At 46.0% G+C, this 72089-nt stretch overlaps 2 long non-coding RNA genes across 2 annotated transcripts; one reads left to right on the forward strand and one right to left on the reverse strand.

The window, feature by feature from the left end:
- Positions 1 to 14884: 14884 nt before the first annotated feature.
- Positions 14885 to 19401, reverse strand: LOC142784461 (uncharacterized). The gene is made up of 4 exons (XR_012888642.1): positions 19309 to 19401; positions 17146 to 18396; positions 16980 to 17093; positions 14885 to 16682 (listed from the first exon to the last, which is right to left on the reverse strand). It is a non-coding gene; the product is annotated as an uncharacterized LOC142784461 (long non-coding RNA).
- Positions 19402 to 34271: 14870 nt separating this feature from the next.
- Positions 34272 to 44746, forward strand: LOC142784462 (uncharacterized). Its single transcript, XR_012888643.1, has 3 exons — positions 34272 to 34429; positions 39568 to 39871; positions 44641 to 44746. It is a non-coding gene; the product is annotated as an uncharacterized LOC142784462 (long non-coding RNA).
- The last annotated feature ends 27343 nt before the right edge of the window (positions 44747 to 72089 follow it).

The following is a 72089-nucleotide window of genomic DNA, read 5'->3' on the forward strand; positions in this document are numbered from 1 at the left end:
TCTTGTAGCAACTCTGTCAAAAAAAGCTACAACAGTGGAACCATGGCACTCTCCCCACTTTGTTTGAAATAGCCACCGCCATTGATAACCCTACGTCATAACCGAGAGTACGTGCCATATATTCATGTCTTTACTCATTACTAACTATTGGCATATCTAGGAGGTGGTACACCGGACACTTGCTGCTCCCAAAATGTCTTTCTACCTTCACACGCAGAGTACAAAGTGAGACGTGACCACACTTGACTGTCCTGCCCCTATTTCGGATCAAGGACACGCCCCCACCAAAAAGTAGTTCAGCTGCATGCATTGCGGGTTCTGCGCAGCTCCATTTGTCCCTCTTCATTGAGCAACAGTGTCAGCTTATGCTGTTTGTTAAAACCACTGTTGTGTTCTCAAAAAGTTACGCTTACACTTTTCTGCTGAATAATATGAAGTGGCACTGATTTTTTTTTGTTTCTTTAAGTCGTTATGGTTCTCCCTCACATGCTAGTCTGGGTTAAATAGTGAAATTTTCAAACTCTTGTCACTTCCTGCTCAATCTGTGCTTTGCAGGCTCCATTTCAAGTAGTTGGGATGCTGATCAAGCAGTAGTAGCTGCCCTTCACAAAAGAATAGCTACATTGAAAGAGTGCTTGAACAACATGAAGCGGAAAGTTGCTACACTGCAACAACAGAAAAGCAGAGCAAACCGTAAAAACCATGAACTCACGCGAAACACCAAGAAGTACCTGTCACCAGATCAACTGCAAGGCATGTGGACTTCCAGTATGCGAAGGAAGCAATGGTCTACTGAGACTATACAGAAAGGCCTCAAGCTCCGTTTGGCATGTGGATCCAGAGGCTACAATGCGGTCAGGGAGCGTGCTGTACCCCTTCCGAGTGAAAGAACTTTACAACGTCGTGTTGAAAACTACAAGTTCTCACCAGGAATTCTACATGAGGTTCTGAAGTCCCTTGCTTTAAAGGTGAAAGGGTGGTGTAGCTGAATATACTTGTTACATTTATTCTCGTGAGCATCTCTTTCAGCAGTACACCTTGAGCAAAAGGTGAAACCTTTTCCAGAGCCTTCTACTATGGCATGTCTCATGATCGTATCATGGTTTTCGCACGTAAACCCTAATATATATTAAACTTTCATGTGTTACTAGTGCCAGTGTTAGTGCCTGTCACTGCGCTCTTTGTCGTGCACGTTTTAACGGCCATTCATAAAGTTTCCACAACATATTCTCACCTTTTCTTCACTTATGACTTTAGGTCCTCTAACTAGGCACAATTCCACATAAATTTCAATAGGTGATAATCTTCTTGCATGCAAACATCGAAATACAGCTTGCACTGTGCACTGCCTGTTTATTCTTGAAAAGCATCGTATTTTAAATGTCTTTATTGATGCCTTTGTTGCCTAATGCATGTTGCATATTTCAGATAACCACCATGAAGGAGCATGCGAGGCATGCATTTCTGATGCTCGATGAAATTCAGTTGAGCTCAGGGCTTGCGTTTGACCACACGACTGGCACTGTTATTGGAAGGCCAACTTTACCTTTGGCCGATGGTTCTCTGCCACATGCTGCAATGGCAACGCATGGACTTGTTTTCATGCTGGGTGGGGTTACACAAAGATGAAAGCAGACAGTTGCTTATCATTTTACTGGAAACTCGTTCAGCAGTGCTGCAGTTCAAGAACAGTTGATTGAAATTATTCAGGAATGTGAAACAATCGGGGTTCGTATAGATGCAGTCGTTAGCGACATGGGTGGTGGGAATATGGCGCTCTGGAGAGAGTTTGGCATAGTTGTGGGAAAGCATTCTGTGTCAAGAGTTTCTTGTTGTCATCCTGTTGACCAAAATCGCAAGCTTTATTTTATGGCAGACACCACACATTTGCTAAAGAACTTGAGGAACCACCTCACACGTGGTCAATCGATTTTGCTTCCCGAAAATGTGGTCGAAAAGCACAAGCTGCCTTCGAATGAGGTTAACCTTGTGCCGATTCAGAAGCTGGTAGAAAGAGACTCTGAACTGCAATTAAACATAGCATCGCACTTGAAACCATCCTTCTTGGACCCAGGACACTATGAGAAAATGAAAGTTGGGCCTGCATTTTCGTTGCTAAATCACGATACTGCAGCTGCACTACGTTTCCTGGTCCAAAGGGGACATTTGCCCCGAGAAGCGTTGACAACAGCATGGTTCATAGAAACCATTTATAGGTGGTTCAAAGTACTGACATCACGTACAACGAAGCTTGGCATCAGCAAGTTAAATTATCAGAAATATGAGGACTCACTGATTTTTTAAAGGATATGGTAACTCTTTTTACAGATCTGAAGATAGGCTCTCCATCGAAACACGTGTGGAAGCCTGTGCAGACGGGCATAATTTTGGTGTGTAAAGTTGCATTGGAACTGCAGCATTATTATCTTATAGAGAAGGGCTTCTTTTTTGTTTTGCTCAGCCGATTTGCCCAAGATGCTTTTGAGAATATGTTCTCCACTCTGAGGGCGAAGAAGGCAGTACCAAAAGCTCTTCAATTTCGTAGTGCTATTCGAGCTGCTACTTTGGCACAGTTCTTTCGGCCCAGTAGAAGTGGAAGCTATGCTATCGACGATGCTCCTTCCCTAGTTGGCATCGAAAATTGCCACGCAAGAGCTCCTAACAGCAATGATACAGAAGCTGTTGAATATCCCAGTGATCTTCTCGACATAAGCATGATGGAGCATGAGTCTTATTTAACTTGCTGGGTTTGTGGTAAAGAGTGTTGCAAAGCGCACATGGATTTGTGAGCAGTGCAAAACTGCCACAGTGTCGAACGAAGCTAGTGTGCTCACAAAGTTAAAATCCTACACTGATGACAGCAAGCTCGTACCACCAGGCCCAGCAGTACTTCATTTACTCGAAACAGCTGAGAATATGTTTAGAGTGAATAGCAACGAGCTTCTGTGCAATGAAGTTACGATTGCTCAACTTGTGGCCACCACTAACGACAGTGTGCAAGCTGTCAATTGTTTTCGACCTTGCCACAACATTCAGGAGAGGTTGCTGAGAGCATTTTTTAAAACCAGAATTAACATTCTTCTGCGGAAAGAGAATATGCGTTTGGCAGCTGATGAAGCTAAGGATGCAAAAACTGGTAGTCGTAGAAATGGAAAGCAGGCTGCTACAACCAATGTAAAATAGTGTGTATGCCTCATTTCTTTCGTGTTTTCCTTCCATTTTTTTATGATGCATATGTGGTATGGCCTCTTAACCTAGTCTGTAGGTACAGTACTCACGGATTGAAATGCAGGAATTATGGTCTCAGTAACGCACATACTTTTGTTGACACTGCGTTAAGTTCGGGTCATATTGGTGTGATTTCGACTAGAACGTGTATATCAGAGCCAAAATTATTCTTAGAGACTATATTTATCACGACATGACGTGGTTATTTCGAGCAGGTGTGCATACCAGTTATCCCCAAAAAATTGATGTTGCGTTTGAATCCCCAAGTACCATACATGAGGAACTGCAATGTTTTGTCCTATTGTGATTTGATTTCAACAGTAATTACTTATCTTTGATCCGTACAGTTCAGAGCAGATGTTTTCAGTTGCCGTCATAATGTCACTGAAATTTCTAACACGTTTGCCCTGTTTGTTTCAGTGTGTACATTTTGGTCCTTTATAAGCAGTTCCCTTTAAGTAGCTTGGGTGGTGTCTCGATCTCATTTACGTTGTAATTCTGTGTGACTAGAGTTCTTGATGAGAAGCTTTGTTAACTAAGCTAAGCCTATTTTTAATATTCTGTGTCAAGTGTCCCTGTTTTTCATTATGTTTCTCGTCACTCGGGAAATTTGTTTACTTTCTGCCTTGGTGGTTTACCGCCTTAAATTTCTGCTTCAGATGTCAGTGTAGTAATGGTTTTATTCATTGCCTCTGTGTCTGTTTTCTCGTTTTTCCTCTCTTTGCTTTGCATTTCTAGCCAAAAGCAATTCTAAGCTCGTGTATTTTTATTTTGACTTCTGCTAGGTTGGCCTTTGGCTGATTTTCCTCTTGTTGTCTTGAGGCTGAAGCTATTGTTGCCCTATGATTTTACAGCTTTGCACTTGTTGTTGAGGGCAATTATAAGCTCGTGTGTTTTTATTCCAACTACATCTGGGTTGGCCTCTATTTTAGTGGCTAATTTCGCTCTTCTTCTCTTCAGATAAAGCTGTTGTTACCGTCACTAGTCTATGATTAGGCCCGTGGTTTTGCTGTGCCTATTACATCTGTTTATTATGTCTTTTACATGTATGTCCTGTTTCATGGCTACATATCTGCATAATGTTTTGCATATCCCCAGTAGGGGCTTTCCATGTCTACTTCCTATTCCTGTGCTTTCAAAAGTTCAATATGTGTACTTCATTTCATTCGCTAAATTCCACATGTGGAGTGGTAATCTTGATAAAGGTGTTTGGCACAAATTGCGTCCACTTGTCGCTAGTTGTGAGTGCACCACGAATGCCATCGCTTTTCTTTACTCTTGTCATTGTGATGTTCACGTATTGCAACAAGTCACCATTAACACATATTTCATGTCATTTATTGTGTACACTGCATAATTATCATGTATGATTGAGGCAGTCCTGCATTTTCATGAAATGTTGAATAAATGTCATGTTTTGTGCCCTTCATTCAGTTTTTGCATAAAATCAGCTGTACTTGAACTTTGGTGTTTATCAATAAAGTGACATTATGGAATGGGGTTTCCTAATGAATACCAGGCCCTATTGTTCGCTCGACATATTGCATGCTATTATGATGGCATATGCATAAACATGTCATGCCATGAACATCCCAAGTATACGTGTGTACTCAATGCTGCCTTCCCAGACGCAGTCATTCTTATGTATTCATGCCAGGGAAGACCGAGGTGTGATGGATGTTGAGTGGCCTAGAGCCGGTATGTAAGTGCAAAACATTATTCTAAGAGAGATGTATTCTGCTTAAACAATGGGGACAATCATATGAGCAAAGAAGGAACTTCATGTACCACTGGACACAAACGGTATGGACCTCACCAGAACACAGAGGAGAAACATTATGCACATTATCGCACTACCCCAACCTCTGTCCTTGTGAAATGCGAGCTGTTCGTACCTTATAATAATAACCAAGTAGCTTGACATGCGTTATTTCTTTATGGAGCAAGCTATGCTTACTCATTTTTATTGATTGTATTTTAACACACCTATTAAAAGAATAAAGGCATGGACGAGAACATAGGTAGAAAATTTCATTGCACACATGCTGGACTAACAACTGCAAGTCTCCAATTGGAATATGTTTTACAGCAATCGCAAATGTTAGTATGGTCGGGCTGCATGCACCCCTTGTATGCAGATTTTTAGGTCCTGTCGAGGAGGTTAAACTCTCAAACACGTTGGCAGATAGAAGAGAAATGCAGGGAAAAAGGACAAAGTTCAGTCTTCATATATGTTTTATTTGTTGGGTTGCGCATTCAGCTACTAGAGAGAGATGCTAAAAAGCACTATGCGTGCGCGAACGCTATCTTTTTTTGTATTCTTCAGATAGTATTTCGTTTGTTTACCGCCTGTCTTACGTAATACTTCTATGGGCTCTATTGCCTCCTCAGCTGCGCTTTCTTTTTTTTTTTTCAATATGAGCGAACTCACCCAGTTTTACACTAGTTTACATATCAATATACCTTCTATGCGGACTGTAACAAGCCACGTCTGTCAATATACGCGCACGATGTGCAGCAGTTGTTTAAATTACTGTACATCGAATAATGCGAGCAGCATATAACCTCACAGACCGAAGAAAGAATCAGCATGACCATGTGACCTGATTTTGTCAGCACTTGCCAATAGTATCACATGGCCTAACTCGCCCACGCAGTCGCTTCATGCAATTGACGGTGAACTCGAACTGGTCGGCCCCGCGCCGACAACGTATATCTGAGTCTTTCCTTCGGCTGCGCACGGCGCTGTATTAAATATTGCTGCGGCGACCTTTTGAAGCTTTCGGTACCGACGGTCCAAGAAGAGCGTGCCAAAGTCATAGTTGCTTTCGTAGTTTTTTCTACAGTAAAGGTTGGCTTCTTCGCACAAAAAGCTTGCTTTGAAAACGTAGAACGATCCATTGCCTGTTTTGCGAGGGGTAGCTAGCTTTCTATTCCTTCGAATCGACCAACGAACGAACGAGTAATGTCACCACACTAACGGTACAAAGAACTGTTCAGCGACGAATGAAATGCAAAGGAAGTGTACCGAATACGAAATACTGGCAACGCCGCACACACGTTGGGGCAGCGATGAAGAATCTCGGAACGATGGCCGCCGTAGACTTTGCTTCTGTGAAGCGAGCGCGCGCTCCCCGAACAGACGCCACCGGCGTACCTTTTCAGCATACCCGAGGCACGGCCGCTCGATGAAAAACGCACGACGCAGCAGTGCCCGAGCTGCCCAAGCGTCTGGCACAACCAGTGCGCCCGCGTGCTTTCGCGATCGTAGTTTCCTGGTAGACACTCTGGGGGCGCTGCTGTGGCTGCTGGGAGAGGAGGTAGAAGCGAAGGGGTGCGGTTGGCGCTGCTTTAGTTTATTTTTCAGGGACTTTACATGTGTGCCGTTACAGACGACATCTGTTGACAGAGTACACACTAGGGCGAGCTCAGTGCGAGCGCCACTCACAGGTGGCGCCACGACACCACAGTTAGCAAAAACTGAGTTGGCGTGGGTTGGTCGTTGCTGCCGGATGACTGACGTATAATACCAAATAAATTTTCTAATGGGTCTTGGCTGGTCTTTGATGTCATTATGTATTTAACTGCTACTTTCCCTGTCAAATAAGAAAGCATTTCTCGCACACTAGTTACAGTCACACGCAGTCCAGTCACGTAGATTATATCCACGTAGTCCCGTAGCACATACTTCGGCTGAAAATTAAGGTCACACACGGCAGATGTGTCGTCCAGGGCTTTGTCCGCTCGATAAAAATTTCTTTCCCATTGCTTCTTCGGGGCTGCATCCTTCGGAACGCCGAACAAAGACGGCTTCTTGCTGCCCTTCACGTAGACATAACCTGTACGCCTGGCGCAAAACAGTGGTTTTGCCGCCGCGGAAGCATTTTAACCTCGTTTGAGGGTCACTGCTTGTCAGGCAACATCACTGTTCGCCGAAGAACATAGGGGGTTGAGGATGTAAAGCGCGACGAGTTCTCAAAGTAACAAAACTCGCACACACTGACCACCACTCCAAGCAGGCAGCAACTGCCCCAGCGCCAACGCTCGCTATACTTATTCCTGCGGTGGCGCCACGCCACGGAGGCGCGCCGAAGGACGTTTGTGTGACCAACGCCTCCTCTAAACAATGCTTGGGAAATGGCGATAGTTATAGCGCGAGAACAAAACGACGACACAGAGACAAGAAGGACACGAAAGACACGAGCGCTCGTGTCTTTCGTGTCCTTCTTGTCTCTGTGTCGTCGTTTTGTTCTCGCGCTATAACTATCGTCATGCCATACCAACTAGCCCCAGCTGCCACACTTGGGGAATGGCTCGCACTCCTAGCGGAGTTGGCCTGCCTTCAGTTTTCAGCAAGCACCGCGCGGTGGCGCTCGCGAGCGAGAATAATATCGGGAATATTGGGAATATTGTATTAGAACAGAAGGCAGCAGAAAGGGGGGTGGTATTGGGGCATTCATTCATAAAAGTACAGACTGGCAAAGGGTCAAGCAGGAGTGCAAGGAACATTTATGGCTAAAAGGGAAAGTGGCAGGTAAAATGACACTCCTTGGTTTCGTGTACTTGTGGACGGGAGCAAAGTCCAGAGAAGAGAACCAGGCAATGGTAGGGTGTATATCAAAGGACACTCAGGAGTTAGAAAGAGAGTGCGAGATAATTATACTAGAAGATATGAATGCGCACATAGAAGATATAGATGGGTATACCGACCCGACAGGCAAAATGATCATGGATTTGTGTGAAAGGCTTGATTTGATCATTTGCAACAGTACCGATAAGTATGAAGGGCAAATAACATGGGAGGTAGGAAGGCTGCAGTCGACGATAGATTATGCACTGATGTCACATAGGATGTATGATAAGCTCAGGGGAATGCACATAGATGAAGGTGGCTCCAGAAGTCTGGGTAGTGATCACAAACGTATCAAGCTAAGTTTTGGAACAGCAGTGAAAGTGGGAAGGAGACAAGATGAGAGACTACGGGAAAATTTTTATTCAGAAAGGCGAATTGAAATATCCACTAAAAAAATTGAGAAAGTAATCACGGAGGATAATAAGGCAGTGTGGACATACATGAATCTAATTAGACTCTTTGAGCTAGAGCTTGCTAAGGCGCGTAACAAGTCACCCTAGAAAAGAAGACACAAACCCAAAAGTTGGTGGGATGAGGAAGTTAAGAGAGTCATAGCAAAACGTCAGGAAGCCTCCAGGGAACATAGACATGCTAAGCAGCGGGGTGCACCGACCGACGATGTTGAAAGAAAATCGGAAACCTTTCTAAGCTGTAGAAGGGCTGCATCCCTTCTGATCAATAAAAAGATTAGAAGAAAGGGAGCTCAGTGGCTGGCAGAAGTTAATAAAAAAGATAGAAAGGCAGCTGCGAAAATTCGTAACCATCTAAACTCCCTAAGAAATGAGACGAGCCTAGAGCAGAGTTTTATAACTACAGCCCAAGGTGCCAGGCTAGAAGGGGATGAAGCTATTGAATATATAAGAGCAAAGGTGACAGAAAAATTTCAACAAAGAAGTTCTTTATGCACCACAATAGACAAGGGCGAATCAAGTGGTTCAATGGCTCCATTTTCACAACGAGAGTGGGAAAGGGCTGAGAAAAGGGTTCCTAGTAATACACCAACAGGCCCAGATGGCATTCTAATTAGGCTGATAAAGACATTAGGTCCGAAGCTTAAGCAGGCTTTGAGAGAGGCAGTGAGCAAAATAATAATCGATGGCGAATTTCCCGATGGATGGAAACTCAGCAGGATGAGCATGATCTATAAAGGAAAGGGGGACAAAGCTGACATAAACAACTACCGTCCTATAACAGTGACATCAGTGGTCTACAGGCTGGCGACGCAGATTATAAAGGAAAGACTGCAGGCATGGATAGAAGATGAGGGGGTGCTGGGGGAACTGCAGAATGGGTTTCGGAAACACAGGAGGTTGGAAGACAATCTGTTCTCACTGACGCAGTGCATCGAAATAGCAGAAAAGGAACACAGGCCCCTGTGGCTATCATTTTTTGGATATCAAGGGAGCGTACGATAGCGTGGTTCAAGAGGAATTGTGGGGAATACTGGACACACTAGGCTTAGAACATGTAGTCACTAATCTTTTAAAGGGTATCTATAAAGGTAACAAGGTAGTTATAAAGTGGGAAAAACAGGTATCCAAGCCTGCAGAGGTAAAACGGGGGCTTAGGCAGGGGTGCCCCCTGTCACCCTTATTATTCATGATGTACCTACAAGGATTGGAGGCAAAATTAGAGAGAAGTGGGCTGGGCTTCAACCTCTCTTTAGTCAAACCAGGAAAACCTATTGATCAGGCACTACCAGCATTAATGTACGCAGATGATATAGTGCTAATGGCCAACAACAAGGAAGATTTGCACAGATTGATGGACATCTGCGGTAATGAGGAAGATAGGTAAGATTTTAGATTCAGTAAGGAAAAATCAGCAGTCATGATTTTCAATGACAACGAAGGTAGTGAGCTTAGGATACAGGACGTCACGCTAGAGATAACAGATAAATACAAATATCTGGGCGTATGGATAAGCAATGGGACCGAGTACCTAAGGGAACACGAAATATACGTGACGACTAAAGGTAACAGGAATGCACCAGTGATGAAAAATAGGGCGCTGTGTAATTACAATAGGTATGATGTTGTGAGAGGAACATGGAAAGGGGTCATGGTTCCTGGGCTGACGTTCGGCAATGCGGTCTTGGGCATGAGATCCGAAGTTCAAGCAAGATTAGAAATTAAGCAACGTGGAATAGGCAGGCTTGCTTTAGGAGCTCACGGGAATACACCAATTCAGGGAGTACAAGGTGATATGGGATGGACATCATTTGAGGGCAGGGAAGCTAGCAGCAAGATAAAATTTGAGAAGCGATTGAGAGAAATGGGGGAAGAGCGTTGGGCTGGGAAGGTTTTCAGCTACTTGTACATTAAGAATGTGGATACAAAATGGAGGAAGCGAACCAGGAAGTTGACTGGTAAATACTTGAAAAACAGCAGGTGGCCAAACCAAAAAGAACTATCGGTTAAGAAGAAAGTGAAGGAAACGGAGACTGACATGTGGAGAATGGGCATGATTAAGAAGTCCGCACTAGAGATCTATCGAACTTTTAAGCAGGAAATTGCCAAGGAAAAGATCTACGATAATACTCGGGGTAGTTCTCTACTGTTTGAGGCAAGGACGGGGGTACTGCGAACCAAGACATATCGGGCCAAATTCGAAGGGGTAGACACAGTGTGCAGTGCGTGTGGAGAGGAAGAAGAAACTGCCGAACACTTGATAATGTTCTGTAAAGGGCTTCACCGTATAGTTCAGGATGATGGCACAGAGTTTTTCAAAGCACTGGGGTTTAGGGACCGGGAGGGCAAACTAGACTTTAGGCAAGTAGACTTAACCAGAAGGAGGTTATCTGATTGGTGGCTAAAGTCAAGGCACGAGTGAAAATTAAACTCTTCACTGCAAAGTACGAATCCTCAAACTCACTTTTTAAGAAAAAAAATAAATAAATATAGTTTTGAGTTCATTAGGTATTACGGCTTAGTGGCGCTAGCCACCACCCAATCTAAAGGGCACAGCCTTATCCAACCATTATCACTGTGACGGGTGGTACCAGCCATAGAGTTTCCCACAATACTAACTAGAGGGAACAATGGCGCTAGTGTCTATGGGAGCTGCAACGCACGGCACTTCAACGAGCATGAAAATGATGGGTAGTACACACATTTGTATAATTTTCGTACTTCTGGCCTGCTTCTGGCTCCGTGTGTTCGTGTGGCTTGGAGCTGTTTTTTCACGAAAACATAAATTAGCAAATGCTCACCGTTTGTGCTTCACAACCTTATTCTTTTCAGCTTACTATTTCAAATCAAGTCCCTAAGTTCAAAAGGGTTCGTTTTTTTTTTTCAAAACAAAACCGAAACACAGCAATAAACAAAGCCGCAAGTACGATTCGCCGCCCACAAGTACGAAGACTAGGAAAATGTGTGTACTACTACCAACGTTTTTAGACTACTACTATGGTGGCTACAAGAGGAAGGTGGGAGCACCACCAGCTGCGGAGTGTAGCAACAGATCATGGCGGCAGCGGCGGCGCTGCTGTAGCTTTTTAGATAGGTCGGTGGGGGCGAGCGTCCTTGACGGCCAAACAGGTCAGGCGCTGCACGAGAAGGTATGCGCACTTTGCAGAGCTTGCGACCTCCATGTAATAACTGGAATGCAGCTGTGTGCACTAGCAATGGGGCGTTTTAAACGAAAATTTAAGCACGGAATGTATACCGAGATTTAGGCAACGAACTACCTCTAATGGCATGCAAACCTACGCGGTAGCACCCAAAAGGCAAGGCGGCGTACTCCACGATAAGACCGTGCGTATAAGTTCGAATACCATTTGAAACGTCGGTGTAAAACGATCATATGCTCTCAATCGCAACGTTCGGTACCTCCCTTTACCTTTCAATGCGTAACTTTTAAGGATTTTATTATATTGTAGTTTTCGCAGCTGTTCACTTTTTCGATGAGTTTCGTGTCTGGTGAATTTTCTACACACCGAGTGACGTATATTCAATCAAGAAGATTTTAATAAAAATTGTATACATGCGCAACGTTCAGGGAATTAACAGCCTGCATCTGTATTTTTGTACATCGCCAATCTCATACAGCAAGCAGCTGTAAATTACAATCACATGAAAGCGCAACTCCACACATATTCACGTTACGCGACGAAGCTTCAAATAGTGCATTCGCTGCCGTCGCTTGCCCTCCCGTGCCTTGTTTTCCGCTTTTACAATGAAGTGCAGCCTTGTCATTGTATGAAACTTGACGAGCCTGTTAGGAACATCTCTGGAATGTTTTTTGCAGCCAAGATGAGTTAGCCGGTTTCTTGTCAATGCAGAAATGAAGTCCATGCTATTTGCTTTAAGCTTGCTGAAGCTAAAGCATCGCACGAATGAGTCTTCCATGTTTTCGATAAAAGCCTGCAGTTCATAAGATGGGTAGAGCAGCCCACCCCGGTCTACTTCTCTGATTAGGCAGGCGTCTGCGGGCATATCAGAATAGCGTGGTCGGATAAGGGCTTTCATCACTAGAGCCAACGCCCCATACTCTCTCGATCTCTTCCTTATATGCATACAAACCCCTGACCATCTCAGCACTGAAAAAAGTGAAGGCATAGTTCACTTTCATTTTTTTCAAATCCGTTTGGATCGATGACGACTCTTGTGACACGAGGCATTGCTTTAAGCCGCACAATATCCCTATTGTCACACTTCCATGCCTCTTTCACAACATCTATCCTGACCCTTCCTTCGGGCACCTGAAGACCCGTCGACACAATGCTGTTGCGGGCGCACTTCACAAGATGCGGAAAGTCTCATAAGAAGTGCAGACTTCTGCTATGATCTGCAGGGTGCTTCACTTTGCAAACAACTGACTTTGAAGAACCCTTGATGCCAAATTGTCGCCACATACTCCTGTTCCAGGATGCACCATCTGTGGTCACAAAATCCACAAAAAGCCCAGACTTCTCGGCAGTTAGTGTTGCATCGACAATGATTTTTGCAAGCACATCTGCCTTGACATTTCCATGGGAGCCGAAAACCCCTAAGATTTGCTGAAAGTTGCCTGAAAATGGCTGGTACAATACTACTAGACCGTGATCACACGTTTGTGTGCTTTGATCTAGAGAAGTGTATTTGCCCAAGTCAACGAAACCTTCGATGAGTCCAGTGCTTGTCACTTTGAGGCTCTCCGAGAGCTTCAGCTCGTCAATTAAGAGACCTCTGTGCCTGTGAAACTCATCTATACTTTTGGTTTTTTCTTCGATGGCAGCAAAAACATTATCATTGAACCCAAAGTTGCTCTTATAATTTCTCACGTACTTGTTCAAACAACTCTTGCTGGGCAAGACCATTATTTTATACTTTCTAATATGCTCATACAGCTTTGGGCTTTTCATGCGCATTATAATGCAGTCCCGAAGCCATTCATCGCTGTACTTTATCCCCTGTGTTCCTTTCCTTTTCGCTGCTTCAAAGCATTGTACCTGCTGCCGCTGTTTCTCGGGCAGCTTAGACAGACTCTCCTGAAGGTTTGATTCAGAGAGGGCAGAATTACTTTGCTTCATTTTCGCAAGCATTTGCTTTAGTTCACTGACTTTTGCCTTTTCTCGCCTCAACTGTCTTCCCCGCATAATTAGTTTCTTCGAAGCACGGTAACCAGTAGCCACTCTAGCTTTTCTCTTCTTATAGAATGCTTGGTTCAAAAACAGTTTCCTCAGATACCTGCAGTGTATACAAGGTCTTTGATCTTGAGACGTGCCTGAGCAACTTTTACTGTACAACTTGTTTCCATGCGTTCTGTATTTTGATTGATTGGAACTGTTAAGCCACTCCAGTGGAATAGCACCTTGCTCAAAACCGGAGCACACAACCATCTCGTTGATGGAGTGGAGGAGGCTTTCCACAGCATTCACACCAAACACGTCCACTTTTTTTACAACTTTCCCTTGCACAAACACTACACAATGATAGCGAGTATCCTCAGCAGAGCACAACACCAATTTCTTGAAGCACTCACTATCACCATCTTGAGCACAAACAGTAAACGCAGCAGCGTTCGGGGCATCCGCAAGTAGGCACATCGACCAGTATTTGCTTGGAAGCTTCTCACCTTTCATATGCTCCAGTTTTTCCACTGTACACGACGCGCCGGGAACACGTTCACCGTTCGTTGTCACATCTAAAGAAGAATCGTGCTCCATCGAAGGAAGTTCGTTTTCATCGTTCACTTTTCTTTTTTTGCCGATCACTTCTCCTCTCGATGTCCGGGAGCTGCGCTTCTGAGGAAGCTTTTTAGAGAGATAACTCGGCGTGTTTGGGAAGATCGACGGTATTGCATCGTCAGTAAGGCATGGGCGGCCGCGAAGAATCTTCACAACTTCACCATTCACGATGTGGGTGTAATCTCTCACAATAAACCGTTGCTCGAAGTGTAACTCGCACAGGACTGCAGTTTGGTCGAGCAGTTTGTCACCACGTGGAACGTACCGCTGCCATGCTTTCAGCCGGTCCTCATCATTCGGTACGGTAAAAACAAACCTTTTTACACCTTCCTTTCGGGCTGAAACGTACCCGGTAGAGCATCCGGGCGCGAAGCAGTGAGTCTGGCGCTTCACTGGTTTAGCCATCACGATATGCAGTGTGAAGAGGCTTCAAAACTTCGAGCATCGTGCGAACAGTACGAACGCAAGCCGCGGAAACGAACATGGTCCGCTTCGGCCCAGAGGGGCATCCATAGAGAAATAAAAAAAAGATCAAGAGTGGACACTCCCGTAGACCCCAGCGGCCCAATCGACCCTAGCACACCTGGTGGTTGGTGAGAGCAAGTGGCGTGCGCTTCCTGTTTCGGTTTCATTGGGGCAAATTTTGAATTACTTTGCGTAACCGACGTTTGGCTATGACGAAAGTTCATGATTTCAGACCACTTTTCATCGCCCAAAGGATAAGTTTTTGTAGGTCGTTTTGATTTAGCGATTCCCTGTTTTGTTTTGTTCAGTGGTTCATGCGAATCAGTCGTGACGTAATTTTCATTTCGATTAAGTTATAATAAAAAGAGATGCTGGTAATGATAATTCACTAAGGTTTTATTCATCGCGCTTGCGTTTTTCTTTTGGAACAAGTTATCAATGTATATATCAGTCAAAGAGACAGAGTATCCGCAATGTTTTATTCAAAGGCAAGGTAGAGTCTGAGAATATAAAAAGCACAATATGACAAAGGTAGACAACAAATGCATCTCGCCTTACAAATAAATTGTATTAAATACAAAGAGAACACAGACAACGCACACATCGCTAGAGTTGGCAGAAGCCGAGAAGCTGGTGAAGTATGACACACCGGGCCAGTGGGTAAGTAAGGATCTATGGCAAAAACACAGCGCACAATGCTGATGAAGAAGGAAGAAGTGACATATACACAGCAATGAAGTCGCGAATCACGCCTGGGGTTAACCGAAATAATGCATAGAAAAAAAGAGCGCACAGAAACCACACGACACACTATAGCAGAAAGGCAAAGGTGCAGTGTGCTGGCTGTGCTTAAGAACAGCTAGTCCAAAATGAAAAAAAGCAGACTTGATGCCTGCTTGTCCTCAGAAAGGTAGGGCTTTGCAGCTTGCTCACAACGTGAAAGACAAACTTTATGCTACAACACTGCCACGTCTTGTGGCTCTTCTTATGCGTCGCCTTCATCAAAAACTTAAGATCCCAAGTGATTTGCGTCTGGGTGTTGCTGTGACGCTTGCGAGCTAAAATAGATTGTAGTCATCACTTATCCAGAATTGTGGACCTTAATTGGTGCTACGAGAGTGGTATTACAGGGCTAATGAATAGCAGAAGGAAACCACTTTGGCTCATTATTTTTCACAAAGGCTCTACATCGTACGTTATCACTCACAAGCTTTATAAAAATAAAATGGCAGCGTCCGCAGCCCCATCAAACGCTACAAGTTTAGGTATTCTTTTGAAAATTTTGATGGGCGAGATGGTGAGGTTGATGAGAAGGTAAAATACGAAAAGCGTGATACCGTGAACCGTGCCCACTTCATACTATGTTCCTTACCCGCTGGAAGACATTTCAACAAGCGGTTTTGTTATCGATATATTACTTGAGCTGGAGAGATGAAGCATACACAGTGACCAAGTGACCCACAGTAAAGTGTACAGTTCGCCCGCATTTGCTACAAAAATACAGGCAGGATACCCAACATTCTTTTTTAAGGTTATGCAAATCACTTCGAGCGAATACACAGTGTCCCTACTTTTCATAGCGGGTAACCTAAGCAATGTATGCAACGAAGGAGTGGTTAGTCCGTTTGAACTGAATATAAGCATATAAGACCATAATTAAGTCTGCTGTAACGAAGTAATAACATAACAAAGCTATTGCAGGATTTGTCTCAACTCGAATACTTTAGTGTAAACCCGCCACTAATTGCTAACCTTTGAACTTGTCAAGCTGTATGCCTGAGATTGAAGACTGGAACCTAACCCTATCTAAGTTTCGGTTCACAAAACGCACATGCCAACATAAACGAACCCGGCAAAACATTTTCAGAAACTTCGCGCGACACCCAGCAGAGCAGAAATGAAAATCGCCAACACTTGACAGATGGTGATACAAAACATCGCACACTTTCAGGTGATGTGCAGTGGCCTCAATCATGGCAAGAAAGTGAGATTCAAGTTGTTGTACGTGTGCAAAAGCTGCTTCTGATGGCACAGTGAGATTCCCAAAAAGTTTGCTGGGGACGTGGTATGCTTTGAGCATTGTGAAATACTGGTGGGTCCGCTATGCTGCTACTTTGGCTTGCAGATGTTTAATGGTTTGCTTGTACTTCATTGATGGAGACATTGTCGCTGGCACACAGGAACGCACTGCAATAAACAAAAAATGGATGTAAAAGCGAAGAACAACTAATCCCATACGAGCACTTTCCTCGCTCTTTCAGACCCAAGGTGCACAACTTTCTGTGGTGCAAAGTTTTCGATTCCACTATCTAAAAAACAAACCATTCACAATGTTGACAATGCACAAAAAAAATGAAAATCACTGAGAGCCCACCCTTACATTTTGTAAGAGCACACGTAGTGTCATTTTGAAGATAGTTTTACTCAGAATGTCCTAAACATAAAATAGCACATTAAAAACAGCTTCAATAAAAGCATAGTCACCATTTTCTTTAGGGCACTCAGGCGTGGAGCTGTTGGCGGAGACGTCTTCTGGAGGGTCTTGTGAAGCTTGTTCAGTGTCTCGGACAGTGCTGTCGGAACAATCTTGCGAGCGGCCTGCGGAAGTCTCTATATCAATCCACTCAGGTGAAGTGAACATACATCTTACCGGTCACACAAGTTCCTTTTGTGACAGCTGAACGACTGGTTGCGGTTTTCTCCGGCAAGACGAAGTCAGCAGAAATTCTTTCACCAGCTACAAGGAAGCTGCCACCTGCAGAGGTTTGGTCAACAGTCAATTTGGGTGAAAAAAAAGAAATCCTGACACTGAACGCACCCTGCTCATCGGGGCACCTTAATGTGTGGGAGCCGCTTTTTGAAGCCTCTACCGCAGGTCCTGAAGAAATGAAATTACGACAATGTGCCAGTAAGAGGCTTAAAATAACACAAACTGAAGCTCATCCGCACCTTGCAGGGCAGCTTCTGCAGTCATGTCACAGTCACTATTTGAAGCGACGCTCAGAGAACGTGCATATATGTGCAGTTGGTACAAGTTACATAGCTTGTAGCATGGGGAAACTTAAACCGCTCTTTCAAACGCATAAATTAGTCGAACGTGGAAGAAAAGAGAAGGCACCAACTAGGAAACAAGTAATTTGTGATTTTTGGAATTATCAACAGTGGCAGCTTTCACCGATGAAAGGTATATGTACATGTGCACTCAGGCTTGAAGATAACGTGAAATAGCCCTTTAAAGTCTTTCAAAACAAGTTGCGCAGGTCAAGAGCATCAAAAAACGACAGAAATGTAAAGCTGCTGTTAGGAAGGTAATAGCCCACAATTCACAAAATTTAAGACTTTCCAAGTGTTACTTCTATAGTGAGGTTTCTCCATCGGCTACAAAGATCTTCGCGGTTAACTGTCGCCACTGATTCAATACAAGTAGCTGTTATTGCACATATTTGAGTTTCAGTCAATCACTTACATGGTGCAGCTGGTTGCACACTGGGAACAGCCATTTTTGTAAGCCTTGTGTGCCCAGGGTCTATGAAACTTTAAGCAGTAAAATGGTCGCTACAAACCCTGTACGTTGCGTACAATAGGCTGGCCGGCTTACTGAGGAGATCATTGCGTCCAGCATACTGCATCCATGCTTTCATGCTGCATTGGCAATGAACTATCAGCTGAAAGGGGAAGTGCTTGAATAGTGATTTTTTATTGTTACCCTCACTGAGCAAGTACGAACAGTAAGCCTAAAGACATGCAAACCATACAAAAGCTTTAACACACCTGCCGTCCCGTGGTATGCGGAAGAAACTCGTCCCAGGCTTCTTGTGGGTTCTGTCATTGTTGAAGCACCACGATACACAGCAGTAGCTGCCGTAGCTTGGACCGCCGGACGGCATGGCATCAGCGCGGTCTGAAAATGTTAGTAAGTGGATGCTTCGCTGTCAAATTACGAAAAAGATATGAGCACGTCATAAGTGTACCAGCAAACCCCTTTGAATGATTAGCTAATTGATGCACAATACAAAACCAGTGATACATCTCTGACCCATAAAACTCTGACTTACAAAGATAGACGTCAAGACCACGTACAAAGATCTTCAGAAGTTTCCAGGCCGCTATCCCTTGTAATGCAATGGTATCGCGGCCTGGGAACTTTAGAACACCTTCGTACGTACGCAAAATTAGCAGTACATTGGAAAGAAAAATCGTAGTTGAAATTTGTGTGGTAAAATTATATTGTAAACGTCAAAAAAATGTGTGAGCAGCTTGCACTAGTGGCACAAGGCTAGTGAAGAAACGAAGATGATGGCCACTTGGCTAGTCCAGATTTGCCTCCGGCACACCAAGAATTATTCGTGTTGCGAGCCTTCAGGAAACGCATTGTGAAGCACGCGAGGCCCAGCGAACGCTTCTCAATATTTTGCACCGAGCCTAAGACCTAGCTGCCCAGCTATGCTCAGCGCACAGACGCTCGCGTCTGTGGCAGACGCAGCACGCGTCGCCTCGGCTTCACGCCGTGCCGCCTTTGCTATACTGCATACGTTGCACAATTTTCCCGTCTAGCCGCCGCATAGAGCCGCAAACTTTCTTTTTAGCGAACCTCCCCGTCCTTACAAGCTTCAGAAAAAAGTTACAACTGCGTGAATGAGACGCCACGTAAGAAACAAACTCGCACACACGAAGCGCAACGTGTGTGTGTGCACCTTTCTATGTTTGTTGCATGGTGTTTTATTCGCGCAGGTGTAACCGTTTTCTGAAAAAAATGACCCAACAACCCCAACAACATGTCATTCAACAAGCTTCACTTGTAAACGTGCCTCACCTGTTATCTCACGCACGAAAACGCCGACGCAGCCGACGTAGACGAAAGCGACAAAAGCTTCTCGCTGTCAGTCATGCATGGGCTTGTCGCTGGGTGGATGGTGTTTATGACAGTAAGGCTGAAGAAAAATAATCGCGTAAGGTGTGTTGAATAAATTGCTTTCATGTATAAAGAACATACCAAATTTGGGCGTACAATTATTATTTTGTGAAAACAATTCTGTTGCATTGATTATAACTTTTTTTCGCGCTTGCGCCCTCTGATGTTTGGTGAAAGCACTAGTTTGTTACGTAGTCGTGACGCACTTCCTAAGGCCAGGTTTCGCGGAGTGTCCTCTCTTGTCTTTTCTTTCTCTATGGGGCATCTGGATGGATGGATGGATGGATGGATGGATGGATGGATGGATGGATGGATGGATGGATGGATGGATGGATGGATGGATGGATGGATGGATGGATGGATGGATGGATGGATGGACGGATGGATGGATGGATGGATGGATGGATGGATGGATGGATGGATGGATGGATGGACGGACGGACGGACGGACGGACGGATGGATGGATGGATGGATGGATGGATGGATGGATGGATGGATGGATGGATGGATGAATGGATGGATGGATGGATATGGCAGTACCCTTTCGATTGGGTGGTGGCTAGCGCCACCAAGCCGTAATACTTAATGAACTCAAAACTATATTTATTTATTTATTCTTTAAAAAGTGAGTTTGAGGATTCGTACTTTGCAGTGAAGAGTTTAATTTTCACTCGTGCCTTGACTTTAGCCACCAATCAGATAACCTCCTTCTAGTTAAGTCTACTTGCTTAAAGTCTATTTTGCCCTCCCGGTCCCTAAACCCCAGTGCTTTGAAAAACTCTGCGCCATCATCCTGAACTATAGGGTGAAGCCCTTTACAGAACATTATCAAGTGTTCGGCAGTTTCTTCTTCCTCTCCACACGCACTGCATACTGTATCTACCCCTTCGTATTTGGCCCGATATGTCTTGGTTCGCAGTACTCCCGTCCTTGCCTCTAACAGTAGAGAACTACCCCGAGTATTATCATAGATCCTTTCCTTGGCGATTTCCTGCTTAAAAGTTCGATAGATCTCTAGTGCGGACTTCTTAATCATGCCCATTCTCCCCATGTCAGTCTCCGTTTCCTTCACTTTCTTCTTTACCGATAGTTCTTTTTCGTTTGGCCACCTGCTGTTTTCTAAGTATTTACCAGTCAACTTCCTGGTTCGCTTCTTCCATTTTGTATCCACATTCGTCATGTACAAGTAGCTGAAAACCTTCCTAGCCCAACGCTCTTCCCCCATTTCTCTCAATCGCTTCTAAAATTTTATCTTGCTGCTAGCTTCCCTGCCCTCAAATGATGTCCATCCCATATCACCTTGTACTCCCTGATTTGGTGTATTCCCGTGAGCTCCTAAAGCAAGCCTACCTATTCCACGTTGCTTAATTTCTAATCTTGCTTGAACTTCGGATCTCATGCCCAAGACCGCATTGCCGAACGTCAGCCCAGGAACCATGACCCCTTTCCATATTCCTCTCACAACATCATACCTATTGTAATTCCATAGCGCCCTATTTTTCATCACTGGTGCAATCCTGTTACCTTTAGTCGTCACGTATATTTCGTGTTCCCTTAGGTACTCGGTCCCATTGCTTATCCATACACCCAGATATTTGTATTTATCTGTTGTCTCTAGCGTGACGTCCTGTATCCTAAGCTCACTACCTTCGTTGTCATTGAAAATCATGACTGCTGATTTTTCCTTACTGAATCTAAAATCTAACCTATCTCCCTCATTACCGCAGATGTCCATCAATCTCTGCAAATCTTCCTTGTTGTTGGCCATTAGCACTATATCATCTGCGTACATTAATGCTGGTAATGCCTGATCAATAAGTTTTCCTTGTTTGACTAAAGAGAGGTTGAAGCCCAGCCCACTTCTCTCTAATTTTGCCTCCAATCCTTGTAGGTACATCATGAATAATAAGGGTGACAGGGGGCACCCCTGCCTAAGCCCCCGTTTTACCTCTGCAGGCTTGGATACCTGTTTTTCCCACTTTATAACTACCTTGTTACCTTTATAGATACCCTTTAAAAGATTTGTGACTACATGTTCCACGCCTAGTGTGTCCAGTATTCCCCACAATTCCTCTTGAACGACGCTATCGTACGCTCCCTTTATATCCAAAAATGCTAGCCACAGGGGCCTGTGTTCCTTTCTGCTGCAGTTCCCCCAGCACCCCCTCATCTTCTATCCATGCCTGCAGTCTTTCCTTTATAATCTGCATCGCCAGCCTGTAGACCACTGTTGTCACTGTTATAGGACGGTAGTTGTTTATGTCAGCTTTGTCCCCCTTTCCTTTACAGATCATGCTCATCCTGCTAAGTTTCCATCCATCGGGAACTTCACCATCGATTATTATTTTGCTCACTGCCTCTCTCAAAGCCTGCTTAGACTTCGGACCTAATGTCTTTATCAGCCTAACTGGAATGCCATCTGGGCCTGTTGATGTACTACTAGGAACCCTTTTCTCAGCCCTTTCCTACTCTCGTTGTGAAAATGGAGCCATTGCACCACTTGATTCGTCCTTGTCTATTGTGGTGCATAAAGTACTTCTTTGTTGAAATTTTTCTGTCACCCTTGCTCTTATATATTCAATAGCCTCATCCCCTTCTAGCCTGGCACCTTGGGCTGTAGTTATAAAACTCTGCTCTAGGCTCGTCTCATTTCTTAGGGAGTTTAGATGGTTCCAGAATTTCGCCGCTGCCTTTGTATCTTTTTTATGTACTCCCTTTCTTCTAATCTTCTCATTGATCAGAAGGGATGCAGCCCTTCTACAGCTTAGAAAGGTTTCCCATTTTCTTTCAACATCATCTGTCGGTTCACCCCGTTGCTTAGCATGTCTGTGTTCCCCAGAGGCTTCCTGACGTTTTGCTATGGCTCTCTTAACTTCCTCATCCCACCAACTTTTGGTTTTGTGTCTTCTTTTACGGGGTGACTTGTTACGCGTCTCAGCAAGCTCTAGCTCAAAGAGTCTAATTAGATTCGTGTATGTCCACACTGTCTTATTATCCTCCGTGATTACTTTCTCAATTTGTTTAGTGGCTATTTCAATCTGCCTTTCTGGATAAAAATTTTCCTGTAGTTGCTCATCTTGTCTCCTTCCCACTCTCACTGCTCTTCCAAAACTTAGCTTGATACGTTTTTGATCACTACCCAGACTTCTGGAGCCACCTTCATCTATGTGCATTCCCCTGAGCTTATCATACATCCTATGTGACATCAGTGCATAATCTATCGTCGACTGCAGCCTTCCTACCTCCCATGTTATTTGCCCTTCACACTTCTCGGTACTGTTGCAAATGATCAAATCAAGCCTTTCACACATATCCATGATCATTTTGCCTGTCGGGTCGGTATACCCATCTATATCTTCTATGTGCGCATTCATGTCTCCTAGTATAATTATCTCGCACTCTCTTCCTAACTCCTGAATGTCCTTTGACATACACTCTACCGTTGCCTGGTTTTCCTCTCTGGCCTTTGCTCCCGTCCACAAGTACACGAAATCAAGGAGTGTCATTTGACCTGCCACTTTCCCTTTTAGCCATAAATGTTCCTTGCACTCCTGCTTGACCCTTTGCCAGTCTGTACTTTTATGAATGAATGCTCCAATACCACCCCCCTTTCTGCTGCCTTCTGTTTTATTACAATATTCCCACGCGTATTTCTAAAAAAACGACACGCGCGCCACCGCTCGTCGGCATGAACAACTGACACCCTCTCCGCCAACCTCCGCAGCGCGCGATGCTTCCACCTCCCCCTTCTAGCCACCATAAGAGACCGGTTTTGGGGAGACCGGTTTTGGGAGCCGTTCGAGACCAGTTTTGGGAGCCGTTGCGATCGGACGCGCTGCACATGTGCTCCTTCCTCAACTTTCACCAGAGCCCTATATTTCGACCGGATCCTCTCGATTTCCCCCGCTTTGCATTCGGGATGGTCAGCCGCCCACTTTGATCTCACCTGACTGTCGCTAGCCCGCCGGGATCGGTACCACGATCCGTGCTGTTTTCTTGTGTGCCCGTCGGAGCTAGGCCTACGCCAGGCCTCGCCTCCGTGTGGTCACCGCTCGCCTAGCCATGGAATACCGCGTAGATGGCACTGATATCGACGCAACCGAACTCGGAAATGGGGAATGGGAGACCGTCCTACGTCTCCGAAACAAATACCGCCCTGCGACGGCTGACAACTGTCTCCAACGCCCAGCAAGCTTGATCGGCCAATTGGAAATCAGTGGCAGCGACGGCCGCCGAACCGTTGGAGAATCGCAAGATGGGACGCCAACGCCTTCAATGCCGTCTCCTCCACCAGCTCCTCCTCGCCATTTACGACGCACGCCTCTCCCGCAACTCCCGAGGGGAGACTTCAAGGTCGTTGTCCGACCCCGCGGTGGTTTGTACGTAACCAAGCAGACCCCTCGCACGCTTCTAACAGCGATCTCCTCTACGACAGCAGTTTCCCTGCAGGAAGCCCTCGCCCAAGACCAGTTGCGGCTACATCCAACCAACAATACCTTCACACTCAGCACCCCTGTGGAGGCTCGGGCGCGGGCTTATGCCGAGCTCACTTCCATCTCTCTCGGCGCTAGCCGCACAGATGTCACCGCCTACCTCGCTCCTCCCGACGATGCCGTGCGGTGCATTATTCACATGGCCTACAATGATGAGCCACACAGAGAAATTTTGGAGGGACTTGTCCCCTACAACCCGGACTTCCCAATAATTGATGCTCGACCATTTGGGAAAAAGCGATCCCTCCTCATCACCCTGGCCACCGGTCCTCTGCCCAAAGCTATCCGCTTTTGGGCGGGCATCCACACATGTTTCCCCCATCGACCGAAAGTGGAAGCGTGCTACAACTGCCGCCGCATCGGGCACCGCCAAGACGTTTGTCCGGCCCCAGCAAGCGGAAGATGTCATAATTGCGGCGATCAGCATGTTCCAACAGAGCCTCCAACCTGCCCACCTAAATGCATCGTCTGCTGGGACGGGCACCACACCGGGAACGTTGAATGCAAGTACCGCTACGCCCACCGGCCGCCACACACGACCCAACTAGCGGCCGGACACCAGTCCAGATCCCAGGAGAAGAAACAACCAGCCCCTCAGAAGCCATCGCGCAATGCATCGCGCTCCGCCTCCCGTGACCGGAGCCTCAAACCCAAGCAGGACCTCACCTGGGCCGATCGAGCACAAAAATCGCCGCCAGCCCCCGTCCAGCAGACTCCGAACCACAACAACGGTGGTGAGCTCCGGGCCCTGCGGGAGGAGGTAAGCCGCCTTAAAGCTATAACACAGCACTCACTAACCCCTCCCACCCCTTCTCTCATACCTTCACCACCCACTACTCAAACGCATGCTAACATCCCTCCCCATCCTCCACCCTCCAAAAAACAACGCACTGATCCCCCAACCCCCACCTCCGGATCGATCGATATCAACGCGAAGCTGAAAAATCTGTCCGACCAATTCGACATGAAGCTCCAGGAACTTGAAAGTCGCATCGAAAGTAAATTCAACGCCCTTATCAGTGACATAACTACAAAATTAGAGGCACGGATAGAACAATGCATGGAAACTATTCTCCAGAGGATGGTTTGCCTTCTAGAGACACGCCTCACACAGTTCCCTCCGCTTGCCACCCCCTTTCCCCTCACAGAACAACGTGCCGCCACGGATCTTCCCTCCTACACAGGACAACCGAATGCCGAACTCGACACAGATATAACCGAGGTGGAGGTCAGAGCCGCGCTGTTGACTCTCCGCACTAAATCCGCACCCGGAGCCGACTTGATTACCAACACAACACTGCGCAACCTGGATGACAAATCGATCACTCGCATCACGGAGTACTTCAACCAGTGTTGGAAGGAAGGAACGCTTCCCCAGTCCTGGCGTCACGCGAAAGTAATGTTCATACCGAAGCCCAACAAACCACTTACACTCCAAAACCTTCGCCCAATCTCATTAACTTCGTGTTTGGGCAAGCTTTTCGAACATGTTGTACTGGCGAGGCTTTCACAGCATATGACAGACCGTGACTTATACCCTCACAGCATGGTTGGCTTTCGCCCCCATTTGTCCACTCAAGGTGCCATGCTACAAATCACTCACGACATCTTCGACCCGCTCATTCCGGGCCACACAAAGGCAGTGCTGGCTCTGGACTTATCCAAAGCCTTTGATTGCGTTGAGCATCATGCGATCCTGACAGCACTTTCTCCACTGAACGTGGGTACACATACGTACACTTACATTCAGGCCTTTCTCACAGCACGCACGGCCGAACTTCAGTTCGGCCCGCTCACCCACCCAACATACACACTAAAGAGTGCCGGCACCCCTCAAGGGTCCGTCCTCTCACCTTTCTTGATTAATATCACCCTCATCCCCCTAGCTCGACAATTGGCAACTGTTCCTCATCTGAAACATACCCTATACGCAGACGACATCACGCTCTGGTCTACCCATGGCAGTGACGGTGACATACAGGACACCATCCAAACAGCCGCCAACCTAACGCAAAATTATGCAGTTAGCGTAGGACTAACCTGTTCTCCAGAGAAGTCCGGACTGCTCTGCATCCGCCCCAAAAGCCGCAACTCCCCCTCCCCACCCATCGTCATCGAACTGGATGGCATATCGGTACCAGAGGTCGACACCCTCCGGATACTGGGCATGCATATCCAGAGTGATGGGAAGAACACAAACACAATCCGGAGACTCAAGCAGGTTGCAGGGGCGATCTCGCACCTCATCCGCCGGGTCTCAGGCCGTTACCGAGGCATGAAGGAGGGCGACCTATGTCGCCTTATTCATGCCTTTGTACTCAGCCGTGTGCTCTACTGCACCCCCTACCTCCAACTCTCTCGCCGCGACACTGAAACATTGGACGCCCTCATCCGTCGGGCATACAAAGTAGCCCTCCACCTTCCCATAAGTACACCTACCGATCGACTTCTCAAGTTAGGCCTTCACAACACTATCGGGGAACTTATAGACGCGCACCGCCAAGCACAATACCTTCGTCTCACACAAACCGACACTGGTCGGCATATTCTACATTCTCTTGGAATCCAGATACCCACCAATGATCCCACATTACTCCCCATACCAAGACCCCTGCACCGTGAACTCCTCATTACACCACTTCCCCGTAACATGCACCCCGACCACCACGATAAATGTCGCAGAGCTCGCGCTAAAACTCTACACCTATGTTACGGCGCCGAACCAGACGCCGTATGGGTAGACGCAGCCTGCGTGGGTGATGAAGCGGTCGCTGCCATGGTGGATCACAATCTCTCTCCCATAGGTACACACACACTCCCTCCAGACACGTCCCCCGAAGCTGCAGAGGAAGCTGCCATTGCCTTAGCAATCGTAAACAGAGAAGCACGGTACGTCTTATCAGATTCCAAAACCGCAATCTTAGATTTTGCACGAGACCGAGTTCACGTCCCTGCTTTTTGCATACTGGATTCGCCCGCTGCAATCCGCCCCGTCAAGTGGAGTTGATTTGGGTGCCCGCGCACTGCGGGAATCCTGGAAACGAGGCCGCCAACCTCTTAGCCCGAGGTTCTTTAAACCGGGCTCCCGCGGCCTCCGATCTGGGATTCACGAAGGACCGCGCGCACACTTTCAACGAGCTGACTCAGGCCTATAGGGCAGCACGTCAGCTATATCCCCCACCGCACAAGTCCCTGAGCAACCGACAGGCAACCCTCTGGCGCCAGCTACAAACTCACACTCTTCCCTCTCCTCTCATTCTATCGCACTATCACCCCCTTTTCCTCATCTCAGCCTGTACCCTTTGCCCTGAACCTCATGCTTCTGCTATACACATCCTTTCTCACAGCCCGGCGGATCCTCCCCCGCGGGCCCTAGAGCACCTAAAGACTTGGGAGGATTGGGAGACCCTACTGCGCTCAGAGGACCCGGTTGAGCAGACCATGGCGGCCGACCGGGCTGCCAGCGTCATGGACCACCACCAAATGAACGCTTGAGCGCAAAAGGGTCGTGCGGGGGCCCGGGAGCCTGCGTGCTCCAAACTCCTCTGATGAATAAAGTTTTTCTCCTCCTCCATCATACTACAATGTACTAGAAAGGGCAGTGAAGCGGGCGGCGAGAGCGACCCATAGGACCGGTTGACGCCGCCGCTGGTGAACGAAGCGGCGGCGCTGTAGTCGTCCAATCTTGAAGGCGGCCGCTTTGTGTTGCCGGTTCCTTGGCTGGTACGCGCTTGTTTGGAAGTGATTCTCCCGCTTTTCTCTCATGCTATAACGTTCGAATGGCTTCTAAAAAACAACGCTTGAACCATTGCTTCGCTCCTGGATGCAGCACAGGGTACTCTCGAATGAAACAAACGGTGAAGCTTTCGTTGTTTAAAGCGCCCGCAGACCCAGAGCGAAGAAGCGTTTGAAAACGTTATTTGCACAGAGGCGACAAGAGACTAACACCGGACTCTGCAGTGTGTGAGCTACATTTTGAGCAGCGTTTCTTCGTTAGGGACTGTGTGCACATCATCAACGGCACGGAGGTACGGATTCCTCGCGGGACGCCAACGCTAACACCTGACGCGGTTCCCACCATCCTGCCTAACGTTGCCCCGCACTTGAGCGAGCGCTTGCCCCCAGAGAGAAACGTAAGGAAGAGATCTGAAGAGGATGCTGTGCCACGAAAAAGGCGACGGCTGTCAACTACGGACGAGTCAGCTGTGCGGAACAGGTCTCCTTCAAGCGTATCTGATGTCCTCAACGAGCCCACGGCGAACGACGACGCCCTTGCAACGATTGCAGCTTTGAGGGATGTGAAACTCCCCAACAGGTACTGGACATTTCACGAACTTCGGGAGGTTGACGGTGCGTGCTTTACGTCTTGTTCACTGAATGCTTCCACGGGTGAAGTGAAAGTAGAAAAGGCCGTGTTTTTTACTGTAAACGCCGACGGTGGTATCCACTCGAGAACTTTTGTTCAATGGAAATCCGTAGCAGAGGCTGCTGTTTTTACGATGCTAGATGCAGAAGCGGTATTGGACCAAGCATCTCTAGTGCATTTGTGCAAGGGTGCGGGAACACAAGGTGATTCTTTGACAGCCAACATTACTGTGAATTTGCAACGCCAGCTTGAGTTGAAGTCGGGAGCAGTTTTTAGTGTCAAGTGCCTTGGAAGCACCAAGAAAGACGGAACGCCCTGCTTCAGCTGTAAGTACTTGAGAAAGGCCCTCATCACAAGGCAGTCACGGATCAGGAAACGACACAAGACATCAAGGGCCTGCAGTAGTACTGTGAAAAAGCTGAAGGTGTGCGCCCGCAGGAACAAGAGGCTCATGGTGAGGCTGGGGAACCTAGCAAAAGGTGTTCGTAGGTTGAAGCATGAATCTGCTGCGACTGCTGAAGAAGTATTAGCAGCAAAGATAAGCTTGTTGTCACCAAAACAACAACTTGCCGTCAGACAGTGCTTCGAATCAGCAAAAAGGAAGAGCCCTTGCGGGATGCAGTATGATAAAGAATGGATGCTGTAGTGTATTCTGCTCAAGATAAGAAGCCCGAAGTTGTACCAATATATGAGAAAGCAAAACATTATTGCTCTGCCAAGTGAGACAACCATCCGAAAATACACGGCTCAATACAGAACTGGCTATGGTTTTAATGAAAAGATGTTGAGCGCGCTGAAAAAAAAAGTGGCTGAATTTGACAGCTTCCATCGACATGGAGGTATTGTCGTAGATGAGATGAAGTTGTCAGAAAACCTGTCAGTAAGTGCAGATGGCAAAGTTGAAGGCTTTGTGGATTTGGCGCAGTACACTCCTAAAGAACAGCACTCACTCCTATGCAATCACGGGCTTGTCGTAATGTTCGTGCCACTTGTGGGTAGCTGGACACAGGTGCTTGGAACATTTGCAAGTCATGAAAATGTCAAAGGCGACCTTTTAGCTAAGATTGTGCTCGAGGCGACAGTGCTGGCGGAGAAAGCAGGTTTGTTTGTAGACTTCCTGACCTGTGATGCGGCATCATGGAACAGGGCGATGTGGAGAAAATTCAATATACATGCTTCTTCAAAGGAAGTTGTCTGCAAGGCTGTGCATCCTGTTGACAGCAACCGCTTTATTCACTTTTTCTCTGATTTCCCGCACCTTGTAAAGAATGTGCGCAACCGACTTTTGAACACCGCATTTAACACACCTGAGGGACAAGTTTCACTGCAGTTTGTTAAAGAAGCGTTCAAACTTGACAGTGATTCTGTCACCCTGAAAGCGATGCCAAGTATTACTGCTGTTCACTTAATGCCCAATAATTTCGAGAAAATGAGGGCAAGTTATGCTTTTCAGATATTTGGAGACAGTCCACTTCGGGCCTTCTTCATTTATCGTACACAGCTGCAGAGACGCTTTGGGAACATCGATGCCACGGAAAGTTTTTTTTAAAAGGATGAAAGCTCTGATCGCTGTTATTACTGGCAGGTATACTGCACAAGCCGTCCAGCCAAACTCTCCTAGTGTAGGAGTCATAATGGAAATGCTTGAGTTCCTAAACAAATGGGAGGACCACACAGACAAAAAGCAGTTCCTCAGCCAATCTAAAGCAGAAGTGCTAAGAGTAACCCTTACCAGCACTCTTGAGCTCCTCGACTACCTACACAAGAAAGTGGGATACACGTACCTGATGACATCTCGACTCAGCCAAGACAAAGTTGAGAACTTTTTTGGAATTGTAAGGATGTCTTCAGGCTGCAATACACACTCGACCCCGCAGCAGTTTCTCCTCACAGTGAACTTCCTGTCGTTTTATAACCTTGCCCATAGCGTAACAAGTGGAAAGTCAACTGCAGATACAATCAGCTCCCTGCTCAGCATTGAAGACAATGAATTGATAGGCAAGAAGAAACTGATGGACACAGTGAATTTGTACTTGAACAAGCAAGCTCCTGCCAACGAGTCAACGTCAGGAAATTCTGCAGAACATCCATAGAATGTCAGAAGAAGCGACTCAAGGCTGATATGTCACATTGCCGGCTACGTTGCCAAGAGGTGCATCTTACCAAGCAGTTGCCCTGCTTGTACTGACTGCCTTCTGCTTTCAGCACAAGATGGGCGTCGCATGCCTGCAGCAGAATTCATCAAGCACATCGACCTGGGTGGCCTGCATTACCCCTCACTTGAACTGCTGAAGTTCATCTCACGTCTTGAAGATGTGTTTACAAGCTGCTTCAGTGGACGCAAACTTCATAGCGAGAGTGTTATGGATGTGTTGCACATGATTCATCATGCTTCCCCATTGCAGGTTGTCTGCGAAATTCACGCCAAGAGCCTAACAACACGCATTGTTGGGTTTTACGTTACTATGCAACTGCACTTTTTTGTGAAAGGCGAGAATAAGTCAAATCTGCTGAGGAAACGTAATTCAGCCAAGCACCTCAAACTAAGCAGGCTAAACTAGGTGCATGGAAACTCTCTTAACATGCATTATGCTTTTGCCTGCCTCGCCTGCTGTTATTTATTTTCTGAGATTTACCTTGCCAGCTGTGAGGATTCGCTGAATCAAAGCAAGCGGCTTCCCTTTTGTATAGTAGTTCAGTTGTTTTTCTACCCATTACAGGGTAATGTTCTCATTGCATTAGTGTGATAAACAATTTCATATATCAATGCCCTGCGCCCTACTGCCTCATGTGTGTGTTCTCAAATTCTGTGATGTATTGTCACTATTAAATCACAGATTACAGAGACCATGACCTTGTGTCCATTTTGTGGAATGCTGTAGCTCGTTTAACTGCTCGCCGCAGCGTGCACGGTCACTATAAATACAATCGGTTGCTCTGCCAGTTTAAGGAAGTTCCCACTTGACTTTCTGCATCAGTGGTGTGCTAGTCCTTTTTTTCAGCTTGCTTGACTTGCGTTTGGGGCACGATTCTTATTGGTAAATTTCAGTGTCCTTTTCAAAATAAATTGTTGCTGTGGGCGTATATGGCTGTTCAAATTCGTGCACGAATGTTTTATTATAGCTGTTTCAGCAACGAGTACAGCTGATTCTGCGTGACGTTCATTTTCGCGATCATTTAAAAAAAATTCGTTTCAGGCCTTGCATACTATGCTGTTGACAGGGGTTTCAAGAGAATGAGCGCGTTTCATAGTTGTGGCGACTAGCTACGTTTATGCTCCTCTCACACGGCATCCCTACTACGATTACCCAAGATCCGAATCTACTCGCTCTCTATCAGAGATTCGTCTGCGCTTTCAAATTCTGTGGGCTAAACAAACTCGATCCTGATTGTTAAAATGGTTCAAAAATGTTCTAATGGGGCTCAACTGCGATGGAAAGTGTTCGTGTTTTCGAGAGCGTGGCTCTATTCAAGCCGCCAGTACTTTCCCAAAATGCTTTTGCATCTGTGGGAAAACCAATCCGTCTTGTAGTTTCTGGTCCTTAGCAGATAATACAGACGAAATAAGCGAAGTGCTTACGCGCAAACATCTGAAGCACAGCTACAGCGCGCGTCAAGCACACGCGAGCGTCGCAGTGGATGCTACGTTTCGCGTGCTCCTCTTCAAGATTGGTCGATCGCAGCGCCGCCGCTGCTGGCGACGCCGCCGGAGTCACGCAGAAGCTGCCGCCCACTTCACTGCCCTTCTAGTACACTGTAACCATCCTACTACTACTATAGTGCCTAGAATATACTGGCTAGTGTGCGGAGCGCGCGCATTCCGTACGAGAGAGGGTGGCACCGCACGTGATGACTGCGCGTAGTGGCCGCAAGTGGCGCTGCCGGACGAGTGGGTGCATGAGAGCCGCCAAGCTCCTGTCGTCCCATGCTTTGCTCAGCGTTTGACAGCTGTCAGTGTTCGACCTGTTGTAGTGTCAAGTTCGTCGTCGCAAAATGTGGGCAGCAACGTCCTGAGATGTTGAAGGCTAAGCGGCAATGCAAAGAAAGGACGTGTTTTGTGCCGCTGTGCCGGAGCGGATATCGTTTGAACGAGGAAAAGGTGTCTTTGTTCACCGCACCGACGGACCCAGCACGGCTTGCAGAATGGGAGAGCAAAATCAAGAGGGCAGACAGGAGACTGACGCCGAAGGCTGTCGTGTGTGAAAGACATTTTGAGAGTGGCTACATCGAACGATATTTTCAGACTACGGTGAACGGTGTCGTCAACGAAATCGCCCGAGACAAGCCACGTCTGAAGCCCGATGCTGTCCCTACGGTCTTCGAAGATTATCCGACACATCTTGTACCTAAAAAGGCGGTGAAACGAAAAGTGAGAAACATTTGCGACCAAGAACCGGCACCTAAACAACAGAAGCGAAATGTCGAGCTGGTGGACCCTGAGTAACCACAAGGGTGTGCTTGCAGACCACGGGATGGTTATGCTGTTTCAACCCTACAACGGTAAGTTGTTTTAAAAAGAGACTACTGTCAAACACATGACATAAGTAACATGGTAATCTTGCACCATCATTGTTCTTGCCCATTTTTTAGGGAGTTGGACACAAATACTTGGCGTTTTTGCCTCGAAAGGCAATATTCAAGCAGCTTTTTCACTCACTTAGCATTTCACTCACTTAGCATTGTCGGCCTCTGTGTAGGCATAATGGGCATCTGGAAAGCAATGTTTTAGCTACTTGAAATTTTCATGTAGTCATCTAAGAAGCTCTCTTCATCTATTGTGTAATTAGAAGCTGTAATTAGAAGCTCTTAAAATGTGTATAAATTATAGGTGGGAACAAATTCATAACAGAGAATTGCGTATATTCAGATTTCTTGCCAATATATTCAAAAGCTTAAAGTTAGAGGTCCTGCACTCCTGCTACCGTGATTAAGATTTCTAAAATGTGCTGCTCTATTAAACTCAATTAAAATTCTGTGAGTGAAGCCTACATTGTGTCTTTCTCACGCTGGCTTTCAAAAGTCTTGTTCTCGCATCATTTCATACTTGACTAATGTACAAAATATGTGTTTATAGGTTCTGCTATTCACCTGAGGAGCAGCACGAAAAAAAAAATCTTTGAAGCCTGGTAATCCAGATAAAAAGTTCCTGGAAGTTCCTGGGCAGACAAAAGGCTGAATCCGAAAGCTGTCGTGTGAGAAAAGCATTCTGAGAGAAAAGCATTCACGATCACCCCCTTAACTTAGGGTCTTCGAAATACTTTGCAAGAAGAGCCGAATGTTCGTGAAACGTCAATGCTGGTTCCAGTGTTCACTATCCAATTTCTTGCATATATTTAGCGCCACTTCATAATGTTTCACCTAATATAAAATTACAACAGAGTCACCTTGCGTAGCATTGATTCCCAAGTTACGTGGGATCTGCGTCTTTTTTTTTTTTTTTGCGGGCAAGTAGCAGATGGCGAAATGTATGTCACGAAATGATCTTCATTTTGCTATTGCAAAACGCCAGTACTGTGAAAGCAATAGAGTAGTTCTTATACAATAAAGCATTATGTAAAAAAAACACTCCGAAAATGCAGCAAAATAATAGTTGGCCTCGCGCGGCTCGGCCTCCTGCACGCTTCGCGGCGCTTGCGGAGCGCAATTGAACGCAAATGCACCCACTCGCATAGCAGCGCACCATGCGGGCGCTGCCGGCAGTCATCAGCTGCGGGGCCATCTCCTAGCCCGCGCTCAGCACACTAGCCAGTATATTTCTAGACACTGTACTACTACCCATCATTCCCATGGTCGCTGAACGATCGCAGCGCCAAAGTGCCCTCTAGTTAACTTTGAAAAACTCTATGGTACCAGCTGAGCGTTTTTAACCTGCGGCCCCTAGGGGCGCGTCAGTCGAAAGTTGTTCGAGACCTGCAATTGTGCATCACTGTTTCGGAGGCTATGCAAAGTGCTGCATTGTTGCACCGTCCGCCGCAGGTGACGCTAGCGACCGAGAACATTCTAAAGTAAAGGAGGAAAAGGGTGTGGCAGCCGTTTTTCTTCTCAAGCGGCAGGCATCTTCTAGAGGAGGCGTTGGTGTGACATTGGCGGCGTCACCGCCATGCATGGCGCCGGGCGGCGAGTGAGCCCATTACCCTATTCTAGCTCACTTTATAGTAACTGGTAGGTCTTCTGTGACTTTACCCTAGGTGCTTGGTCAAGTTTGGTCAAGGTTGATTTTGGTGTTGTGCGGCGGTGTGTATGGATTACGGTATTATTCCTTGCGAATATGGTGATGTGGCAGTGATTCTCGGCCGACCCATCCTTCAAAGGGGGGAGATCGAGCGCCGTGGGTGTTTCGTGCAAGCGGTAGCGTTGAATGACCAACATCCCGCGTCGATGTGATATGCTCAAGTGCTGGCTGTCTTGCGTGCGCTGTGTGTTGGTGTGTTTGACAAATTTAGTTTCCTGCTCATTTAATAATACGTTAGTGTTGGCTGGTTTATGCGAGCCGTAGCGTTGAATTACACCCGCGTAGGCGTGATCATGTTTGTGCAGACATATTTCCGAATGAGATTTAAGATCTGACACACTGTACTGACAGCACCACTGTCACACGGGTTCTTGTTTGCTATGTCGTACCCTTGTATATCGCAGTTAGATGACGGCTGCACCGTATTTGATCCGATTAGTTTGGGCAGTTAGCGGTGACTACTACTGGTGTCACTCGAATACTTCTGATCGAGATCGACAGGTCTGTCGCTGCTGCGCCGGATCGATTTGGCGCAGACGCCCTTGCTGATTGCAATCAAAAGTGCCCGTGTGACACCGGTATGATCGCACTTGCGAATGGTCAAACCCTTTCTGTGCGCTCTAGTGGTCTCTAGCTTCTTGGCTGCTGGTTGCGTCAGTAGACGAGCTTGCAAGAAAAACAGTTTACTACATATACAAAGCTATTCTATCAAAATTATGCAGAAAAGGTGCATCATACTGGGTAGCTAGGTATGTAATAATGGGACGTCCGTAAATAAGCACATGTACATAGAAAGACTGGAAGCTGGGCCAGTTGGTGACAGTACTTTAACATATTTTAACACAGCGCACCACTATGCAGGCACAAGAGCGATTTGTCCCTTCTCTAGTGTCTGTGTAGTCCTGCCCTGTGTTACAATATGTTCAAGCACATGTATGTATTCGGTCTTGCTAAATCAAGTATCACATGTAAAATTGAAGGACATTTCATTCTTTAGGAAGTACAATGTCATTTTGGGTCTTATTACTAGTTTTTCTGCTTGTTGTTTTTTGATCAAGGGGATGTGATGTTTACATCACTATCAGATTAGCACATTTGTCCCCGCTTAGTAGTCGGTGCCTGATACAAGCTTTTGGTCTTCGTTGGTGCGTGTGCGCAATATTAAATAGCATCAAGTTACATTTCTCGGCTCCTTTATATTATAAATAACTTCATTTCTTAGGATAGGCACAATGATAAATTAATATGGTTCTTGTATTGAACGAAATTTCTCAAAATTTTGTTGAGCCTTGTAAAAGACAAGTCCACTTGTCAAAACGTCGTCTCCAGCACCCACCCCCCGTTTACAAAATTTTGATGGCTCCCCAATGTGTAACTTTTACTAATAGATACTAATAAAACTCCATCTAGCAAAACCATCTTACGAAATTTCTAATTTAGTAAAGAATTTCCATTCACCAGCAAAAATCTGTAGAATGTAATGTTGTATTCAAACCGATTTAAAGTTTTTTTAAAGTGACTATGTAAAAAAGCAGTGATTTTTTTCATAATTTTCCTGCAACAGATTTGAGTATGCGCTCTGACACTACCACATTGAAGCATTTATGTGCCCTCGCTTTACTTTTATGGAGCTGCATGCCGTAAGCCTGTGCAGAACAATGAATGCAGCCTTTGGTAGTGCTTTTACGTTCCAGATGGTGGCAGAGGTGATGGTCGTTGCTTTTATTATTTCATGGCTTATGCGACAGAAGGCACTGGTCACTCTTAGTCTTTTTCTAGCTTGGAATGCTCGCACAATCACTGCATTCATTCTCCTTGTCATTGCATATTGGTAACTTGTCATAGCCTCATGTCTCCCTGGTCTGCATCAGGTGGGACATGGTGTCCCTCTATGTGAAATTTGCCCCTCGGATTTTCAAGACACAAAGGTCAGGCTAGAAGTACTCTTTGCTATTCTAATCAATCCATGTTCTTGTAGAAGCCACAAATATATGGCTGTTTTTAATGACCAAATAATGACAAAAGGGGTCTAGAGGAGCTCAAAGTTTTGACAGTTAATTCATCATATCCTGCATCAAAAATTATAGGCACACATGTGTGGAGTAAGCTAGGCTCACATTGAGAGCATACTAACTAATCACAATCTGTGAACTTGTTCTCTATTTACCAAAAAGACAAAGTATCACTGATACCTAACGAACCTCGTGATTTTATACAGAATGCATCCATGCATTCTCGAGTAGTTGTGTCTCTGCTTCTGCCAATCCAAATCTTATCCAGGTACGGCTCACACTTATGAGAATCGCAATGTGGCAGCAAATGTGCCCCATCTTTATCTTTTAACGAAAGCTCGCGTTTCTGTGCATGCTCATTCATGCATATTCTTGCCCGGCCAACGTTCATCTTTTGCTGTAGGATAGTGCGAATTCATAAATGACCACGTTGACACATTTTGTGCGGGATTGGCGTGCCTTTGTTGCTTCCATCATATAGTATACATGAGAAAGCTGAGATGATTTTCGTGGCCTAGAAAACAAAATCGGCATACCATCTCTGTTTGCAACCATTTTTAGGTCGTGTGCAGCTCGGTGCATACACATTACAACCTCACGTCTCGCTGTTTTGTGCTCTTGCTCTACCCCAGTACCGTGGTGTTCTCTCTTGATAGTCTGGGGGAGTAACTCAGCTACAACGTTAAGGAGCATGCGAAGGAAACCAACCACAGACAACCTGTCCAATCGATTTTGAAAAGTCTTCTGCATAACTTGGGAGCACGGCCCTGCACATGCATACTCTGAGCATTGTTCAGCTATGGCCCTTTTCACAGTTTTGGAATGCGTCAACTCATATGGAAGCAATTTTTCAGCACACCTAGACAAAAAAGCCAACAGCCGTGACGACTCTGCAAGGTAATGCGCTAAGCCAAAAACTGCAAAAAGACACAAGCCTTAAACTCATGTGTAAACACCGATCCTTTTTCTGTCTGCGAAAGCCTGCTAGAACATTGTTAACAATGGGCTAATATGTGACTGTGGTTAGTTTCTTTAAAATAATAAAAAAATTATCATTATACGTAAAAACTTCAAAACCTCCCACAAATTAAAATGTTGGTGGAACATAATGAAAGCAGTTACGATCAAGCATAAGAAATTGCATAACACAGGAGCAACATACGAGCTACCTTTAACATAAAACTTGAAAAGGGCCATAAAAGCTTATACTGCCATGCCCGTGGCATTTCTGAAGGCAACCATACCACTCTCGTCTGTGCAACTTCTTATGTAGAAAAACAATTCACCGTGCGGGACAGAATAAAATGAGTCCTCAACATCTACCAAGAACAAGTACCCATCGAAGGATTCTTTGAAGAAAGTGGATGATGCATGAGAAATTCTCAGTTTAAAACGGGTCTCTCATAACAACTGAGTCTAGCCGCTTCATTAAAAACTGACTAATCATGTTCTGCCAGATACCTCAATCACTCACAATTGTCCCTAATGAAACACCCGGCTTATGCGTCTTGGCCGTAGCAAACACAGAAAGGGTGTTCTTTTTGCTGGCTGCAGTATGCAATAGACTCTGCTAGTTGTGCAAGTTCCAAGTCCTTACTCAGAGCCACTGCCTTGCTTTTCAAAACTCTTGTTTCGATGACTTTTAACTTGACGAAGTTCATGTAGACTGCTTATCTTTCCTTGAAAGTTACACAAATCTACATTCATTACAACGAAGCCACTACTTTTATCCACTCGAAATGGGCACAAATTGTTGCACTTGAAGAATGACAACACCCACCAACGTATCCTACTGACGAAGAGGGTTTTTCCCTTGTTCTTGCTAGAGCTTAGACATTGTCTTGTAAGCAATCGTCCCAAACTGCGACATCGACTTTTGCCGCAACTCGTCGGTGCAATGCCAGTAATTAGTGAGCCAGCAACAGAGGTTTTCGGCTGAATTTCGGGCCTTTGTTGAGTATATAGTGTACACTTTCTGCAATGTGAACATTTCCCAGCCCAGTGAGGCCTTCCCGGGTCGTGCGAGCAGGCTTCTTTAGTATGAAACAGCGGGCATGCCTCATCTTCAGGTTCCAGTTTGCCTCAGTGATGTGGGCTGCTGAACACTTGGCATCGCGAAACTTCTTTAGTACCAGCCACTCCAGGTTCAAACTGAAGCAAAGCGAACGAAGCAGGTAAAGAAAGCACACCACCTGCTGCCACAAATCATGATTTCACATACTTTCGTAACAATACCAAATGAAGGTGTGACTTCCCCAAAAAGAGCACTCGCTTCTTGTAGAGCATGGCCTTTCGGAGAAGTCATGCCTTCATTTGGTTGTGTTAGCAAATATGTAAAATTTTAAAATCCGAATTGTGGTGGCAGGCGCGCTTATTTATTTACCTCCTTCATGCAATGTGCTTTAGTTTGGAACTGGAGTGCTTGGTGCTAAAGAAGTTTTGCAATGCCAACCGTATCATACTTGACCAGGCACAATAACAAGCACCTAGTCAGGCATGTGCTATCAAGTCGAAACTCATCATCTCTCAGAATTCACGTGCTGAAAGCGCCCTGAGGAACCATGCATCTACGGTTAAACAGGCACACCTTTCAACATGGTCACACTTGTGCAAAGCAGCCCTGCACGTCTATTAGGTCACGCGTGCTCCTGGGAACACTACGTCGGAGCCCACAACTTCCACAAGGTACCACGGATTAAGCCTGGCTGCAGATGCACTATACAGAGTCGGGGACATGGCTGTACATGGTTCTGCTAAATATTCCAGATATGTTTCAACGTTGCTAGAAACATGTTGAAAAGCAGTAGGTAGTACAACTACAACACGTAAGCAGTAGCACTGCGATGCGAGTTGAATAACTTATTGGTATTGAAACCAACCTGCGATGTGCAACAGCTCAATAGCGCATGCTATTTTTGTATATCAGCCTTTTTTTTATGTCCAATGCTTTACAAAGGCTTCTCGCAGTTACCTATAATTTTCCCAACCCTGTGCAAGCTTAATCGGGGCACGTTACCGCTGCGAGAATGGCCTTCAAATTGTCGTTCTTCATGCAGATCCTCCTGTCATGGTCAGCCACCTTGCCCTTAAACGTCGTCAACACCGAAGCATGCCCGTTTCGCCTTGTCCCACAGCCAACAAGGCCCGTCTTCCAATCTGTCAACGCGGACACCCGCAAGAACTTCTTTCTGGCCCTTCCCGCCGATTCTGGACTCACACCGCTACCTGGTCTGGCAATCACAAGCCACAATCAGCGCGGCGGATTTATCTTCCGGACTACAAAAGCCCTCCTCCCTCCGTAGCCAGTTGGGGCACGTTACCGCTACAAGCATGGCCTTCAAATTGTTGTTTTTCATGCAGGTTAGTTACGTACCCCGCGCCTTCTGTATTCGTTCTAACGATCCTTTTTTGTTAGCGGTGTCGTGCCCCATTAAAGTGCTTGACTTCTGCCGCAAAACTGTGTATGAATCCCTTTTTGAATACTGTGCAACGTGCCACCTTATCGGTCTACTTCTAATTCTGTCGGGTGATGTTGAGATGAACCCGGGACCCCCCGGAAACTTTAGAAAGCCTTGCAGAAAAGGTATCCTGCTGAGAACTTACACAATCTACCATTCGGGACAAACTTGCATCTATCCGCTTGGCTCATGCTAACATCCAAAATCTTGTCGGCAATCTCTCGTCGCGTCTAATGATGTTGAAAAAAAATTCGACATAAACCAGTGCAAAAGCCCACCTCTCGAACCCCCCCCTCCCTCCGAAATCGCTTCTCTTTCTTCTGAGGTAAAACAACTCGCTGACAAATGTGATGACGCTGAAAACCGCCTACGCCGATCGAATCTATTGTTCTTCGAAATTAAAGTCGAAAATACAAAAACTTGGGCCAAATCTGAAGCAAAAATAATTTCTTTTTGCGCCACGAACCTCGAAATCATTATCACCGATGCAGCTTTAGAGCGTGCGCACCAGCTCGGTCGCTACTGCGCCGACAAAATGCGCCCAATTATCGTTAAGTTTGCGCACTTCAAAGATAAATCTAGAATCCTCCGGTTTTCTCGGAAACTGAAGGAAACAGCCTTCTTTATACGGGAAGACTATTCAGCACGCGTGTGCCTCGCAAGGCAAAAGTTATACTCTTTTGGGCAGCAAAGTAACGCAACCTTGAAAATCCGCTTTGACAAACTGACAATTGATAAGAAACGATACACCTACGACGCAATGACCGATTCCATTGTTGAACTAACAACATAGCAATTTGCACGTGCCCACAAGTCCGCTCTCTCTCATGCTAACCTTCCAAGCAAGCTCTTCACAGCCATTTCAGCCTTCCATAACGCAACTGTAATGCTTACTAACGCCCGGAGCTACCTGCCCAAAATAGAAAACGTTGAAGCTCTACTGGAAGGTAACAGTACTGATCTCGCGATATTTACTGAATCTTGGCTTAACCCAGACATTCAGGATAACGAACTACTTTCCGCAAAATCTTCATACTGTATTCACAAGCAAGATAGGCTGGGGCGTCGAGGAGGCGGGGTTGTGGCGCTTGTAAAGCCTAGTTTGCCTTCCTCCAGAATTGATGCAGAATGCCGTCATGAAATCCTGTGCGTAAATCTAACTTTTCCAACCAGTAAAACAGTACTAATTGCATGTTAACGAGCCCCCGACACTGACGATAATTTTACACAAGAACTCTACTCTGTTGTCTTAGACCTAACTTCTCGCTTTCCCCGTTCTAACTTCTTGTTGTGTGGCGACTTCAATTTCCCAGACATTTATTGGGTTCACTTAGCTGTTCACTCACCCCTTTCAAGAAACTTTCTAGATATGTGCCTTATGTTTAATTTTGCCCAAATGGTTACTATGCCCACTCGTGGTACCAACATACTCAATTTATTTTTGGTCTCAACTCCCGATCTTGTAAACTCAGTTCGATGCGTAGATGGTATCAGTGACCATAAAATTTTATTAATTGGCCTTTCCATTCCTATTCCTACCCGACAACCTCTCAATAAGTACATCCGCGATTATAACAAAGCCAATTTTTCCAAAATTAATGATGAACTGGCAGATTTCTATGAAACCTTTTTTCATTGTGTTGCTTCGCGAACAGTCGAACAAAACTGGGTGTTATTTAAAAACAAATTGCTGTCCTTAATTGACAGACATGTACCTATAATCTGTATTCGCGGGAATGCCGAAAGACCATGGTACTCTAATTCCTTGAGGAGGCTGTCAAAGAAGAAAAAACGCCTCTCCAGAGAAGCCAAGTTATAGAAATCCCCTGTTAAATGGGAAAAGTATCGCACATGTTTGTGCGAGTACACTTCACTGCTAAAAAATGCAAAAAGGCAATTCTTTGGTCATGATCTCCTCGACATCCTGCGCGACAACTCACAAAAATTTTGGAAGTATTTGATTCCTAAAAACAGCGCTGCTCAAAACTTGCCATTTACAAATCCCGATGGTTCGGCCGTTTTCGCCACTGACTCCGCCGAAATCATGAATTCCCATTTTTCATCTATATTCACGCATGAACCCTCCTTTGATGTTCCGTCCTTGCCGCCCAGAGACTTCCCGCAGATGCCACGCATTTTTGTTACAAGCGAAGGAATAGCAAATCTAATCGACAACCTTAAATTCTCGAGTTCCCCTGGCCCATACAATATACCCGCTAAAATTCTGAAAAGCACAAAAATAATGTCCAGTCTTATCCTACAATTTATTGTTAACCAATCCCTTGACACTGGTTTCATTCCTAAAGACTGGAAGATAAGTAAAGTCACCCCCGTGCCCAAATCAGGAAGCCCTTCAGACCCCTCAAACTATCGTCCTATTTTGTTAACATGCATTGCCTGCAAGCTGCTAGAACACGTAATCTACTCCTGCATTGCAACTCATCTGGACCAAAATTCCTTCTTTTTTTCTAATCAGCACGGGTTCCGGCGTGGACTGTCGTGCGAGACACAGCTGTACGAATTTTCTACTGACCTTCATTTTAACCTAGACTCTTCTTTTCAAACAGACGTAATATACCTTGACTTTTCCAAAGCTTCCGACCGTGTTCCCCACCGCCGTCTAATAAGTAAACTTTCTTGTCTCAGTATAGACCCCTTAGCCCTATCTTGGATTAAAAATTTTCTAACCAGTCGTGTTCAGTATACTGTTGTCACGAATAATGAATCAACTCGTGTTGATGTAGTTTCCGGTGTACCGCAAGGTTCCGTTCTTGGGCCTCTTTTGATTATAATCTTTATTAATGATATTCCAGACAAAATTTTATCCACCATCCGCCTTTTTGCAGACGATTGTGTGCTTTACCGTCGCATCTCATGTTGCACTGACCAAATTACACTCCAGAATGACTTGTCTAACATACATAATTGGTGTTCGCGGTGGCTAATGCAGCTTAATACACAAAAATGTAAATTCATGCAAGTTTCGTGCAAGCGCACTAACTTTTCCTTCCAGTATTCTGTGAACTTCCAAACCACCCAGGTAGACTCCTATCGTTATCTTGGCGTCAAATAACAAGTAAACTGACATGGTCCGAGCACATAGAACAACTAGTCTCCGCTTCAGCAAAATCACTTGGCTACATTAAAATATCGCTTACGTCCTGCCCACCGCAAATCCGAAAATTAGCTTATGAAACCTTCACGCGTACTAAACTTGAATATGCTTCTGCTATTTGGAACCCTCACGCGTACTAAACTTGAATATGCTTCTGCTATTTGGAACCCTCACCAAAATTACCTAATCGACGCATTAGAAGCAATTCAAAATTGCGCTGCCAGATTCATCACCTCACAATACAGTTCTCGCTTAAGTATTACCAGTATCAAACTATCCCTCAACCTCCCTTCTCTAGAAATTCGCCGCAAGGTCACTCGGCTCTGCCTTCTGCACAAACTATACCATAATTTCCCGTCGCATTGCAATACCGTTCTTCTACCTCCCGCCCGTTCATCGCGTCGTTTCTCTAACTCCCTATGTTTACAGCGCTTACATGGTTCAACTAACGCTTTCAATAAACCATTTTTACCTACTGCCATTGAAGACTGGAATAACCTGCCTGAATCCATAGTGTACGAACAAAACCCCTTAAAATTTAAACAGCTAATCACAAATCACTTGATATGTTAGTTAATTTATAATTGGTGCCGTTTTCTTCCACGTATATACATATTTTTCCTTCTGTTGACATTGTTTTTTATCATGTAGTTCACTTTCGATTATGCTTTGTACCATTGACAATCATGCATCTGTTGAATTGTGTTTTTGCCTCCCCCTTATGTAATACCCCGCAAGGGGCCTTTAAGGGTTCAATAAATGATGATGATGATGTCGATCTTATGCGTGCTACTCCCATTTAGCCTTCTGCCTTTCTTAGCTATTTTTCCCATCTTTTCGTAGCCAAACAATCCCTCTAACTGGTCACTTGTCTGTCCCTCACATTGCTTGACCTGCCCGGGTCCCCCTTTCTTTTTAATGTCAGCTAGAATCTAGCCCTGTTTGCTCTCTATCGAGCCCTGCTTTTTAAATATCTCTATGTTATGCTAACCATTTTTTGTTTCTATTTTGCATAGTTCTTAATCTGTTCTGACCTTTTTTTTTCTTTTCTTCTTTTTTTACTATCATTCAAGTTTCTGCACCATATGTTAGTACTCACAGCATACAATAGTTGACCACTTTCTGTTTTAGGGACAGTTGTAAATTGCCTTTTATGATTTGAGAATGTCTGCCATTAAAGCTTTAGCCCATTCATTATGTTTGGTGAATTTCTTTTTCATGATTAGTGTGTCCTGTGAATATCTGACTTAAATGCATATATATTGCAAGGATTCTAGTGTGCCGTTGCGAACTCTCGCTCTCTTGTTTGGCCTCCTAACATTAGCTATTTGTCTTTTACTTATTTATTTGTAATCCTACTTGAACACTTTCTCGGTTTGGACCCTCAGTTCATTGTAGTTCAACGGCACCACCGCTAAAAAGCAAAATGTCATTTGCAAAGCACAAGTACCGAGATAATCCTTGTAAATGTTTATTCATGTTTCTTATCAACATGGTGGCTCAAATACTTCTGCTAAGCAAGCTGTAAATATTGCTCATTTTTGTCTCCTTGCCAGATCCACTTCACGAATCAAATTTTTCTGCTCTGCGACAGCTCCTCCCCATGAAGAGGCTTTTGTAGTCGCCCCTCAAGACCTGAATAAAGGTCATTGTCTGTCTGTCTGTCTGTCTGCTGTGGACTCTCTGTAGATGTTGACTAGGGTATTCATGCATGCATTATGCACTAGCTACTCTAAGACTGCTGGTATCTCTACCGAGTCGAATGCCTTTTAGTAGTCTCTGCAAGCTAAGTAAATGTATGTATTCCGTTTTGCAGATTTTTCAGTTGGACAGCGCATGACTATGATCCACAGTGGGACGTCTGTTGATCTGTGTATGATTCTTCAAATCTTTCATCTCTTTTTTTTCTGTATTTGTTTGGTATTGGCATTTTTACAGTTCGGTTGTACATTTGATTTGCCAGTACGTGAGGCATTGTGCAGAAAGTGTCACAAGCTTGTTAAACGCGAGATCTCCATCTTTGATCGGGTCAACAATTCCGCTGCACGATTTTTCGTTGGTCATGTTTTGTAGGGCTCTATTCCATTCTCTCAGGGTAGGGTATTCAAGGAGATTCGTTCCTGGTTTGGCTTCTGATTTTATGTTTCTTTCTAACTTTGTTTATATTTACTCATGAAATTTAAGTGTTTTGTTGAACTTCGGTTACTTTCTCTGTTAGGTGGCTTATTCGTGAGCTGTAGTAAAAGTCTTCTGCCACCTTACTATAGATGTTGAAACTGCTGATTATGTTACTCTCCCTGTTGGAGTGTGCATTCGTAATTAGTTTCCTGTTGTCATGCTCTGGCCTTTCTTTGAATTCTTCATCTAAATCTTTGGTGCTATAAATCCCCATGTCGGCAATTTTCTTTTTGTTAATCAGCCCCTTTAGCTCAGTTAATTAAAATTTAGATCTTGAGTGGGTAGCTTTTGTAGATTGTTATTTCTTTTTTCTCTTTTTTTGTCATTTGGGAGAGTTTGCTTACTTCTTGCCCTAGTGCTTTAACCTAACTGCAGTTGTGTTTTAGGAATCAATGTAGTTAAGGTTTTGTTCACTTCCTCTATGTCATAATTTTTTCCTTGTTAAGGCCTCGCATACGAGTGTTCTAGGGCAGTGCTGAGAATGCGTGCGACTGTGGCTCTGCTCTATTTTCAGAGGAGCCTTGCAATTTCTCTGCAAGTTAATAATAATAATAATAATAATAATAATAGCATTTTTGGGTGCCTTAATGTTCTGCATTCAATTTTTGCGGGCTTACTGATGATGATGACAATGGTATTCAAGCATGTGAAGAGATCGTTTTCGTCAAACATTTAAAATGAAAGATTAAAAACGAAAACGTATTAAGCACGAATCGCCGGTCATCGATGCTGTATTTGAAGTGGTAGCTGCGTTGAACTTTGTTTGCTGCAACTTAGGCTTACGTTGGCTTGTCGGCACTGCGTCCGTTTCCTGTGAAGAAAAGTGTCATGGCGGCTTCCGGTTTTGTCGTTGAACCAGCGCGAAGTTCAAGCTACATGTTTATTTGCGGCAAGCACTTTTCCTCGCGATAAATCTACTCTTCAGTGACGACAGTGATGAACACAAATGTTCACAGGTTCATAGTTCACCTCGTGTCAAGGACGGGTAAGCTGTCAACCTCTAACTAATCTCCAGGTGAACGCGCTTTTGCACCATTAATTTCGTGGCAGTGGTGTTAATACCACTCTGTGTTAATGCACCACAATTCGAAAACGTCGCTGCGCAAGTTGCTCAGTTTGTACAGCAGCCTGATGAAATTATCCTAAAGGCTGATACAGTTCTTGACAATAAAGGTAAGACTTTTATTGTTTACCGTACTTCCGCCATACGTGTTGCGTACTTCTCTTGTTGCGATACGTGAACTTAGGATGTACATTTATTGTGTGTGTAATTTAAACACGTTGCTGGTTTTAGGATCACGTGTCGCTCTTTTGCTGTGCCCGATCTACAGCGGGAGCGTTTCAACCAGGTAAAATCGGTTGCACTGACACTGAGTGATGGACGAGTCAGCTGCTCAGTGCTGCATAACAAATTATAGTGATACGTCACATTTGGCCCACTTTTCAAATTGTTATGCTATTTGAATAAATGAACCACCGAAAAAAAAATGCAGATGAGGGTCGGCGGGGGGGGGGGGGGGGAGTTTTTCATTTTCGCCCTGGAATGAACTCTTCAACGGTTAGCCAGCAGTCATGCCTCCGGCACTTGATATGCTGGTAATAAAATAAAAAGACGCAATTACTAAATATTCTAATTTCGGTGCTACAGTGTAAAAACATCATTCTTTTTGTTTCTTTCATATTTTCAGTCTTAGTACAGTACGGACTAGTCTGTAGACGCAAGATGGCAGTAAATAAATGAAGAGCAATCATTAGTTCACTAACTCAGTCAAATTATTGCTCAAAAGAAACAAAGACAATGGGTGCATTGAATATCTACCAAAATACAGACAAAAATGAGCTATTATCAACACGGATTATACAAGGTAGTACCAATTTTATTATTTTTTTAAAACCAGAAGTGTCATATTGTGAAACCAATAAACACAGAAGTTGTGAGGAAGACAAGCTTAAAAAGATGAAACGTTTGTGAACACGGGTTGTCACTACAGCCATCGTCTCAACATGCAGACTTCTTCAAGGCTGCAACTGCCGACCTATCTGAATTGTGTAGGGCAGATTTATCAAGATGAAGGGAACCCACATACACTGGTGCTAACAATCAGCAAATCACCACAAAACATTTCACATATGCTGTACCAACAAGGCCAAAATTCATCCCTTGCCTACCTTAGTGCATTTTGTATATTCTCATACCCTCTCCTCTAACTTAAACAAAGCAGGGAAGGCCACAATGAAAAACGGGGAAATTAAAACGAGGAGTCTGCATGCTCAACTGGCTGAGTTAAAAGCCAATCCCCTGTAATGGGCTGCGCCAGGGTAAAAGGGGCAATCAATCAAAAGCCCATGAAACAGAAAGAAATGAGGGGCAGGAGGGAGCAAGTGTTTTGCATGGATGGGTACAAAAAGGAGAAGACATTTTGCTGAATTATCTTTGCCTCGAGGAAGCACCACCTGACAATGGGGATAATTAGCTTTAGAAATTCTTTGAAGAATGGCTTATTTTTTATAGGTTTTCGTTGTGTATGTGCCATGTCAAATTGGTTCAAGTGCCCCCTTTGAAACATTTCTACTAGTTGGCTGGAATGTATTAGGCTTGTCAATAAGGTGCGGCAATTTTTCTTTTTCGAAAAGCTGGTTACTGTATTTAACGTTTAAGATCGTTGAAGATATCACTAAAACTTGATTCACTCACGCTAACATGGCTCAGAAACTTCCTAACTAACCGCCAACAGTTCACTATCGCCAACAATCACTCTTCATCACTCTGTTACGTTTCCTCTGGTGTACCGCAGGGCAGTGTTCTTGGTCCCTTACTTTTCCTCATCTACATTAACGACCTGCCTGACAACTTATCCTCGTGTATGCGTATATTTGCCGATGACAGCATTATCTATCGTCCCATCCGAAACAATAGCGATCATCTAACTCTTCAAAAAGACCTCGAGCATATAATTCAGTGGTGCAAAACATGGCAGATGACACTTAAGGTTTCCAAATGCAAACTAATAACCTTTAGTCGCAAACGTGATAACTTTAATAGCCAATACAAAATTGATAATAGCATAGTAGAACGCACTGATCATTACAAATACCTAGGCATAAACTTAACTTCTACACTTTCGTGGTCCACACATATCACTTGTATCTGTGCCAACACTTCAAAATCATTAGGTTTTCTGTGCCGAAATCTATACAGTGCTCCCTCTGATGTGCGCAAACTGGCTTATCTTGCTCTAATCCGTCCTCAACTGGAGGTCGCATCCTCCATTTGGTCCCCATATCAACAATACCTCATAGATAAGTTAGAATGTATACAGAACAGAGCTAGTCGATTCATAGCGCGTAATCACAGCTACCCGTCCAGCGTAACACAGATTAAAAATAGCCTTGCACTCGGGCCACTGAAAATTCGCCGCGACATCTCACTTTTATCACTATTTCACAAACGCATCCACACCAGCATGATGCCATCTGTTCACCTTAATCTAGCACATCGAACTTCGAGCAGACTACATAACACCTTTAGCTTATCACGCATGTACGGCAATACTAACGCTTTCAACCAGTCAGCTCTTCCACGAGCTATTCGTTTGTGGAATGATTTGCCAGATGATCTTGCGTCAGAACAAGACCACACAAAGTTCTATCATACTCTTAAAAACATGTACATACCATACTCTTAAACATGTCATACTCTTAAAAAGCATGTACATACCACTGTACATGCTTGTATAATTGTAGTCTTCTATTTTTTATTGTATGATATTGCCAGTTGAAGTTTGTATTTGCCCTATACACATTGTATAACCTGTATATATTATATGTCATTGTACTTGCCATTTGTTCATGACTAACTTCATGTACCACCCTGCTAAAATCACCAAAGGTGATTGCAGTATCTGTAAATAAATAATAAATAAATTATGCACCAAAAACTGCTCTATCGCATCTTCATAATCATCAGTGTTTCTAGGACTGTTGCCGATGTTTTTGCACTATTGCTAGGTTGTAGTTCCTGTCATAATAGTTATTTTTGTATTTCACCTTCATATACTGTAACTCACTTTTCTAGTATGTATTTTGCTCACATGTTCATAAGTAGAACTGTATTTTCTATTATATTCATTATTTGCCTATGTATGTGTAGATATTACGTATATGTATTTTTCTAACATATTATCTGTACCGCCCCCCTTACACAATGCCCCTCGAGGGCTCTGTAAGGTACTGTAAATAAATAAAATAAATAAATAAATATGCCCTGTTACTATAAAATGCTGCGCCATTGCTTGCAGTTATTTGCCATGCTTGCTTGATGCCTATTTAATGAAACGTTAGCAGGTTGTCCTGTTTGTTCAGTAGGGTCGAGAGCTGGGCTAGTTGGTGAGATATCATTTTAACATGTGGCGTAGTAGCGCAACTTCGACGGGGACACAGATGTCAAGAAAAGCGAGTGTCGTGTTTTCTTGTACTCTGTGTCTCTGTCGAAGTTGTGCTACTACACCATGTTAAAATGTTGTCCTGTTTGTGACAATATGTATATTTAATCATGTGGATAATGTTTGAACTAGTGCAGGTAAAACTTGATTTTATACTATGCATAAATCACATTTAGTGCTTTTAATTCTAATGTAATCTTGAAAGTGTTTGCAGGTCTTAAATCTTAGATGACAACTAGGTATTATGTGTACCAAAAAATGCGGGTTTACTTTTGCATGCACTAACATGTCGGGGAACATTTTCCGAAGTGGCTCGTTGCTAGTTAGTAATGTTGGGTAATACTTGCGAAAATATTATTTAAGTTTGGAAATGCATTTCGGTATTTGATTGCAAAGGCTAGCGGCTGGTTAGGCTGTGCTATGGGACTTGTTCAGCTAATGATGATTTTCTCATTTTTAAGCTTCATTTTGGATTTTCTTCAGAGTGTTGTGCAGGTCATTTCGCCAAATGTCTCTTTTGGCTTGCTTAATTGGTGAGCATAGTGAACGTTGTCTCTACAGACGCTTCTTAAACGCTTTGCCTGTCTGATGAATATTTCTTCTTTGCCGTGTCATAGATGATGGCTTGTGTAGTCTATGTAATATAGTTGGGTATTCGTTTGAATTATGTAGAGAGTAACTTTTGATTTCTCTGTAAAAAAAAAAACTCCAAGACAGCCCCATTAAGAGGCACATCACAAGAATTCACCACTGGAGATTAAATTGGGCCAAACATGTTAGCAGCAAGAACAACATTGTAAACCAAAGATCTTTTTTTCTTTTTGTCCGGTTCGACTGGGGGTGGAGTCCGCTTCTCCTGCACATCTTTCCTCCTCATAATTTCACTTGCCTCTGCCCTGTTCATTTTTATTTTCTGATTGGCATTGCCTGCTATATGTTTATGGTGTGGGCAAAGGATTTGTATTTTTTTCATACCTCACATTAAAGAATGTTTCAATAGATACCGTGATATCTAGGAAGTTAATTTTGCTGAAAGGGTGGTGCATGGTAAATTTACTACTAGGGTTAAACTTCTTAGAATTGCCAATTAATGCAATTGTCATGAATGCATGTCAGAAAGGAGGCTAGCAGCAGAGATATTGAATCTATTCTTCAAAATGATTTTATTTTCAATAATACCCGTGTTACCTCAAGACAACTTAACCACTGAAAGATCAAAAAACAACATTTAAACCAAGAAAAATGCATGTGTTAGTCTCTGTTTATCATGGAGTTGTAAAGAACAAGTGGAATAAATGTCATGTTTTGCCACTATTGAACCCATGTGGTTGAAACTGTGGAAGGAAACTCTGGAGGTATTTATAGGCCTCTGCTGCTGTAGTCTCGAGCAGTTTGGTTCCCTTCACTGCAGCGATTCGACATGGGTGAAATCACGTAGTGCAAACTCCGTACTCCCAACACCAGTTTGCTGTGCAGCTTTGCACTTGATTCACAAGCTTCTTGTGTGTATTTCACAAAAGCATTACAAGGATACTGAAGAGAAACAGTGACCTTGTTTCAATCGACAAACTGCACTTTGAGTACTCTAATGCCAAAGCCATATGTTTCACTATCCCAAGTTCAATATTAGTGGAGAAAATTAAGGTTGAAGTTTCACTATTGAAAGTACTGCCGACATGTCCATGCGTGACGTCAAAAGTTTTTAAAATTAATATTCACAATTTTGCGATTGGCTCGGTGATATTTTTTGAAACTTCATATGCTAGCTATGACACCCACAGATGACAATGTTCTTCATTTTTATTGATTATAAGCTATGTAGAACCCAGTAAATGCAATCAAACTCAATGATGTCATGGTGTTTGGTGATACATTTTCTTTGCGCGGTTTCGCACTTGCCAAGCGTCGTGTCATGGTAAGAGTGGGCATACTTCAATAGTATGCGAGAAATTATTTTCCTCTTTAGTGTCCTTTCAACACCCCCCCAAAAAAAAACTCATATGAATGATGTAGAGTAGCTGACCAGTTCATTCACCTGACCCAAAGAGAAATGAAAGTCAGTGTAGTTGTATTGTTAGGTGTATCACATCTCAATGCGTATAATCCTAGGAGGATGGAAGATAGGAAGCGTGACAAAAAGGACAATTTATTGCAACAGACACACAATACATGTACATTTAAACGAACCCGTGCACTGCTTTTCTCAAAAAAAAAAAAAATGCAGTCTCACAAGTCTGCAGCACTGTGGTATCTTGTGACGCAACATTCATACGCCCGAGCAGAGCACTATTAAAATGTCTTTAAACAATTTAACTGTTGTGCGCTCCGTTAAAAAAGGTTTGCAGTCAAGTTAATTGGGTCATTAGCCACTCATTGCAACAAAAGAAATGACATGTCCAGTTTTTGTGGTGGTACTGTCTTACCATTATTTACTAACTGAATTGGAACAACTAAAACAACTGCTAAACAAAGCACATCGCCTTTTGAAGGCATCTATTGGCAAACAAAAGAATGAATATTGGCCGTTGGATAGGCGCTGATAAAAACAGAAGTGGGCACGCTTTCTTCAGCTGTAGGTAGATGGTACTGTAGCCAGTCGCCGCTGAGCGCAGGCGACGTGCTCACGTTTTCCCTTTCATAAAGGACGACAGCGTATAGCCATGCTGACTATGACTGGTAACGTGCGAAGTCTGTCCTCACAAGCTCAAAGGCTACACATGGCTGAAGATTGCCCTCATTCACACCACTTGTTTGATGGACATGCGAGTTTCACCATGGTGAACTAAAACTTGAAACAGTGCAAACGTATTTGGTATGCTGTGTTTCTTCTCTTTGCGTAGGGGTACAAGTTTCCAAGTTTTTAGTACTTTAAAGTGAGAGATGCACACTGACCCAAGCACTACCTACAACTTCATATTACTGTAAAATCCTGAGAAATCACCCCCTCGACGCTGAAAGATGATCTGGAAGGGGGCCCTTGCTTAGTCTCAGACACTTATTCAATATAAAAGTGCTTTTAGGAAAAATGCACACCTGTGTTTCTAATGAAATGCTGTATTGAATACACACACATTTACTGTTTTACAGACCCGAGGAGAATCCTTGTGTGAAATTTCAGGTGTTATGACAAGGCGGGAAAGATGATCTACAAGTTTTCAGACAATTTGTGACAACTCAGAATGCAGCCTCGAGGCATCACATTGTAAAAGTGTTTAAAATATCTTGCGCATATATAAAGACTCTCAGAACTTTGGTTCCATAGAACTGCTGCTGAAGAATTCCGTAGTGGAGAACAGGTTGAAAAATAATTGCGGGAGGGGAGGGGGCATTTGCTCTGTATTTTACAGTGCCCACTCGCGATTGAAGTTGGAATGGAGATACTAGCATGTGCTTTTTTCATAGCATTGCCAGGGCTGCACAAGAGGCCCATTGAATGTGACTACCCGTACAACCAAGGAACGCTTGGCACCAATTTAGCTGATCTATCTGCTACTGTTCTCTTCACACTATTTTAACTGTGCAATACTTTACATTAAAAATGCACATCTGTTTTCATATTTTTGTGTTTCAACCAATTTTGCTTAAATATCTGCAGTATGAACAAAGTGGACACTTATTACAGTTTCTTAAGAGAGTTTATGCTTTGAATTGCAGCCCAAGTCATGTAGTGAAGTTCATGCATACACAGCTTACTCACTGCCACTTTTATTTGGGAGTGGAAAGATAGGCCGCTGCTAGAAATTGTACAGGAAAATAAAGGAGGAGGTTGGGTAATCTGCCATGTCTGTTACAGGTAGGTGTACTTGCTGCCAAGGACCTCAAAAGAGGATAAGTGACATTGGTGGAAATGAATCTGCACTCCAGCCAAGTGCACAACTAGCTAAGTCAGGAACATTATTGAAACGAACCATAAGATAAGAATTTTAAAAACTGTTAATAAAGCATTGTCTTGGCTTCATCATCCAACATGTGGTCGTTTTCATAATTTCTTTATATTTCCTGCATCAAAAACCTCAAGCTGAGCATTCTGTTGTTATTACTAGCACATATATATGTTTGAAGGTGCTTATTTTACTGCAATCTTGAATAGAATATTTAGTAAAAGTGCTCAGTGGCATTAATGTTTATCTGCTTCCTCGTTTGGTTTTAAAAAGCACTTTTTTCTAGATTTTCACTTGCCTCTAATTGCAGAGAATTCATATTGATCCTTGAGGTGTGTGGTAAATAACAAGCAACTTTTTCAGGCAATGTTACCTTATCATTTTCGGTGATATGTGGGGTTTCACATCCCAAAACCACCATATGATTATGACAGACGCCTAACTTTACCATTTCTTATCAGTAACTTTTAATAAACATTTCTATTTGTCCTGAAGCATTATTTCTTTGACAGTATGGCTGCATGACTGCTGCACAATTGTATAGAATTAGTTTGCCTAATGAAGATGAAGAAATTTTGTTGATTTGCAAAAGGTGTATGCGCCAACTTGAACACATAACCAACTGTTTCAAACATCCTCCCATGCAGTAAATGTTCCCTGGTGAACTTGTCTTCTGGTTTGAACAAACGTGAAAAAAAAAAAGAGGTCATGGCAATAGAGAAGGCCTTGAAAAATCGCACTGCTAAATAATGCCATAAATTCTGTGATGAACTACACATTCACATGAAAAAAACTGGGAGCAGAATTTCGCAAGCACTGTACATGTATGCTGGTTTAGAGAAGAATTAATAAAATTAAGTTCGACGGTTTCATCTCGCAAAACTAAAATCTGGTTATGAGATGCACTGTTTCAAATTAAAGCTTAATTATTTTGACCTCATAATCTCCCTGAGTACATGAAACTAGGGCACTAGTACATACTACAACTATTATAATAAGACTCCTGAGGTTCGGAATCAATCCTGTGATCTTGTGCAGAACTGCACGCAGTGGCATATCCAGAAGGGGGGCGCTAGAGGCGATCGCCCCTCACCCCAAAGCCTGTCAGTATCCCCTCCCCTTCTCTTCAGTGCTTGCCGTCCACCTGTTATCACCAATTAGGACAAATGACTGGGATTCCTTTAAGCACACATTAATAGTATTTATGCTATCATATAATTTTTAAGCTAGTAAAAAACAAAAAGTAATGACCATGCCCCTCTCTCCAGTGTTACTTTAAGCAACCCCCCTCCCCTAAAATGATTGGCTGGATCCACCCCCGACTGTACGGTACCATTTCCTTTCACCTTAGGGTCAGATTAGAGATACAGACTTTCTTTCTTTTAATGCACTATTCCACATTTAAATAAAGACAGCCGCATTTACACCGATGATTTTTAAAGCTACATGTGTGGACCGAAAAAGCATGTATATGCGACCAATGGTATAGCGTCCTGTACAAATAAACAGTATTGCTCATATGCTCTACAGCAGAATGCTGAATAACGTCACTGCCTTGAACAATAGCTTAAAAAGAAACCTCTTCATGGTAAATGGGAGAAGTGACACATTAATCTCTTTTTTGGCATCTAGCATCAAATACTATGCTAAGTCAGAGTGAAATATGACAAAGACAGGCAATAATAATACGACACTTCCGGTTTGTTCAAATGTCTATAATGAAATGCACAGGCATAAAGAAGAGGATAAATATGGTGCTACTACATGTACATGCAACAAAGTGGAACTTCAATACTAATTACTTAAATTCAATTAGTTATATGACTATGGAGATCACCCGCAATGCTTTTACTGAATGATGTTACCCTCTTCATGAGATACAATAAAACACCACATTTGAAATATACAAGTTTTCTGTTTACTAAGTTGAGGCATTTGTTATTAGATCATTTGTGATGTGTTTGACAATCTGTGCAAATACATAGCAATTGAAACAGCACCTGTTAAATCAGAGCGAAAATACTCTATTCATTACAGTGAAGTTCAATATGTTATGACACCATCCTAACACGCTAAAGAAAATCTGAATAATTTGTGACAATCTTGACTTCAGAAGTATTTGAATTTCTAGACAATTAATGTTCAGGTCTTAGCAGTTTGTTATAAAAGGATAGAAAAGAAGCTATATAAAGATGAAAAATAGAGCTTAGTATAACGTTGTTTGAAGGCCAGCAAAAGAGCTTAAGACTTAGAAAAACAGTTGACTTTCCTTGGTGTTAGCGAAGGGCGTTAAAACTCCATTGCCAAAGACTAGCAAAGGCTTTTTTTTACAAAAGATCTGTACATGGTGACAGACTCCCAATAGTGCTGTGATCAAGTGCTTCCAGCTTTTATTTAACTGCAAATAACTTGTTTAAAGTGCCGCAGCTGTTGTTTCGTACCTATTGACCACATATTTTAGACAAATACTATTACGCTGTGCTATAGTCAGTAGGCATGGAGTACCATTTGAGTGCTTTTTAAAAACTAATGGACCAGCTGTTGTCGATTGTCTGAGCATGTTTTTACAACCAAATGTTACACAGACAAATGTTATAACAATAGAATTTATCATGCATTAAATCTGCCAAGCAGTGGTCTTTGAGTTGCAGTTGAAAATTGTAATATGGTAGTGCATGATCAAAGTGTCAAGGCCCTCCGCTGCCCTGGTCCTTTTATTAATGTATGAGATGTGGTCTTTTAATAAATAATTTGCATTATGAAGTGGGAAAAAGCAACAAGACCATAACTGACATTTTTTGCCTAAAATAAATTACTGCTAGATCATGAAAAGAAGATGCACCGATCGAAATACGCTGCACTTAATTGCACTGTGGAATGTACCATAATGTTAACGTTATCGTCTGCCATAAACATATCAAACAACACTTTCACATACAATCAACACCTATACATAGCCTTCATAGAGTACGAGAAGGTGTTTGACTCAGTCAAGACATCAGCAGTATTGCAGGCGCTACTGAATCAGGGCATCGAAGAACGCTACATAAACATACTGGAAGAAATCTACAGTGGATGCACAGCCACCATAAATAAAGCGGCAGAATTCCAATAAAGAAGAGTGTAAGGCAGATAGATACAATCTCTCCAGTGCTATTCATCTCGTGCTTACAGGAGGTTTTCAGGGCCCTAGCTTGGGAAGAGTTAGGAATAAGAGTTAATGGAAAGTATCTTAGTAACCTGTGATTCGCTGATGACATTGCCTCGATGAGTAACTTAGGAGATGAATTACAGCTCACGATTACAGAACTGAAAATGAAAAGCAGAAAAGTAGGTCTGAAAATGAATGTCCACAAAACTAAAGTAATGTGCTACAGTCTCGGCAGAAAACAGCACTTTCACTTTTACGATAGGTGGAGAGACGCTGGAAGTTGTAAAGGAATATGTCTACTTAGAACAGGTAGGTGCCGCGAAGCCGAACCATGAGAGTAAAGTAACTAGAAGAATAAAGATGGGGTTGATCACATTCAGCAAGCATTCTCTAATTATGAATGGTAATCTGCCACTAACCCTCAAGAGGAAGGTATATAACAACTGCATCTTGCCATTATTTACCTGCGAAGTAGAAACCTGGAGGCTTACAAAGAGGGTTGAACTTACATTGAGGATGACCCAGTGAGCGAGGGAAAGGAAAATGATGTCACTTTAAAAGACAAGAAGAGAGCAGAGTGGGTCAGCGAACAAACCAGGGTTCAGGATATCAGAGTTGTAATCAAGAATAAGAAATGGACATGGGCCGGGCACATTGCACATAGTCAGGATAACCGCTGGTCATTAAGGGTAACTGAGTGGATTCCCAGAGAAGGCAAACGCACGAAGGGGAGGCAGAAAGTTAGGTGGGTCCATGAGAATAAAAAGTTTGCAGGTATAACATGGCAACGAAAAGCACAAGACCGGGTGGATTGGCAGATCATGGGAGATGCCTTTGCCCTGCAGCGGGCGTAGTCAGACTGATGATGATGACACCTTCAATGTACGACGAGGTTTAGATTTAGGTGTTAAGCAAAAAGTGAGCATGCAAAAGTTGCGCTGAAGGCAAAGCACTCGCTTTTTATGCAGATCGCAATTTACAGGTGACCACTTGATACACCAATTATACAATATATGTATAATGCAATGGCCCACTGCGGCTCATGTCAGCAGAACCCTAACAACAAAATTTGCCAAAAGCGTGACCAGTAAGCTTGTTTGCAAGACCGGACATGTACATGGGCTTCTTTGCAGACGTTTTATATTTTCTAGAGACTTGCCTAAGTATGATGCACCGTTTCTGCGTAATTTTGATGTAATTAGTAGACTGCTTTTTCTTGCATTGTCATGTAAGCAGCAGCCAAAGAAGTAGAGGCCACAAAAGTGTTCAGAACTGAACGGTTTAACTTGGTATAAGCATTCACGTGTGATCACCGACGGGGGATATCGCAGTCACAGCTTTTTTTTTTTTTCCCCTATGCTACTTGGACTACATGTGCGAGTAGTGGAAATAATTCGATATTCATACCGCCGGTGTCACACAGACACTTGTGATCGCGGTCAGGGCATCTGCGCCAAACTCGATGCTGTACAGCGTAGCAGCGACAAAGTTGTTGCGCGCGATCAAAATTTCTCGAGGAAAACCAGTATGTCACCACTACACGGTCCGGATCAAATACAGTGCAGCGTGACCACATGCAGCAAGTACCCGTGTGACAGTGTTCGCTAAGGCGTGTCAGAGCGCACCGCACATTCAGAACTAACATTCACACAGAACAGTCAGCACTCAAACATCTCCATATTCGCAAGGAATAATATCGCAATAATACAAACCACCGCACAACACCGAATTAGAGGAAGTGCTGACACACATAACACGACCAGCGGCGCCTTTACATACCCGCACCGCTCCAGCCAGCTCGGGCACACCGCTAAGGGCTAAAGTGCCTGGGGATGTTCGCGCAATTTGGCACCTAGGCCGCACGTGGTCGTGAGAAAAGCACGACGTGATACCACAAGCTGTCCAGCCCCAGCAGTCCCCGCCCTGGCAAGGCAACATACAGCTTCCATACCTAATCCAACCGATGGAAGCACTACCTATTGGACTAGACCTGGCTTGCATGATAGCCGACATGGTCCAGCACTACATGAGGCAACAACATCCCCAATGACATGCCCTTCTTGCTGAGCAGGACATGGGCAGGAGAGCTTTCGCAGTGGGGAGTATGGGAGACACTGTGGTCCAGAGGACATCCGGACATGTCGATCAAAGTGCCATAGGCGCCGGGCGAAGTGGCAATGCTTCCGATTGGGTTTTTTTAACATGCACGGTGCCCGCCGGGAACAAAAGTGGGGAGAGCTGTATAATTCCCTGAGAGACGAAGTGTTCTCGCTATATGCAGTGGCAGAGACCCACTTGCGAGATCTGGAAGAGCCACCAATTCAGCCAGACTGGCACTGGACGGGTCAGAACAGATCTGGCCAGAGTCGCAAAGAGGGAGGGGTCGGTGTGTTATGGCGCCACGACCTCCATTGGCAACGTTTGGATGGGAAATGCAGAGACCACATGTGGGTAACAGGAAATGTGCTTGGTGTGAACACTGCGGTGTGTGTTGTATACTTGTCTGTGCAAGGCCTACATGAAGAAAATGTAAGGCTTATTGGACGTGTACGCGAGGACACACGACGACTGCAGGCAGACAACGAGCTCATCATTATTGGCGACTTTAACGGGCACCTGAGTGAGCTGGACGGGCACCTGGATGCCAACGGGAAGCTGCTCCTGCAGTTGGCCGAAGACTTAGACCTCGTCATCATGAACCTCGAGCCACAGTGGGAGGGACAGTTCACATGGTGTGCTCACGGCAGCGCCACCAATATTGATTATGCCCTGGTCTCTCTGCGTTTGCATGCAATGCTACAGAGGTGCGGTGTGGACGAAGAGGGAAAGTACAGTCTCGGCAGCGACCATAACCGCCTCAGGCTCGACTTCGGACACTCCTGTCATAAAGGAAAAATAATTTCCAGACGAAAGAAGATCAAGCGGTATCTACCACACCATTCCATCGAGGCTGTCGTTGAGGACTTCGAGGCTTGGGCCGAAATGCACGAGGCTACCACTTATGATGAGTACACGTTGGCCCTACGACAGGAGGTGGAACGACATATGGTCCCAGACAGACGGTCGACACGAGCGTTAAAGAGTCCGTGGTGGGATAGCGATGTTGAAGAAGCCTGAAAAAGGTGTCGAGAGGCAAACAGGGAGCATCGAAGGATGGTGCAGTCGTCGGATACAGAGGCATGCGCAGCCACCTGGTAGAGATATCTTAAACTGAAGCACGAGGTACAGGAATTGGTGCAGGCGAAAATTGCCGAGTACAACAAGAAGCTATTTCAATCTCTGCGCGAAGAGGGCAAGAACGCAGCCCAGAAGTTCTGGCAATATGTGCAAACACTGGACAGGCGACAACAGAATTCGCCCCAATTGAGGGATGCTGACACCAACCAGCCAGTGGTACATGTGCGGCAGCACCTGACACAATACAGCAGTGGACTGTTTGGCTCGACGGGAAATGACGGTGACAGGGTTGCTTCTGCGGCCGCGACACTGCACCCTGCCCTCGGCGAAAGGCAAGAGGAAGCGGAACCGCGCTGGGCGGTGAGCAGTGTGACAGTCATCCGTGCCTTAGCGCGAATGAGCACTCGAACTGCAACAGGGCCCGACGAGGTGCCAGCGCGCCTGGTGAAGTGCCTCCACCCACAGGCTAGGGAGAAGCTTGCAGACCAGCTGTTGAGCATCCTTTCTGGCGCTGAAATCCCGAAGGACTGGCGTCAGGGTCGGATAACATTGATCCTAAAGCAAGGCGGCGCGGTGGACCTGCTGCAGAGCTATCGCCCTATCATGGTCACTTGCGTGATGTACCGAATGTTTGCCGGTATTCTAAGGGAATGGCTAAGTGGCTGGGCTGAGACGAAGAACTTGCTGACGGAACTACAAGATGGGTTTCGTTCGGGTCGTAAATTGGAGGATAATATTTTCACTCTGACCCAGTGTGCCGAAATAGCGAAGCTTGAAGGGCAATCTCTGCTATGCTGTTTTCTGGATGTACAGAAAGCATACAATAGTGTCCCGCAGGCAGCATTGTTTGATTGCATGAACCACTTGGGCCTTCCAGAGGTCCTCATCTCGACCGTGAGACGTATGTACAGAGTTAACACTGTAGTGTGTGGTGTACACGTATCCCGAAGGAGTACGGCCACCAGCGTGGGTACGGTCTTAGCGAGCCGCAGGGCACGCGTCAACCGTCGCCGTGGCGGGAAACACGATACTGCTCAAGTCGCAACACTTTATTGTGGCAACACCAACGCAGTACAGCCCGTTGCAAAAAGGCGCGGCGGGAAAGCAAGTAGGCTTATCCACGCCACGGGCACAAAGTACTACACAGGGTGCCACGAGCACGTCTCCGCGGTAAAGGTGATCCACGGAGACACCGGGACAAAGGGCCCGGTTGCTCGAGCGAGGGCAAAGGCGCTCGCGTTGGCTTCGAAGGGAGACGGGTCGGCGTAGCTAGGCCACGCACTAGGACACCGTACTGCCCTTTGGCCGTGAGTACGCAGCGGGGCAACAAAAGGTGAGCGTTCGCATCGGGCGCGAGGCGCCGTCAGCGAAGTCCGACGAGCCCCGAGCGACGGGACTCGACGGACGGAAAAGAATGCGTGGCTCACCGTTTGAAGTCCCGGACTGTACTCCCTGCTCCCGACGCAGCGCGCGAAAACCTCTCGGGAGGCTCCCCGCGCGGCGCCACAGTCAACATCCGCTACCGGGTGAGGGAGTTAAACGTCACTCCGCCCTTCCCAGCGCGGCTGACGGCAAAGGAGGGCAGACATGTCGGGACATGAGAATGGCAGAAAAGGCGGGAAAGCCCGCGCAAAGGCAGCGGGCCAGCCTCAATTCCCACATCCCCCTCTCCTAAATTTGCCCTTTACCGGTCTGCAAAAGGCAGCCGGACGTCACCCATGCAGTTAAAATGACACTGCTATGAGCGGTAGCTAACCTCAGTCCAGCCCTGCTACTGCTGCTTAAAAGAAATATGATTACAAAGAAACAAAAACATAAATAACAAAATAAACACACGACACTATACAAATACTGCAGAAGGGAGCACAGAAACGTGGCACTAGTGTTCGTGGTGCTGAAGGGGGATAGCGTCCAGTGCGCGGAGGGGCGGTAAAGGCGTGACAGTGTCCGCTGGGTGCGATGCCCAGTGCGAGGTCAGAGGTACCGGAAGGGGGCTGATTGATGGCTTGTTCCTGCTCTTGATAAGCCGCGAGTCCGACGAAAGCCGCTTCGGTTGTTCGGGGCCGCCCCGCATTTCTGGCTCGATGACGGAGCTGGACGTTGCGGGAAGCCAGGCCTCTCCAGTGATCAGGGAGGCCGAACCCGAATTGGCTGCGAAGCGCCCTGGCGTTGGCCAGCAGCATATAGCTGCTTTCAGCTGGCCTCGCGCAGGAGCCATGGTGGGAAAGGCAGCGGGGCTTCTTCGACGGCGGCCGAGAGCAGAGCACAGCCAGAGGGTCTGATGTCAATGGGTCAATGCCCCCCCCCCCCCCAGCATCTCCAGTGTCCGCATCGATGGGGGGGAAGCCGACGCACTCTTCGCGGGCTCGCACTGAAGCGTCACGCACTTACACACGCACGGAAGCACGCACACACACCGCTGACAGCTGCGCGAGCGTAGGCGCAAAGCGTCCTTCGTCTCTCTCTCTCCCGGCAAGCACCGACACACAAGGTCACACACAGCTCCCTTCGCGGTAGACGAAACGAATGCGAGAAAAAAAGTAAAAACAGAGCAAAATGACACTCAAGATCTGGCAAAAAAAAACACAAAACACAGATAACACTCAATATTAGAAAAAGAAACATAAAATACACATGAACACTTGAAAAAAAAAAGAAACACTGGCAGCAGACACGGTGGGGTCAACTTCTTTACGGGAAAAGGCAGTAAAGAAGCTAACCTATACTGAGGCTAGACAGTAAACTGAGGGCCTTCGGTTGCGGAGAAGTCCGCCGTCCGGCGCGAAATCACAAAGGTGACCGCTTCCTCAGATTATACCGGTGCGGGGTCCGAATGCGGTCCGCCGCTCCGGGTGTGCCCGTTGCTTGCGCGAAGTGCCGCAGGGCACTGGCGCAAGCTCGTCAGACCATGACAAAGGGCTTCAGGTCTGCGATGTGGGCACGGCTGAGTTTTCCCAAAGGGGATCTTTCAGCTAGTACGCGCCACGGACGCTCACTGACAATCGGTTCATAAGACCGGGCGGCTTTCCAACCCTTGGCTCAACCGTTTGTCAGACGTGGCAGGCACGGAATAGCGATAAAAGCCACGCTTCGTGCCGGGCCAGGTCACAACATTGCTCAGTTTGCAAAAACTTTCGAGCCACTCAGGTGACCGGCCATGGGTTCGTCGTGAGAGGATCGCAACAGTGCGGCTCTCAGACTTTTGGGCATAACCACCTTAAACGGGTCTATGGACTCGTCGTCAGTGGCTATATACTTCAGCAGGAGCCCGTCATGGTCCAGCAAAATGAATCCGCCGGGGACTCAGCGACACACGCTGTTTCAGCCCCCTAATCGCGCCCGCCGCAGAACAAGCAGCGTAACGGCGCTCCGCGCCTCGTCAAGACGGTTTAACGGCGCCCGCCGCAAAGCAAGCAGCGTATACGGCGCTCCGTCCCTCCGAGACTCGAAACGGATCACTCTGCTGAGCCTTCAGTAGCTCTTCGCTGCCGAAAGCAATTCCCATTCTCCCAAATGGGGGAGTCTGGTATCGCGCCCACTCAGGACCGCAGCAACCGCCGCGTGAGTCGGCGTTACGGGTTCGCTCTCGGCCTCGTAGCCTTCGGAAAGCTCCCCCGCTCGGCCGCTTCGCGGTGCGCCGCTTACCTGGTTAGCAGCCAAGGTTTGTCCGCATGGGGACTCACCCTCCTCGCCGAATGGCGGCGAAGCTGCTGTTTCGCCCCCGACGCTTGCATGTGCTAAGGCACCGCGAGCGGCCGTCGCACCGAAATGCAGGTTCTCGGCAGACAACAGGGGGCACGAGATAGCGCGTCAGCTACCACGTAGGAGTGTATTCACCACAAAAAGGGGTGACGACACAGGCGAGCGCCGAAGGGCGCCCGTCGATAGAGGCGGTGGCCTCTTGGTGCAACGCGGCATGCCACGAAGCAGACATAACGGTCGGGTAGGGCAAGAGGCCCATTCCGAAGCGACGCGCCATCTCCAAAGGGAGCGGCTAGGCGCCTCGTGTCGTCACCGCAATAGGGGGTGCCGACACGGACGGGCGTCGGAGGCGCTTGTGCGTAACGTTCGGGTAGGGCAAGAGGCCCATTCCGAAGCGACGCGCCATCTCCAAAGGGAGCGGCTAGGCGCCTCGTGTCGTCACCGCAATAGGGGGTGCCGACACGGACGGGCGTCGGAGGCGCTTGTGCGTAACGTTCGGGTAGGGCAAGAGGCCCATTCCGAAGCGACGCGCCATCTCCAAAGGGAGCGGCTAGGCGCCTCGTGTCGTCACCGCAATAGGGGGTGCCGACACAGACGGGTGCAGAAGGGTTCCCGTCAATACAGGCAATGGCCTCCGTGTGCAACGCGGCATCCGCTAAAAGGGACAGCGGACAAAAGTCCCGCGAAGCAGCCATGTTGCGACGAGCCCGAATCGCGCAGGCGAACTGACTCGCTAAGAGCAGTCAAAAGCTAGAGCTTTTGATACCGCGTTGGGCGCCAGTGTGGTGTACACGTATCCCGAAGGAGTACGGCCACCAGCGTGGGTACGGTCTTAGCGAGCCGCAGGGCACGCGTCAACCGTCGCCGTGGCGGGAAACACGATACTGCTCAAGTCGCAACACTTTATTGTGGCAACACCAACGCAGTACAGCCCGTTGCAAAAAGGCGCGGCGGGAAAGCAAGTAGGCTTATCCACGCCACGGGCACAAAGTACTACACAGGGTGCCACGAGCACGTCTCCGCGGTAAAGGTGATCCACGGAGACACCGGGGCAAAGGGCCTGGTTGCTCGAGCGAGGGCAAAGGCGCTCGCGTTGGCTTCGAAGGGAGACGGGTCGGCGTAGCTAGGCCACGCACTAGGACACCGTACTGCCCTTCGGCCGTGAGTACGCAGCGGGGCAACAAAAGGTGAGCGTTCGCATCGGGCGCGAGGCGCCGTCAGCGAAGTCCGACGAGCCCCGAGCGACGGGACTCGACGGACGGAAAAGAATGCGTGGCTCACCGTTTGAAGTCCCGGACTGTACTCCCTGCTCCCGACGCAGCGCGCGAAAACCTCTCGGGAGGCTCCCCGCGCGGCGCCACAGTCAACATCCGCTACCGGGTGAGGGAGTTAAACGTCACTCCGCCCTTCCCAGCGCGGCTGACGGCAAAGGAGGGCAGACATGTCGGGACATGAGAATGGCAGAAAAGGCGGGAAAGCCCGCGCAAAGGCAGCGGGCCAGCCTCAATTCCCACAAGTGGCACACTTCGGGGATGTTCAGTCAGACCCCGTTGTAGTAGTGAAAGGCCTGCGTCAGGGTTGCGCACTTTCACCATTACTGTATATTCTTTACGTCTCAAGCCTCGAGAGGAAGCTTCTTAGCTCCAGCCTTGGTTTTCGGCTCCACCACACGACCAGCGGTATATCGACGAGAGGCGTCGTCTACCGGGATTAACGTTCGCAGACGACATCGTGCTCATGGCAGAAAGCACCGAGGAAATGCAGGCACTGCTGGACATCTGCCAGGATGAAATCACCCGCGTGGGGCTCTGCTTCAACGTTAAGAAGACAGCCCTTCTCAGACTTGTGGGTGAGTGCACCAAGGAGAGTGTTGTGACCCTGGGAGATGCCGAAGTGAGCAGCTGCACCGACTACAGGTACCTGGGTGTAAAATTGTCAGCATCAACGCACATGTACAGCCTACATGAGGCGAAGACGCGTGAAGCTGGACTACGGGCTCAGAGCATCCTCAGGCGCCGCTGTTTGTGGGGCTGCAACCGGTATATAATGGTACGTGATCTTTGGAAGCTCGTCCACGTGTCTGGGCTGACATTTGCGAACGCAGTCGTGATTATGTCAGCGGCCACCCGGGAATGGTTGGAGCGGCGACAGCGGGAAGTGGGACGCATCGCTCTGGGCTGTCATGGCATGGTGGCGAACGAGGCGGTCCAGGGGGACATCGGCTGGTCGAGCTTCGAAGCGCGTGAGGCGGCCAGCAAACTGACGTTCCACTGCCGCCTGATGTACATGGCCCGCGAGAGGTGGTCCCGACGAGTTTTTGACTACCTCATGGCGACATGTATGCGCACCAAGTGGGTACGACGAGTGTACCAACTTGAGAAAAAGTTTGGGTTTTTCCAGGCGCCACTGGCGGCCGAAAACCAACGGGGGCGCACTAAGAAAATTCGCCAACGTATTAAGGAGGCCGAGGAGGAGAAGTGGAGGCAGGCACAAGTGAACAAGTCAAGTCTCCTCCTCTACCGCCAGCACAAGGACACCATTGCTCCAGTCCCACTGTACGACAATGGCTTTGGAAGTGTGCTGTTGTTTGAGGCGAGAGCAGGAGCCCTGCGTACTCTCGTCCGTAAGCAAGCCTACGACGGTGAACTCCTGAGTGTGGTGTTTCGCGCGTGTTGTGGGGCTGACGAGACCATCGCACACATCGTGACTGAGTGCCCGCAACTGAGCCCATCCAGTTCGAACACAGATCTCGCTGCCGCACTGGGTTGTTGTTCTCCTAATGTTAGTGGCGCATGTGGACACAGGTGATGTGGTGGACTACGCCGCAGTGAGGCGCAGCAGAACTCGCCTAGAACAATGGAAGAAAATAACTCTCCGGGGACTTCGGGAGGGTTCTTAACTTGGCAACCCGCCCAGTCTGTATTTTATATCTTATTTTTTGTATTTTTTTACTATCGGCTAGGGTGCCAAAGTGTGCCCGCCCGTTACAAAGGGAATGGCCTCGGTACCATCATCATCATCACCAGCACCTAACGGAAAGGCTACTTTTATTAGTTCGCGCCATGGCTCGCCGTGACGCGGCAGTCACCTGCCTGGTAGGGAGCCTACATGAACGGCCGTTTTTAGGGTGGAGACATCTTAATAAGTGCCTTCAAGAAACTCAGCCAAAACCAGCGGGCAACGCGGCACGCTGTTGCCAGCTTCCACCAAATTCAACATAGTTTTCTGTGCGCCGCCATTTTGGAGCCAGCCGCCGCTCCCTCCAGCTACGCGAAGTACGGCGCAACAAAAAGGAGCCGACCGAGTGACAGCGGCAGTTCTCAGGGTCGTGTAAGCGACCCAGTTCTCAAAGTGAGCGCACGAAAAAAATCGCAGCCCACACACAAACACCTGCGACATAATACTGAGGTTACGCTGACATGAACGCAAGCGTGGCAACAGCTCAGACTAGCGAGCGCGTCTCCGTACGAACGCGCGGACGCGTCCCGTTTGTGGGCTTCCTACTCGCAATGCGTGGACGCAGCAACGACAACTTCGGTTATCTACTCATTCGCGAACACCGCGAAACACATATACGCGTGCCGCAGGAAACCATTCCCCTTTCCCTGCGCTTTCCTGTGGAGGTGCCCTCATTCAGAGAGGCAGTAACGGGACAGCGCTTTTCTCTTCCTTTTCCTCTTTCATAGCCACTCAGAAAAAACAGTGAACGAAATACGCAGTACTCACAGAGCAAATACGAGACGCACTGGTGGGCTCCCAGCCGTCTCGCTTCACTTGAGCCAGCCATAGTTGTCGTCGGCCAGGGCTCGCTGGGAAGCGGAACATTCGCACCCCCTTTCTGTTGTGGTTAGTGCAGAGCGGTACGCAGCATCCAGGCATTCTAAGGCTTCACCGGCAGCGTTTCACGCGCTACCGCAACGTTCGACGCCGTATTATTGAGAACTAAACGCAACCGGGCGTAGACGCAGTGCGGGCACCAAGATGGGGCGACAGCGCGGCGTTGCTGTTTGGCAACATTGTGTTTTGGCGGGCGGCGGCATTAAAGTGAGCTAGAATAGGGTAGTGGTACAGTGTACTAGAATAGAGGCAGTGTGCTCACAGGCGGCGGTGGGTGACCCACTTCGTGTCGACGCCAAGAGGCGGCGCGGCTCGCAGCGTCACCTGAAACTCCTTTGCGCGCCGAAGTAGAGAGCCACAGCGCAATTGTTGAAATGCCAGAAATTATGCAACGTTCGCGACATGCAATGCACGACACTTCTTTTGGGGCATCTTATCAGTGTGCAGGGCGTGAAGCAACTGACATTGTATTATTTTCCGGCCGTTTAAATGTTCAAAGTGGTTTCACTAATGCAGCGGTCATGTCGACTGCGGTTCCGAGGTGCGAAAAACACTACGCACTTTTTTTTTCGAACGTCAGAATTAAAATTTTGGAGTTTAACGGGCCGAAGCCACACTTTCGCTATGAGGTACGCCATAGCGGAGGGCTGCAGGTTAATTTAGATCCCTTTAGAATTTTTAACGTCAGCCGAAATGTCGACACACGGCTTGTTTCGTTTTTCTCCTCCGTCAGGAGAACAGCCACCGCAGCTAGGATCGAACACACGTCCTTGGGTTGAACAGTACAACGCCTTAGACAGCCTCTACGCCGGGTTTTTCTTGATTACGTGCCTGCTGCAGGAATGCGCGCCCTAAACCCAAACTTTAACCACCATGACAACCACGCACGACGTTTAACATTCGAGCATCGCTGCTTCTAGACTTTAGGTGATGATTGGTGTGTGGCGTGATTATTGCTGTAAACAAGACGTAGCATCATTATTATCAACAGCCTGTTAGGTCCTGCAGGACGGAAACCTCTTTCATTGATTTACACCCGCTCTTGTCCTTCACTGCCAGAGTCCATTCCATTCATTGCTACTGAATTTTCATATTTCGTGTATCCATCAAGTTAATGACGTAGCAAATTAAAAAGAAATGATAAAAATCCATGTAAATTGATGAAATAATGTTTAATTACAAATAAGTGATGAAAGAATTTGCACAAGAAATATTAGGGTAAAAAAAAGGCTGAATAATGGCAGATCGAGACATTTACACATTGATATGCACCATTACTTGGAAGGAGTCTTTAAACAATAACAAAACGACAAACAATGCTCGGGCTCCGCTGGAACGTCATCCTGTGTGAAGTCGCAGTCCTCCCCTGAATCACCAATAGAAGCCCGTGGAAATTCAGTACAGTCAGTCTCGAGAGCACTTCAGCTCCTTTTCTTTGCGGCTGCATGGTCATTTTCGCATATCTTCCTTTTAGCTCTCGGTTTTGGCATCTTCTTCGTGAGGTACTGCGGCAAATTTGGAAGAATCGTGGGGACGGAGTTTTCCGACAGCATCGGTTTATCACGAGGAATGCGTACCTCTTTGCCATCTATATGGTGCACGAACTCCTTGATAACGAACCTCGGTTAGAAATTCAGTTCGCAGACCGCAGGAAACTCATCCAGTTTCTTATCTGCACGGTGGAGATTTCTTTCCCACTCCTTCCGCCGTTCTTCATCACGCGGGACGCTGAACAAAGACGCCTGTGGTGCATCCTGCAAACGACTGTACCCGGTTCGACAACCGGGCGCAAAACAGTAATTTCGACGGCGGTTAGGCATCTTCACGAACACATACTACACAATGATCCAAGCATAAAGCACAGAACGCGCACACGGGGTACCCACGTTGATCCAATCGAACCGATCGAACTGAACTGAGCGAACCAGCCCCGTCCGCCAACACGGCCAACACGAACCAAGAGAAGTTTTTCAGGTGCGTCAAGCGTCAGCGCCCCTGGTGGGCATCGTGGAAGTCGACACAGAGTGCGCTACGGCGGAGCGCCGCAAGAATAGGGCAGTGAGCACACTGCCTCTATTCTGGTACACTGTAGGTAGTGGGCTCACTCACCGGCAGGCGCCATGCATTGCGGTGACGCCGCCAATGTCACACAAAAGTGCTTCGGCGCGACTCCGTGGTGTGGCGCCACCGCCGCATTAAATGTAGCGAGCGTTGGCGCTGGGGCAGTTGCTGCCTGTTTGGAGTGGCGGTTGGGGTGTGCGAGTTTTGTTACTTTGAGAACTCGTCGCGCTTTGCATCCTCAACCCCCTAGGTTCTTCGGCGAACAGTGATGTGGCCTGACAAGCAGTGACCCTCAAACGAGGTTAAAATGCTTCCGCGGCGGCAAAACCACTGTTTTGCGCCAAGCTGTCGTACAGGTTACGTCCACGTGAAGGGCAGCAAGAAGCCGTCTTTGTTCGGCGTTCCGAAGGATGCAGCCCCGAAGAAGCAATGGGAAAGAAATTTGCATCGAGCGGACAAAGGCCTGGACGACACATCTGCCGTGTGTGACCTTCATTTTCAGCCGAAGTATGTGCTACGGGACTACGTGCATACAATCTACGTGACTGGACTGCGTGTGACTATAACCAGTGTGCTAGAAATGCTTTCTTATTTGACAGGGAAAGTAGCATTTAAATACATAAGGACATCAAAGACCAGCCAAGACTCATTAGAAAATTTATTTGGTATTATACGTCAGTCATCCAGCAGCAACGACCACCCCACGCCAACTCAGTTTTTGCTATTACTTGTCTGTCATTCTATGGTCTCGTGAAAACAGTTAGCCAGGGGAATTGTGACCAAGGCGAGCTAGCTTCATTGCTGGAGATCAATGCTGCTACTGACACACTGCCACAAGACGATTCAGTTGGCAGTGCAAGCAGTGTGAATGAGCCTATAGTGCCAGCACCTATTGACCACAACCAGCATATTGCTAGAAGTTATTTCAGGCTGATCTTTTATGTTGCTGGCTATATTGCGCGAAAGTGTGTCATTAAAACAAACTGCGAAGTTTGCATAACACTACTCACGATGCCAGCTCAAGGAAAATATTTTCAGCTCACTCGTCTAACCACCTTTCGTGACAAAGGTGGACTGTTGTATCCATCTAGCTACCTTAAACAGTTTTGTGAGCAAGCTAGAAAACATGTTTACAGAGTGCTTTTCTTGCTACAAGTCGCATTCTGACAGCATTTTGGATGTATTGACAATCGTGAAAGAAAAGTTTTTCCAAGAAGTTGGGTGCACACAACATGCTCCTGGCCTCTCAAAAGACGTAATCAGCTTTTGTATTGTTACGCGGTTTTGTGAAAGGCATTAATTCTGATAGAACCGAGAAGCGGGAAAAGGCAAAGCATGTAAAGTTGAGCCGCTGCTCCTGAAGAAGAAATATCCAGTAAGCAACTGTGCCCAATATATATCTGATGAATAAATTTTCATGTACTTGTGCCCAGTACTTGGCTTCCTGTTTTTCTTATCTGTGGACTTTTACAGTCTTTGCACAGGAATATTCAGTGCATAAACAGCCAAATTACAGAGCCAAGATAATAAAGATCTGCAGAAAGAATGAGCAGCTGAAATTTTTGTAAATGCTGTAAAATGTATAACATTAGGAGGTCGTGGTAAACACCCGAGTGTGTGCCAAGGTCAGCATCGCTAATAATTTCACACGCTCGTAAAAGGCGTGCGTGACGAAAGTATAGGGCCCGAGAAATGCAAAGAATCCAGTGTACAATCGATAGCCGCGCAACGTAAGCTTTGAAAAGTTCGCCATCGCTGCTTATCACTTGTAAGAGAATTTAAATGCATCTCATGTTTGCACAGCATCCCTTGCATGCATCGAGTTCTGCATGCAGTTTAATCGTGCGAGTTACGCCGACAGAGTTTATAAAAAGAATGTTTTCTACAGCTTTATTCGCACGAGTACTGACGGTATTCGGTGTGTTTCATTTAACATCAAATAACGAGCTAGCAGTATAGCTGCATACACCATGCTACAGTGTTCTAGATGGTTACCTACGCGCACATGTAGGCCAACGGCCTACGCACCTAGCTCCACGCTAGTTTTCTTTCTTTATTTTTATTGTCTTAGCGGCATCAGCATCACCGTTTACACTGCCAAAATTCGCGCGCATTTCTGTCCAGTGCATGGGATAACAGCGCACAAAAAGAATGATTTCAGTTGCGCACCAACGCCTCCGTTAAGCAGTGCCCTACATTGAAGTCGCTGGTGGCGCCACCACATGTGTGACATACCCGGCGTCAAGCAGGGGACCCCAGCAAGCCCACTACCCTATTCTAGCTCACTTTAGCGGCATGTAGTGGGTCAAAGGCGGACATCACCCTAAAAACGGCCGTTCATGTAGGCTCCCTACTGCCTGGACAGTGAGGGCAAAGTAGACTTTAAGCGGGTAGAATTAACTAGAAGGAGGTTATCTGATTGGTGGCTAAAGTCAAGGCACGGGTGAAAATTGAACCCTTCGCTGCAAAGTACGAATACAAAACTTCACTATTTAAGGAAAAAAAATCATTAATCATGTTTCAAAAGATCATGTTTCATTAAGTATTACGACTTGGTGGCGCTAGTCACCGCCTGA

Source organism: Rhipicephalus microplus, unplaced genomic scaffold (genome assembly GCF_043290135.1).
Source record: "Rhipicephalus microplus isolate Deutch F79 unplaced genomic scaffold, USDA_Rmic scaffold_14, whole genome shotgun sequence".
Classification (NCBI taxonomy): Eukaryota; Metazoa; Arthropoda; class Arachnida; order Ixodida; family Ixodidae; genus Rhipicephalus; species Rhipicephalus microplus.